We start from the raw sequence: 72,089 nt of genomic DNA, 5'->3' as shown, positions 1-72,089 counted from the left end.
CACCATGGGCGGGACCTTCCTGCAGGTGGATCCTCTCGAGGCCACCGCGCACAGGATCGTCATTTCCAACGTCCCGCCCTATGTTCCTGGTGAGCTCCTCCTTCCCCATTTATGCCAACTTGGGGAGGTGAGGTCGGGGATCACACCCATCCCGCTCGGCTTCCGGGAGGCCAGCCTTCGCCACGTCTTCTCCTTCCGGCACCAGCTGTTTATCCAGCTGGCGCGGGAGGAGGACACCGACGGGGCGTTCGTCATCCTTCACGAGGGGACCGCCTATCGCGTCTTCTGGACGTCGGACGGTGTGCGGTGCCACGGCTGCAAGGAGGTGGGGCACATCCGGAATAACTGCCCCGCCTCCAAGGCCACCGGATCATCTCGTGCGGCCAAGGCTGGCGCCGCCGCCGCTCCTCCCCCCAGATCTGCCGCGCGTCGGGAACGTCTGATGCGCGGTCGACGTCGGGGGCCGATGCCACCAAGGCCTCCGGCGGGGGGGAGGGAGCGCGTCCGGCCGGAAAGAAGGCGCGGCAAAAAAATAAACACCTTAGGGCGGGTCCCCCAGTGGATGGCCAGCCCTTGCCCCTTGCGCCCCTTACACCCGCGCTCCTCGCGGAGTTAATTGGGGCAGACGAGAGTGGGCGGGGCCTCGTGCCTGAGCCTGTGGACACAACCGCCGCAGCGGTAATGCCAATATCTCCGGTCGGGCCCGAGGAACCCGACAAACCTGCTCCGCCGGAGGGAGCAGAGGAGGAGGCCATTGCAGACATGGAGGTCTCCCTCGCTCCCTCCGTGCTAAAAAGAAGGCGCGACCCCCTGGAAGAGGAGGAGGACCGGGAGGAGGAAGGTCCCGCCGGGCAGGGGGAGTCATCGCCCGCCGTGGGTACTGCACCCCCCCCACCGCTGTCGTCATCACCAGCGATCGGCAGGGGTCGCCTGTCCCTCGGGAGGCTGAGGCAGTTGTGTCTGTCCGGCACGTGCCTCCCGGGGATGGGGACGAGACCCTGCCCGTGGGGGGGGTCGCGGAACAACCTGCGGCTATTGACATTTTATCGGTGCCGTTACCCCTCGCTGGGTCGGGCGGCCTGGGGTCTGGGTCGGGCGAGCTCGAGGAAAATGAGCTCGCCCAATGCGACCCAGACATCTCCCAGGGGCTGCTCGACCTGGTGGAGGATTTAATTCGAAACACCCCATCCGCTGAGTCGGAGGTTGGTGGCGGGGAGCAGGATGGCCCCCTGGCTGCGTCTCTGGTGCCGGACGTACTGGAGGAGCTGGGAATTGTTCTCTCCCCAGTTTCTCCGGTCGTTCCGGCGTCTGGGGCGGAGGGGAGATCTGAACCGCCGCCGTCTTCTGGCCCAGCGCCCCTAGAGGAGCCCAGGGAGGAATCCTCTGCCGCCGATCCTGGGGGTGGGATCCGGGCGGAGGCGGGGCTGGCTGGTGCGGCGAAGCCGTTCGCTGCGCACTGCGCGACGGACGGGTCGGCCGCTGGTGACGACCCCCTGGAGGAGGATGGGGACTCGGTGATGGGCACAGAGGACGATTCGGACTCCAGCACCGACGAGGCGATGGATGACCTCGTGCCCCTTGCCGAGTCTCCCCTCATTCCCGTAAGGGAACTCCGGGATTTTATGGCCACGTGCCTGGGTCGGCGCAATAAGGTCCGGCTGGCCTTCGACAGGTGGTCGGAGCTGGCGCTGCTCATCGTGTCCGTCCGCGCCGCCGTTAAGATCATGGGTGCAGATGAGGGTGTGAACCCGCTCGAGCTGTGTTGGCTCAGAACGTTCCTTACTGGGCTGCTGAGGAAGTGGCGGCTGACCAGCGGCTGCGCTTCCTCCCCCCGTTAGGTGTAGGTAGAGGTTGCACTATGCTTCTGACATGAAGATAACCATAGCCAGCCTCAACATCAACGGCAGCAGGGAGGCGCGCCGCAGATTCAATAACTTCTCGGTCCGTCGGGACGGGAAGTATGCGTATGCAGAATCGACCGCCTCTACATTTCCCGGGCGTACGTCTCCTGCGTTCTGACGGCTTCCATGCAGCCAGTGCCATGCACGGACCACCACCTGGTGTGGGCGGAGCTCGCTCCGCTGCGCGCGCGCGCGGGGGGGTCCGCGTACTGGCATTTTAACAACCTGCTGCTGGAGGACGCGCGGTTCCGGGATTCGTTTCGTCGGTTCTGGGCCGACTGGAGAAGGAAGCGGGGTGGCTTCCCCTCCTTGAGGTTATGGTGGGATGTGGGAAAGGCTCACATCCATCTCTTCTGTCAGGAGTACGCGAAGGGGTCGACCAAGAGGCGGGAGGCCCGGGTCGGGCGGTTGGAGAAGGAGGTGCTCGACATGGAGTCCCGTCTCGGTCAGGTCGTCGAGGACCCGGCCCTGCGGAAGGTGTACGAAGAGAAGAAGGGCGCGCTGAAGGACCTGCAGCTCGTCGGGTCCCGAGGTGCATACGTGAGGTCGCGGATCCAGCTCCTGCGGGACCTGGACCGCGGCTCCCCCTTCTTCTACTCGCTGGAAAAAAGATGGGGGGTCCGTAAGCAGCTCTTGGGGCTGCTGGCCGACGACGGATCTCTGGTCTCGGATCCGGAGGGAATCAGCACGGAGACCCGCGCCTACTACGGGGCTCTGTTCTCTCCGGATCCGTCCAGCGAGGATGCGTGCAGAGTTTTGTGGGAGGACCTGCCGAAGGTCAGCCCGGAGGGCGCCGAAAAATTGGACGCTCTGCTAAGCCTGGCGGAGCTGACCGGCGCCCTCCGCCAGCTCTCTAGGGGAAAGTCCCCGGGGCTGGACGGGCTGACTGTGGAGTTCCACAGGACATTCTGGGACGTCTTGGGGGGTGACTACGCGCGGGTCCTGGGGGAAAGTTTGGCGACTGGGGAGATGCCCTCTCTTGGCGCAGGGCGGTCATTGTCCTGCTGCCTAAGGAGGGTGATCTCCGCCTCCTTAAGAACTGGCGCCCGGTCTGCCTCCTCAGCACAGACTATAAAATCTTTGCCAGGGCCATGTCTGCTCGCCTTGGCAGCGTGCTGGCCCACATGATCCACCCCGACCAGTCCTACACGGTCCCGGGCCGGACCATCCACGATAACATCCATCTGGTCCGGGACCTGGTCCACCACTCCCAGAGGGCTGGTCTGTCGGTCGCCTTCCTTTCCCTGGATCAGGAGAAGGCGTTCGACAGGGTGGATCATGAGTATCTCTTTGGGACTCTGCGCGCATTCGGGTTCGGGACGCATTTTGTCGCCCGGATCCGATTTCTGTACGCCGCCGCGGAGTGTCTGATTAAAGTTAACGGGTCCTTGACGGCGCCCCGTTGCTTCGGGAGGGGGTTGCGTCAGGGATGCCCCACGTCCGGTCAGTTATACACCGTTTGCGTGGAGCCATTCCTGCGCCTCTTGTGGAAGAGGTTGACGGGACTGGCTCTGCAAGGTCCAGGCGTGGAGGTGATCCTCCCAGCTTACGCCGATGACGTGCTCCTCACGGTCACGGATCCCGCTGACTTGCGGAGGATGCGGGGATGCCAGCAGACTTACCCGAACGCATCCTCTGCCAAGATCAACTGGGAGAAATGTTCCGGACTCCTGGTGGGTCAGTGGCGGGTGGACTCCCTGCCGGAGGAGTTCAGTCCTTTCGCCTGGAGCACCACGCACCTCCTCTATTTGGGAGTCTACCTTAGCCCTGCAGAGGACGCCTGGCCGGCGAACTGGCAAGAGCTGGAGGCCAAAGTCACCGCTCGCCTAGGACGCTGGACAGGACTGCTCCGAGTGTTGTCCTACAGGGGTCGAGCGCTGGTCATAAACCAGCTGGTGGCCGCCATGTTGTGGTACCGGTTGGTCACTTTGATCCCTCCCCCTGCGTTTGTCGCCAAGATGCAGAAGAAGCTCATCGACTTCTTCTGGGACAAAAGGAAGCACTGGGTCTCTGCTGCGGTTCTGTGTCTCCCGCTTAGGGAGGGCGGTCAGGCGCTGGTGTGCCTTCGCACCCAGGCAGCGACTTTCCGTCTTCAGACGCAGCAGAGATACCTGTACGTCGAGAATCCTCCGAGATGGTGTGCGCTGGCGACGTTTTTCTTCCGCCAGCTGCACGGCCTCAATTACGACACGCAGCTCCTGTTTGCGAAAGTGGGCGGCAGGCGTGCCGGTCTGCGGGAGCTGCCTGTCTTCTACCAGGAACTACTATGGGTTTGGAACTACGTTGCTTCCAGGCAGAGCTCTCCCCCGTCAGGAGCGGCGGCTCTCCTTCGGGAGCCGCTGCTCAGGAATCCGCACCTCCACGAACGCGGGTTTGGGCGCTGGCGGAGGGCAGGGCTGTGCCTGGCAAGGTGACCAGAGTCGGGGACCTGCTCGATGGTGGAGGAGCGGGCTGGATGGCACCAGAGGAGCTGGCGCAGCGCCTGTCCTGGGCCAACGTCTGGCTTGCGGTCGAAGCCATCGAGTCGGGGAAAGCGGCACTGGGCCCCGACTCCACTAAGTGTATTGAGGCGGCTCAAGCACGTGGGGCGATCCCGTCCGAGCTTACTCCCGTTCGGACGGAATTCCTCATCGGCGCCCGGCCCCGAAACTCCCCTCGGGAACCGGCGCCTCACAACTTGAGCCGTCTCGAGGAAATATCCTCCATGCCTTTTCATTCCGCGCGGAGGGGTTTCCTGTACGGGCTGCTCCGACACACTCTCCACTTTGCCATCTTCGTCTATCGTCCGGACACGCCTTGGCGTGGCGTCTTGCCGACTGGCGGTGGCGGAGGTCCCCAATGGAGGGCTCTCTACACGGGAGTCCTCCCTTGTTCCATCGGGGACTTGGCCTGGAGGGTGTTGCACGGAGCGGTCCCGTGCAATAAGGTTTTAAGTAGGTTCACGGACTCCCAGGCCGCCTGCATTTTTTGCGGCCTGGAGCAGTCCGTGTTTCACGTTTATATGGAGTGTGAGAGGTTGCAGCCCCTCTTTCACAACTTGAAGGGGCTGCTCCTCGATTTTTGGTTGCACTTCAGTCCCACGCTCTTGATCTACGGTCACCCGGTGCGGAGGGGAGCAGACAGGTTGGAGGACCTCCTTGTGGGCCTGCTCCTGGGCCTGGCTAAAAGAGCCATCAATTGGTCCAGGCAGCGGGCGGTCGAGGGGGTCATCCAGCCGGATTTCCTGCCTCTCTTCCGCGGCCATGTTCGCGCCCGGGTGGCCCTGGAGATGGAGCACGCCCACAGCCCCGAGACCGGAGAAGCAGCGGACCTGCGCGGGAGCAGCCCGAGGCGGCTGAGTATAAGTGGGAGCAACCAGAGGCATACCAATCCAGGTTCCGGGAGAGAGGTAAAAAGTAATCCAAGTGTGACGTCAGCAGGAAGCAGGTAAGTGATTGGTTGGTGAGTATTTCTCTCTTTTCAATACAAGCTTGAATTCTGTGGTGTTAAATTTCTAGGGTCTCTGTGTTGTAGTGGGGACAGTTGGTAAATAAAGCGCCCTAGAGTATACCTGTAACTGGGGTGTTGAATAAATTTTTAAATTAATTAAAGGAGTAAGTCATGGCAGGAGAGCTCAGACCCGTGTTCTGCTCCTCTTGCTCCATGTGGGAAGTCAGGGACGCTGCCAGTGTCCCTGACGACCATGTGTGCGGGAAATGCATCCAGCTGCAGCTACTTGTAGGCCGCATTGCGGCGCTCGAGCTGCGGGTGGATGAGTTTTGGAGCATGTGCGATGCTGCGAGGGTCGTGGATAGCACGTTTAGCGAGTTGTTCACGCCACAGAGTAGGGCTGCACAGGCAGAAAGAAATTGGGTGACCATCAGGTGGAGCAACAGAGGCAGGCAGGAAGTGCAGGGAACCCCTGCGGACATCCCCCTTTCAAACAGGTATACCAAGTTGGATACTGTTGAGGGGGATGACTTACCAGGGGAAGGCAGCAGCAGCCAGCTTCCTGGCACCAGGGATGCTTCTGCTGCTCAGAAAGGGAGGAAAGAGAGTGGGAGAGCAATAGTGGTAGGGGATTCTATCATAAGGGGAACAGATAGGCATTTCTGTGGCCGCAAACATGACTCCAGGATGGTTTGTTGCCTCCCTGGGGCCAGGGTCATGGATGTCACTGAGCGGTTACAGGGCATTCTTAAGGGGGAGGGGGAGCAGGCAGAGGTCGTGGTCCACATTGGGACCAACGACATAGGTAGGAAGGGGGATGAGGTCCTGCATCAAGAATTTAGGGAGCTAGGTAACAGATTAAAGAGCAGGACCTCAAAGGTTGTAATCTCTGGATTACTCCCAGTGCCACGTGCTAGTGAGTATAGGAATAGGAGGATAGAGCAGATGACTGCGTGGCTAAAGAGTTGGTGTAGGGGGGAGGGTTTTACTTTCCTGGATCACTGGGCCTGCTTCTGGGAAAGGTGGGACTTGTACAAGTCGGACGGGTTGCACCTGAACCAGAGCGGGACAAATATCCTTGTGGGGAGGTTTGCTAGCAGTGTTGGGGGGGGTTTAAACTAACTTGGCAGGGGGATGGGACACAGAGGGGAGCTGAAATAGGGGGTGATGTGCTGCCAATTATACAGAAAAAAACAAGTCAGCTTGGTAGACAGGGCAAATATATAAGGGCAAGGCTGGATGGCATCTATTTTAATGCAAGGAGTCTTGCAAATAAGGTGGATGAACTGAAGGTGTTGATAAACACATGGGAGTATGATATTTTTGCTATCACGGAGACATGGTTGAGGGAGGGGCAAGACTGGCAGCTCAATATTCCGGGGTACAGAATCTTCAGGCGAGACAGAGGGGGAGGTATAAGAGGAGGGGGTGTCGCAATATTAATTAAGGAGTCAATTACTGCAGTAAGGAGGGATGATATATTAGCAGGTTCCTCTAATGAGGCCATATGGGTGGAGCTTAAAAACAAAAAGGGGGCAAGCACTTTGCTGGGAGTGTACTATAGGCCTCCAAACAGTCAGGGGGAGATAGAGAAACAGATATGTAGGCAAATCTCAGAGAAATGTGCAAATAATAGGGTAATAATAATGGGGGATTTCAACTTCCCCAATATTAACTGGGGTAGTCAGAGTGTGAAAGGCTCAGAGGGTGTAGAATTCTTAAAGTGCATCCAGGAGAGCTTTTTGAGCCAGCATGTAGAAAGTCCTACAAGAGAGGGGGCGGTACTGGACCTAATTCTAGGGAATGTGGCCGGCCAAGTGGAAAAAGTGTTAGTAGGTGAGCACTTTGGTGACAGTGACCATAATATGGTGAGATTTAAGGTGGTCATGGAAAAGGACAGGGATGGGCCGGAAATAAAGGTTCTAAATTGGGGGAAGGCCGATTTTAATAGGGTAAGGCAGGATCTGGCCAAAATGGACTGGGATCAGCTACTTGTAGGAAAATCCGCATCGGAGCAATGGGAGGCTTTCAGAAGGGAGATTGAGATCATACAATGGCAACATGTTCCCGTAAAGGTCAAGGGTGGTTCCAAAAACCACAGGGAACCTTGGATGTCAGGGGATATACGAGAATTGATTAGGAAAAAAAGGAGGGCTTTTGGCAGATACAAAAGGCTAAAGACGGAGGAAGCCCTAGAGGAGTACAAAAAGTGCAGGGGGATACTTAAAAAAGAAATTAGGAGATCAAGGAGGGGCCATGAAATAACACTGGCGAGCAAAATAAAGGAAAATCCTAAGATGTTTTATAAGTATATTAAGGGTAAGAGGATAACTAGGAAAAATTAGGGCCCATTAGGGACAAAAGTGGCAATCTGTGTGTGGAGCCGGAAGATGTAGGAGGGGTTCTAAATGAATTTTTTGCATCTGTTTTCACTATGGAGAAGGACGATGTAGACATAGAAATAGGGCGGGGGGACTGTGATATGCTCGAACATATTAACATCGAGAGGGAGGAGGTATTGGCGGTGTTAGCAGGCCTAAAAATGGATAAATCCCCAGGCCCGGACGAAATGTATCCCAGGCTGCTGTGTGAGGCAAAGGAAGAGATTGCGGGGGCTCTAACACATATATTCAGGACCTCTCTGGCCACAGGGGATGTGCCAGAGGACTGGAGAACCGCTAATGTAGTACCATTATTTAAGGAGGGAAGTAGGGAAAAACCGGGGAACTACAGGCCAGTGAGCCTAACATCAGTGGTAGGAAAATTATTGGAAAAAATTCTGAGGGACAAAATTTGTCTCCACTTGGAGAGGCAAGGATTAATCAGGGATAGTCAACATGGCTTTGTCAAGGGAAGATCATGTCTGACTAATTTGATTGAATTTTTTGAGGGGGTGACTAGGTGTGTGGATGAGGGTAACGCAGTGGATGTGGTATACATGGATTTCAGTAAGGCCTTCGATAAGGTCCCGCACAGGAGACTGGTCAAGAAGGTAAGAGCCCATGGAATCCAGGGTGCCTTGGCACATTGGATACAAAACTGGCTTAGTGGCAGAAGGCAGAGGGTGATGGTCGAAGGTTGTTTTTGTGACTGGAAGCCTGTGGCCAGTGGGGTACCACAGGGATCGGTGCTGGGTCCCTTGCTGTTTGTGGTCTACATTAATGACTTGGATATGAATGTAAAAGGTATGATCAGTAAGTTCGCAGATGATACAAAAATTGGTAGGGTGGTAAATAGCGAGGAGGGTAGCCTCAGTCTGCAGGACGATATAGATGGGTTGGTCAGATGGGCGGAACAGTGGCAAATGGAATTTAACCCAGAAAAGTGCGAGGTGATGCACTTTGGGGGGACTAACAAGGCAAGGGAATACACAATGAATGGTAAGACCCTAGGCAAGACGGAGGGTCAGAGGGATCTGGGTGTGCAAGTACACAGATCCCTGAAGGCGGCGGAACAGGTGGATAAGGTGGTAAAAAAGGCATATGGGATACTTGCCTTCATTAGCCGAGGCATAGAATATAAGAGCAAGGAGGTTATGATGGAGCTGTATAAAACACTGGTTAGGCCACAGCTGGAATACTGTGTGCAGTTCTGGTCGCCACACTACAGGAAGGATGTGAATGCTTTGGAGAGGGTGCAGAGGAGATTCACCAGGATGTTACCAGGGCTGGAGCGCTTCAGCTATGAAGAGAGACTGGGCAGATTGGGGTTGTTGTCCTTGGAGCAGAGGAGGCTGAGGGGGGACATGATTGAGGTGTACAAAATTATGAGGGGCATAGATAGGATGGATACTGAGGAGCTTTTTCCCTTAGTAGAAGGGTCAATAACTAGGGGGCATAGATTCAAGGTAAAGGGCGGGAGGTTTAGAGGGGATTTGAGAAAGAACTTTTTCACCCAGAGGGTGGTTGGAGTCTGGAACTCACTGTCTGAAAGGGTTGTGGAGGCAGGAACCCTCACAACATTTAAGAATCATTTGGATGAGCACTTGAAATGCCATAGCATACAAGGCTACGGACCAAATGCTGGAATATGGGATTAGATTAGACACGGCTTGATGGCCGGCGTGGACACGATGGGCCGAAGGGCCTCTATCCGTGCTGTATAACTCTATGACTCTATGACACGCGTTGTCCGCCGGTGTGCTTGAGTATTTCTGCGACCGGTGGGCGCCGCGGGGACTGAAGTGCATCATCAACCCGGAAAACCAAATTTTAATTTGATTTGTTAAGTTTTAGTTGAACTTTTGTTTACAGTCCAATTTGTTTTTTTTTTGGTACAAACAAAAAGATTACCCTCTGTTCCAGCATTTCTGGCTGTGCAGCTGCCTCAGTCAGCAGGAGGAGAAGGAGCAGCCAAACCAGGAGAGTGGAAAGTGGTGGTCTCCTGACCAGGAAGAGGAGGACAACGATAGGCCACCACCACCACCTCCACCATCATCATCACATCAACAGAGGTGCCTGGAGAGAGAGGACAGAGGAAGAGAAGGAGAAGGGAGGCCAGCAACAACACCAACCAGGGGAGAGGCCTTTCCTATCACTGCTTCCCCAAATTGGCCTCCAATTCAGGAGAGGGAGAGAGGGGTGAGAAACCATCATCAACAACCAACTGTTTGGAAGGAGGGAAGAACAACATAATCTTTTCTGAACATCTACAGGTGGGTGTTATTTGGGGCACTCTCCCAAAGACTTTGTATTTTAGGTGGGGGGAGAAAAGAAGTAACAAGGCCGGATCATCAAGGGGTGTCTGTGTGTGTGTGTGGCTCTTGTTAAAAGCTAGGCCACACACACCACTAATAAGCACCCCTTCTATTGCCTGACCTGGGACAGCTGGAGCTGCCTAGGTGAAGTCCAATTACATCATTAAGACCTGGTGTGGGACTGAGCCTGGGGTATCTCCAGCTTTCCCAGGTGAAGACATCTTCTCCCCCTGCCAGAAGACCACCACAATCAAAGACTTTAAATTCCCATCGGAGCGTGCACCCCTGCCAACACCCACCCACCCACCATCCTGAGTGGCAACCCTGCCCTTGCGGACTCCCTCCTTCCCACCCCCCCTCTCTCTCTCTCTTTGTCTCTCTCTGCCTATTTCTCTGAGGCACCTCAATTTCATCTCTTTTTATTAATTGCCTATTGAGCAGAGGGGAGAAGGCCCCTCTCCCAATTTCAATCAATAAGGGGAGAGGTGTGTCTTCATTTTAAACAGCTCCCTCTGCTCAATAGAGGACCCAAAAATACATGAGGCCATTAACACCTTCAGGCCTGTGACTTGGGGTGAGTGTAGCCTGTAGTGATCAATAACATGTCATTCTGTGGTGGACACTAGGTGGAGCAGTAGAGCTGTATATAGCTGTATGTATAAAACTACACTACCCAGCTGTACATACATTAAGACTACATTACCCATGAGGCTAGGCTACCCACAAGGCAACAGTCAAGATGGCAGCCTGCACACAGGAGCACACATGGAAGCCTCTACAGGTACTGTACCTAGAGAACGTGTACTGAATAAATAACTAGCTAGAAGCTAGCTGTGTTCATAATAAGAATGTATAGTTATTAATGAACATAACATGGTACCAGGGTGGTGAAGATCTGCTGAAAATTGTGAAAAGCGACATGGAGAATTTGAAGCCACCAGAGCGTTTGAATCTCACAGAAAAAATCGACTACAATTGGCAGACTTTTAAACAGCAATTCGAACTCTACATTGCAGCCATCGGATTCGGTATGAAGCCAGACGCAAGGAAGATAGCATTGCTGCTTATGGTTGCAGGCCCACAGGCGATAGAGGTATTTAATACATTTGTATTTAATCCAGTGGAGAACAGAGAAAAATTAGAAGATGTGCTAAAAAAAAATTGATGCACATTGCTCTCCCAAAAAGAATGAGACCTATGAAAGATACATCTGTTCTCGGACACAGCAGCAAAATGAGACTTTTGATAGCTTTATAACTGAACTGAAACTGAAAGAACAGACATGTAATTTCTCTGAGCTCAAAGCATCCATGATTCGTGACCAGATTGTGTTTGGTATTCATGATAAAAAAGTCAGGGAACGTCTGTTGAGAGAAACCGAACTAAATTTGGAAAATGCGGTGAAAATATGCCAAGCCAGCGAGCTAGCTTGAAATCACGCGAAGACTTTCAGTGAAATCAATAATGATGCGAATGTAATGAGTGATAATGCTGCTGTCGGTACTGTGTCCTACAAGGGGAAGAAACGTGGGCAGAACAGAAATGAAAAGCAATCGGAGGATGAAATTTTTAATTGTAAACGCTGTGGTTACAAACACCAGTTAAGACAATGCCCAGCGTTTGGAAAAATGTGCACAAAGTGTAATGGAAAGAATCACTTTGCCAAACAATGCTTTTCAAAAGTAAAAACGACGAAAGGGCAACGAGTTAATGTAATTGAGGACACTGATTTAAGTGAGACATTTTTTGTAGGAATGGTGTCATGTGACGATATCAAAAAAGATACAGAAAATGTGCAGCCCTCAGAAATAGACAATGCTGAACATAAAGTTAATGCAGTAAAAGAGGACAAATGGATGATCCCACTGCAGATAAATGGAGCATTAGTTACATTGAAACTGGACTCTGGGGCAAAAGCAAACTTAATCAGTATGAGTGACATTAACAATATGAAAGAAAAGCCCAAAATACAGAAAAAGTCAGTACTACTGAAGGACTATAATGGACAGAAAATAGATAGCTTAGGTGTATGCAGACTTAAAGTGACAGTCAAAGACAAAGTGCATCATCTCATGTTTTCTGTTGTGGCTGAAAGACTTGATTCACTACTGGGTGACAAAGCTTGTGAGGACTTAGAACTGGTCAAAAGAGTTTACCGTATAAACTGTGCCATAAGCAGACCAGATGACTCAGGTGATGAAGCAGAGAGCCCATCAAGGATGAAAAGGCCAAAGGGTATCCATGTCTTCTAAAAGCCTACTTTCTCCAAGAAGAAAGGAAAAGACTTCAAGGTCAAAGAGAAGCCAAAGGAAGAAAAGCACAAAGAGGAAAAACACAAGGAGAAAAAGTCCAAAGATATAACCGCAGCAGATGTTGTTAAGCAGTGGAAAGAGAAAAAGAAAAAGAAGAAGCCTGCACCAGAGCAGGAAGCAGTTCCGGTGGATACTCCTTCTTCCCTCAGGCCAATCTTTGGTGTTCCATTAGCCGAGGCTGCTGAGAGGACTATGCTGTATGATGGGATCCAGCTGCCAGCAGTTTTTCGAGAGTGCATTGATTACATTGAGAGTTATGGCATGAAGAGTGAAGGAAACACTGAAACCCTCTCCAAGCAAAGATCGCAAGGAGACCTCGATCTATACAAGAGCAGATTGATGACAATGCCGCAACTGCATCTTGTCATTCACCGCCAGAACAATCTCATGAAGACACATCAGACTTACCTGTGTTGAGAAGATCCACACGTGAAGTAGAAGAGCCTGATAGACTTAATCTTTGAGTACAATGTAAAGCTTTGAAAATGTGTTGACTGTTTTGAAAATGTTTATGTTTATAGAGCACTAACAAAAGTGTTACTGATATTATCTTTATTGTTTTCTTGAAAGTTGAGTGATATTGATTTTGTTAAACCTCCAAAGAAAGGGGAATGTAGTGATCAATAACATGTCATTCTGTGGTGGACACTAGGTGGAGCAGTAGAGCTGTATATAGCTGTATGTATAAAACTACACTACCCAGCTATACATACATTAAGACTACATTACCCATGAGGCTAGGCTACCCACAAGGCAACAGTCAAGATGGCAGCCTGCACACAGGAGCACACATGGAAGCCTCGACAGATACTGTACCTAGAGAACGTGTACTGAATAAATAACTAGCTAGAAGCTAGCTGTGATCATAATAAGAATGTCTAGTTATTAATGAACATAACATAGCACTTATAAAAACACCCCATAATGGCGACTGTATCTTCGCCGGTGGCGGGGCCAGCCAGGACTTATGCGGGAGTGGCAGCCACAGCCACAGCTGCTCCCGCTGCTTCTGCTGCCCCGTCACCTTTTAAACTTATGACAAAAAAGCTTGGGGTGAAGAGCTACACTCACCCCACTGTGACCATTGAGGCCTGCGTTAAAGCCATGGCTGGGGTTGTCGGCCCCTCAGCCATCATCGCGGCCTCAAAAATGTACGGGAAGGCGGAGTTCTTCCTGGGGTCGGAGCGGGCGGTGTCCCTGGCCTTCGCCAAGGGGCTCACCATGGGCGGGACCTTCCTGCCGGTGGATCCTCTCGAGGCCACCACGCAGAGGATCGTCATCTCGAACGTCCCGCCCTATGTTCCTGGTGAGCTCCTCCTCCCCCATTTATGCCAACTTGGGGAGGTGAGGTCGGGGATCACGCCCATCCCGCTCGGCTTCCGGGAAGCCAGCCTTCGCCACGTCTTCTCCTTCCGGCGCCAGCTGTTTATCTAGTTGGCACGGGAGGAGGACACCGACGGGGCGTTCATCGTCCACCATGAGGGGACCGCCTATCGCGTCTTCTGGACGTCGGACGGTGTGCGGTGCCACGCCTGCAAGGAGGTGGGGCACATCCGGAAAAACTGCCCCGCCTCCAAGGCCGCCGGATCATCTCGTGCGGCTGAGGCTGGCGCTGCTGCCGCTCCTCCCCCCGGATCTGCCCGCGTGTCGGGAACGTCTGATGCGCGGTCAACGTCGGGGGCCGATACCACCAAGGCCTCCGGCGGCGGGGAGGGAGCGCGTCCGGCCGGAAAGAAGGCGCGGCGAAAAAATAAACACCTTAGGGCGGGTCCCCCCGTGGATGGCCTGCCCTTGCCCCTTGCGCCCCTTACACCTGCGCTCCTCGCAGAGTTAATCGGGGCAGACGCGAGTGGGAGGGGCCTCGTGCCCGAGCCTGTGGCCGCAACCGCCATAGTGGAAACGCCAATACCTGCGGCCGGGCTCGGGCCCGAGGAACCCGACAAACCTGCTCCGCCGGAGGGAGCGGACGAGGAGGCCCCTGAAGACATGGAGGTCTCCCTCACTCCCTCCGCGTTAAAAAGAAGGTGCGACCCCCTGGAAGAGGAGGAGGACCGGGAGGAGGAAGGTCCCTCCGAGCAGGGGGAGTCATCGCCCGCCGTGGGTACTGCGCCCCCCCCCCCCCGCTGTCATTACCACCGGCGATCGGCAGGGGTCGCCTGTCCCTCGGGAGGCTGAGGCAGATGGGTCTGTCCGGCACGTGCCTCCCGGGGATGGTGACGAGACCCTGCCCGTGGGGGTGGGCGCGGGACAACCCGCGGCGCTGATTGACATTTTATCGGTGCCGTTACCCCTCGTCGGGCCGGGCGGCCTGGGGTCTGGGTCGGGCGAGCTCGAGGAAAATGAGCTCGCCCAATGCGACCCGGACATCTCCATGGGGCTGCTCGTCCCAGTGGAGGTTTTAATTGAAAACACCCCATCCGCTGGGTCAGAGGCTGGTGGCGGGGAGGCGGATGGCCCCGTGGCTGCGTCTCTGGTGCCGGACGTACTGGAGGAGCTGGGAAATGTTCTCTCCCCGGTTTCTCCGGTCGTTCTGGCGTCTGAGGCGGGGGGGACTCCGAACTACCGCCGTCTTCTGGCCCGGCGCCCCTAGAGGAGCCCAGGGAGGAATCCTCTGCCGCCAATCCTGGGGGTGTGATCCGGGCGGAGGCGGGGCCGGCTGGTGCGGCCGAGCCGTTCGCTGCGCACTGCGCGACAGACGGGTCGGCCGCTGATTACGACCCCCTGGAGGAGGATGGGGACTCGGTGATGGACACGGAGGACGATTCGGACTCCACCGTCCACGAGGCGCTGGATGACCTCGTGCCCCTCGCCGAGTCTCTCCTCATTCCCGTAAGGGAACTCCGGGACTTTATGGCCACGTGCCAGGTCGGCAAAATAAGATCCGGCTGGCCCTCGACAGGTGGTCGGAGCTGGCGCTGCTCATCGTGTCCGTCCGGGCTGCCGTTAAAATCATGGGCGCGGACGAGGGCATGGACCCGCTCGAGCTGCGTCGGCTCATAACGTTTCTCACTGGGCTGCTGAGGAAGTGGTGGCTGACCAGCGGCTGCGCTCCCTCCCCCCGTTAGGTGTAGGTAGAGGTTGCACTATGCTTCTGACATGAAGATAACCATAGCCAGCCTCAACATCAACGGCAACAGGGAGGCGCGGCGCAGATTCAACAACTTCTCGGTCTTTCGGGACGGGAAGTATGCGATGTGTTTCCTGCAAGAAACCCACACCGTTCTGGGAGACGAAGCCACATGGCTCCTGGAGTGGCAAGGAGGGGTCAGCATAAGTCACCTCTCCAACAATTCTAGCGGGGTGGCTATCTTGCCGGCCCCGCATTTTCAGCCGGAGATCTTGGGGGTCAAGGAGCACGTGCCGGGCCACTTGCTCCAGGTCACTGTTCGCCTGGGGGGCGTGCCGCTCCATCTAGTGAACGTGTACGCCCCTCAGACCGGTGCGCAGCAAGTGCGCTTCTTCGAAGAAGTGTCCGCTCTTTTGGGCTCCGCCGACGCGGGCGAGTGCGTCATCCTCGGGGGAGATTTTAACTGCACCCTCGAGGTGAGGGACCGTTTGGGTCCCCCGCGAAGCCCGGCGGCGATGGAGAAGTTGAGGGACCTGGTCGGGATTACTCCCGGTGCCACGTGCTAGTGGGTATAGGAATAGGAAGATAGAACAGATGAATGCGTGGCTAAAGGGATGGTGCAGGGGGGAGGGCTTTAGTTTCCTGGATCACTGGGTCTGCTTCTGGGAAAGGTGGGACTTGTACAAGTCGGACGGTTTACACCTGAACCAGAGGGGAACCAATATCCTTGCGGGGAGGTTTGCTAGCACTGCTGGGGGGGGTTTAAACTAACTTGGCAGGGGGATGGGGTACAGAGTGGAGCTATAGTAGGGGGTGATTTACAGCCAAATACAGAGGAAAAAACAAGTCAGCTGGGAAGGCAGAGCAAATATGTGAAGGCAAAAGGGAATATGGCAGGGCTGGAAGGCATTTATTTTAATGCAAGGAGTCTTGCAAATAAGGTGGATGAACTGAAGTTGTTGTTGAGCACATGGGAGTACGATATTGTTGCTATCACGGAGACATGGTTGAGGGAGGGTCAGGACTGGCAGCTCAATATTCCGGGGTATAGAATCTTCAGGCGAGACAGAGGGGGGTGTAAAAGGGGAGGGGGTGTTGCAATATTAATTAAGGAGTCAATTACTGCTGTAAGGAGGGATGATATATTAGCGGGTTCCTCTAATGAGGTCTTATGGGTAGAACTTAAAAACAAAAAGGGGGCAAGCACTTTGCTGGGAATGTACTATAGGCCCCCAAACAGTCAGGGGGAGATAGAGGAACAGATATGTAGGCAAATCTCAGAGAAGTGTGAAAATAATAGGGTAATAATAGTGGGGGATTTCAACTTCCCCAATATAAATTGGGATAGTCAGAGTGTGAAAGGCTTAGAGGGTGCAGAATTCTTAAAGTGCATCCAGGAGAGCTTTTTGAGCCAACATGTAGAAAGTCCTACAAGAGAGGGGGCGGTACTGGACCTAATTCTGGGGAATGTAGCCGGGCAAGTGGTGGAAGTATCAGTAGGAGAGCATTTTGGCGACAGTGACCATAATTCGGTGAGATTTAAGGTGGTCATGGAAAAAGACAAAGACGGCCCGGAAATAAGGGTTCTAAATTGGGGGAAGGCCGATTTTAATATGATAAGGCAGGATCTGGCCAAAGTGGACTGGGAGCAGCTACTTATAGGAAAATCCACATCAAAACAGTGGGAGACTTTCAGAAGGGAAATAGAGAGAGTACAACGCCAACATGTTCCTGTAAAGGTCAAGGGTGGGACCAACAAGCAAAGGGAACCTTGGATGACAAGGGATATACAAAAATGCATTAGAAATAAAAGGGGGGCTTTTGGCAGTTACAAAAGACTAAAGACGGAAGAAGCCCTAGAGGAGTATAAAAAGTGCAGGGGCATACTTAAAAAAGAAATTAGGAGGGCGAGGAGGGGCCATGAAATAACACTGGCGAGCAAAATAAAGGAAAATCCTAAGGTGTTTTATAAGTATATTAAGGGCAAGAGGATAACCAGGGAAAGGGTAGGGCCCATTAGGGACCAAAGTGGCAATCTGTGTGTAGAGCCAGATGATGTAGGTGGGGTTTTAAATGAATTTTTTGCATCTGTGTTCACTATGGAGAAAGACGATGCGGACATAGAAATCGGGCAAGGGGACTGTGACATACTTGAACATATTAGCATCGAGAGGGAGGAGGTGCTAGCGGTTTTAGCAGGCCAAAAAGTGGATAAATCCCCAGGCCCGGACGAGATGTATCCCAGGCTGCTGTGGGAGGCAAAGGAGGAGATTGCAGGGGCTCTGGCACAAATTTTCAGAACCTCTCTGGCCACAGGGGATGTACCAGAGGACTGGAGAACAGCTAATGTAGTACCATTATACAAGAAGGGTAGCAGGGATAAACCAGGGAATTACAGGCCAGTGAGCCTAACATCTGTGGTAGGGAAATTATTGGAACAAATTCTGAGGGCCAAAATTAGTCTCCACTTGGAGAGGCAAGGATTAATCAGGGATAGTCAGCATGGCTTTGTCAAGGGTAAATCATGTCTGACAAATCTGATTGAATTTTTCGAGGGGGTGACTAGGGGGGTGGATGAGGGAAATGCTGTGGATGTGGTTTACATGGACTTCAGTAAAGCTTTTGACAAAGTCCCGCATAGGAGACTGGTCAAGAAGGTAAGAGCCCATGGGATCCAGGGTGCCTTGGCGCGTTGGATCCTAAACTGGCTGAGTGGCAGGAGGCAGAGGGTGATGGTCGAAGGTTGCTTTTGTGAATGGAAGCCTGTGTCCAGTGGGGTACCTCAGGGATCGGTGCTGGGTCCCTTGTTGTTTGTGATCTACATAAATGATTTGGATGAGAATGTAAAAGGTATGATCAGTAAGTTCGCAGATGACACGAAAATTGGTGGGGTGGTAAATTGCGAGGAGGAAAGCCTCAGGCTACAGGACGATATAAACGGGTTGGTCAGATGGGCAGAAAAGTGGCAAATGGAATTTTACCCTGAAAAGTGCGAGGTGATGCATTTTGGACGGACAAATAAGGCAAGGGAATACACAATGAGTGGTAGGACCCTAGGAAGTACAGAGGGTCAGAGGGACCTTGGTGTACATGTACATAGATCCCTGAAGGCAGCGGAACAGGTAGATAAGGTGGTTAAAAAGGCATATGGGATACTTGCCTTCATTAGCCGAGGCATAGAATATAAGAGCAGGGAGGTTATGAAGAAGCTGTACAAAACGCTGGTGAGGCCACAGCTGGAGTACTGTGTGCAGTTCTGGTCGCCTCACTATAGGAAGGATGTGATTGCTTTGGAGAGGGTGCAGAGAAGATTCACCAGGATGTTACCTGGGATGGAGCGCCTCAGCTATGAAGAAAGACTAAACAGGCTGGGGTTGTTTTCCTTGGAGCAAGGAAGGCTGAGGGGGGACCTGATTGAGGTGTACAAAATGATGAGGGGCATAGATAGGGTAGACAAAGAGGAACTTTTCCCCTTAGTAGGGGGGTCAATAACAAGGGGGCATAGATTCAGGGTAAGGGGCAGGAGATTTAGAGGGGATTTGAGGAGGAACTTTTTCACCCAGAGGGTACTTGTAATGTGGAACTCAATGCCTAAAAGGGTGGTAGAGGCAGGAACCCTCACAACATTCAAGAAGCATTTGGATGAGCACTTGAAATGCCATTCATACAAGGCTATGGACCAAATGCTGGAAAATGGGATTAGACTGGACAGGGATGGATGGGCGGCGCAGACACGATGGGCCGAAGGGCCTCTTTCTGTGCTGTAAAACTCTATGACTCTCTCTATGACTATGACTTGGTGGACGTCTGGCGAAATCTCCACCCCGACTCCAGCGCCTTCACTAGCGTGAGGTCTGGGGGATGAAGGTCCAGAATCGACCGCCTCTACATTTCCCGGGCGTACGTCTCCTGCGTTCCGGCGGCTTCCATGTGGCCGGTGCCATGCATGGACCACCACCTGGTGTGGGAGGAGCCCACTCCGCTGCGCGCGCGGGGGGGGTGTCCGCGTACTGGCATTTTAACAACCTGCTGCTGGAGGACGCGCGGTTCCGGGATTCATTTCGTCGGTTCTGGGCCGACTGGAGGAGGAAGCGGGGGGGCTTCCCCTCCTTGAGGCTATGGTGGGACGTGGGCAAGGCTCACATCCGTCTCTTCTGTCAGGAGTACGCGAAGGGGTCGACCAAGAGGCGGGAGGCCCGGGTCGGGCAGTTGAAGAAGGAGGTGCTCGATCTGGAGTCCCGTCTCGGTCAGGTCGTCGAGGACCCGGCCCTGCGGAAGGTGTACGAAGAGAAGAAGGGCGCGCTGAAGGACCTGCAGCTCGTCGGGTCCCGAGGCGCGTACGTGAGGTCGCGGATCCAGCTCCTGCAGGACCTGGACCGTGGCTCCCCCTTCTTCTACTCGCTGGAAAAAAGACCGGGGGTCCGTAAGCAGCTCTTGGGGCTGCTGGCCGACGACGGATCACTGGTCTCGGATCCGGAGGGAATCAGCGCGGAGACCCGCGCCTATTACGGGGCTCTGTTCTCTCCGGATCTGTCCAGTGATGATGCGCGCAGAGTTTTGTGGGAGGACCTGCCGAAGGTCAGCCCGGAGGGCGCCGAAAAATTGGACGCTCCGCTAAGCCTGGCAGATCTGACCGGCGCCCTCCGCCAGCTCTCTAGGGGAAAGTCCCCGGGGCTGGACGGGCTGACCGTGGAGTTCCACAGGGCGTTCTGGGACGTCTTGGGGGGCGACTACGCGTGGGTCCTGGGGGAAAGTTTGGCGACCAGGGAGATGCCCCTCTCTTGGCGCAGGGCGGTCATTGTCCTGCTGCCTAAGAAGGGCGATCTCCACCTCCTTAAGAACTGGCGCCCGGTCTCCCTCCTCAGCACGGACTATAAAATCTTTGCCAGGGCCATGTCTGCTCGCCTTGGCACCGTGCTGGCCCACATGATCCACCCCGACCAGTCCTACACGGTCCCGCGCTGGACCATCCACGATAACATCCATCTGGTCCGGGACCTGGTCCACCACTCCCAGAGGGCTGGTCTGTCGGTCGCCTTCCTTTCCCTGGATCAGGAGAAGGCATTCGACAGGGTGGATCACGAGTATCTCTTCGGGACTCTGCGCGCATTCGGGTTCGGGACGCATTTCGTCGCCCGGATCCGACTTCTGTACGCCGCCGCGGAGTGTCTGATTAAAGTTAACGGGTCCTTGACTGCGCCCCTTCACTTCGGGAGGGGGGTGCATCAGGAATGCCGAATGTCCGGTCAGTTATACGCCATTTGCGTGGAGCCTTTCCTGCACCTCTTCCGGAAGAGGTTGACGGGACTGGCTCTGCAAGGGCCGGGCATGGACGTGGTCCTCTCGGCTTATGCCGATGACGTGCTCCTCATGGTCACGGATCCCGCTGACTTGCGGAGGATGCGGGAATGCCAGCAGATTTACTCGGACGCATCCTCCGCCAAGATCAACTGGGAAAAATGTTCCGGACTCCTGGTGGGTCAGTGGCAGGTGGACTCCCTGCCGGAGGAGTTCAGGCCTTTCGCCTGGAGCACCACGCACCTCCTCTAGTTGGGAGTCTACCTTAGCCCTGCCGAGGACGCCTGGCCGGCGAACTGGCAAGAGCTGGAGGCCAAAGTCACCGCTCGCCTAGGACGCTGGACAGGACTGCTCCGAGTGTTGTCCTACAGGGGTCGAGTGCTGGTCATAAACCAGCTGGTGGCCGCCATGTTGTGGTACCGGTTGGTCACTTTGATCCCTCCCCCTGCGTTTGTCGCCAAGATGCAGAAGAAGCTCATTGACTTCTTCTGGGACAAAAGGAAGCACTGGGTCTCTGCCGCGGTTCTGTGTCTCCCGCTTAGGGAGGGCGGTCAGGCGCTGGTGTGCCTTCGCACCCAGGCTGCAACTTTCTGTCTTCAGACGCTGCAGATATACCTATACGTTGAGAATCCTCCGAGATGGTGTGCGCTGGCGACGTTTTTCTTCCGCTAGCTGCACGGCCTCAATTACGACACGCAGCTCCTGTTCACGAAAGTGGGTGGCAGGCGTGCCGGCCTGTGGGAGCTGCCTGTCTTCTACCAGGAACTGCTATGGGTTTGGAACTACGTCGCTTCCAGGCGGAGCTCTCCCCCGTCAGGAGCGGCGGCTCTCCTTCGGGAGCCGCTGCTCAGGAATCCGCACCTCCACGAACGCAGATTCGGGTGGCTGGTGGAGGGCAGGGCTGTGCCTGGCAAGGTGACCAGAGTCGGGGACCTGCTCGATGGAGGAGGAGGGGGCTGGATGGCGCCGGAGGAGCTGGCGTGGCACCTGTCCTGGGCCAACGTCCGGCTCGCGGTCGAAGCCATCGAATCGGTGAAAGCGGCACTGGGCCCCGACTCCACTAGGTGTATCGAGGCGGCTCAAGCACATGGGGAGATCCCGTCCGAGCTTACCCCCGTTCGGACGGAATTCTTCATCGGCGCCCGGCCCCGAAACTCCCCTCGGGAACCGGCGCCTCACAACTTGAGCCATCTTGAGGAAATACCCTCCGTGCCTTTTCATTCCGCGCGGAGGGGTTTCCTGTACGGGCTGCTCCTGCACACTCTCCACTTTGCCATCTTCGTCTACCATCCGGACACGCCTTGGCGTGGCGTCTTGCCGACTGGCGGTGGCGGAGGTCCCCAATGGAGGGCTCTCTATGCGGGAGTCATAGATACATAGATACATAGAAGATAGGAGCAGGAGTAGGCCATTCGGCCCTTCGTGCCTGCTCCGCCATTTAATGAGATCATGGCTGATCCTTTAATTCAGTATCCCGTCCCCGCCTTCTCTCCGTAACCCTTAACCCCTTTTGCCCGTAGAAATATATCTAATTCCCTCTTAAATATATTTAATGAGCTGGCGTACACTGCCCTCTGTGGCAATGAGTTCCACAGGTTCACCACTCTCTGAGTGAAGAAATTCCCCCTCATCTCTGTCCTAAATGGTTTAGCCCTTATCCTTAAATTATGTCCTCTAGTTCTGTTCTCACCCGCCAAGGGAAACATTCCTTCTGCATCCAGTCTGTCTAGACCTGTCAGAATTTTATACACTTCTATGAGGTCCCCTCTCAATCTTCTAAACTCCAGTGTGTACATCCCTAAACTACATAGTCTCTCCTCATAGGTCATTCCCGCCATTCCTGGTATCAGCCTGGTGAATCGCCGCTGCACCCCCTCCATGGCAAGAACATCCTTCCTCAGATGAGGCGACCAAAACTGTACACAGTACTCGAGGTGTGGTCTCACCAGTGCCCTGTACAGCTGCAGCAAGGTATCCCTGTTCCTGTATTCTAACCCTTTTGCTATGAAGGCCAGCATACCGTTTGCCTTCTTGACCGCCTGTTGCACCTGCATGCTCGCCTTCAGTGACTGGTGTACAAGAACACCCAGGTCTCTCTGTACTTCCCCCTCTCCCAATCTATTGCCATTTAAATAATAATTTGCCCTCCCGTTCCTGCACCCAAGGTGGATAACTTCGCACTTGTCCACATTATAGTGCATCTGCCATTTATCCGCCCAATCGCCCAGTCTGTCCAAATCGCTCTGGAGCTTCCTGGTCTCTTCCTCTGAGCCCACCCCACCTCCTAGTTTAGTGTCGTCTGCAAATTTGGAAATGCTGCATCCGACTCCCTGATCCAGGTCATTAATGTAAATTGTGAACAGCTGGGGGCCCAGGACAGATCCCTGTGGTACCCCACTTGTTACTGCCTGCCATTCAGAAAATGAGCCGTTTATTCCAACTCTCTGTTTTCTATCTGACAGCCAGTTCCCTATCCACGCCAAAACTTTCCCCTTTATCCCATGAGCCTCAATTTTCCATGCTAATCTTTTATGTGGGACCTTATCGAAGGCCTTTTGGAAGTCCAGGTACACCACATCTACTGGCTCTCCCCCATCTATTCTACCAGTTACTCCCTCAAAAAATTCCAATAGATTAGTCAAGCACGATTTACCCTTTGTAAATCCATGTTGACTCTGTCCTATCCTGTCCCCATTTGCTAAGTGCTCCGCTATTTCATCCTTAATGATGGACTCCAGCATTTTGCCCACAACTGATGTAAGGCTTACAGGTCTGTAATTACCTGCTTTTTCCCTACCCCCCTTTTTGAATAGTGGGGTAACGTTAGCTACCCTCCAATCCATCGGCACTGTTCCCGAGTCTAATGAATTCTGAAAAATCATCCTTAGTGCATCCGCTATCTCTAGGGCCACCTCCTTCAGTACCCTAGGATGCATGTTATCAGGCCCTGGGGATTTGTCCACCTTCAATCCCTTTAGCTTCCTTAACACCATATCCTTAGAGATATTGATTTGCGTCAGTTCCTCCTTTGCCAATGTCCCTATTTTTCCCGATATCCCAGGGAGGTTTTTTGTGTCTTCCTTCGTAAAGACTGACCCAAAGTATGCATTTAGTTGATCTGCCATTTCCTTATTTCCCATTATATATTCCCCCGTATCTGACTGCAATGGACCAACTTTGGTTTTCACCAGTCTTTTCCTTTTGATATATTTATAAAAGCTTTTGGAGTTAGTTTTTATATTTTCCGCCAGCTTGTTTTCGTAAGCTATTTTGCCCCTCTTGATCATGCCCTTTGCCCTCCTTTGCTCTATCTTAAACTGTTCCCAATCTTCCGCTCTGGCGCTTTTTTTGGCTATTTTATACGCCCTATCTTTGGATTTTATGCTGTCTCTAATTTCCCCTGTTATCCACGGTTGAGTCACCTTTTTAGATTTCCTTTTATGCCAGATTGGTATAAACAATTTTTGCAATTTTGTCATTCTATCTTTAAATGTTTGCCATTGTTTATCTACCTCCAGTCCTCTCAGGAACGTTGTCCAATCAGACCTACTCAGTTCCCGTCTCATGGCATCATAATTCCCCTTGTTTAAATTCAGGACCTTAGTCTCTGAGTCAATTTCTTCGCTCTCCATTTCGAGTGAGAAATCGATCATGTTATGATCGCTCTGACCCAAGGGTCCCCGTACAACAAGATTACTGATTAGTCCCTTCTCATTGCACAGTACCCAGTCCAATATAGCCTGTTCCCGAGTTGGTTCCTCGACATATTGATCCAGATAACCATCCCTTAAACACTCAAGGAATTCCTCCTCCTCATTATTTTTACTGATTAGGCTAGTCCAATCTATATGTAAGTTAAAGTCACCTATGATGACAGCTGTGCTCTTATTGCACGCTTCTCTAATTTCCCTCGTGATGCCCTCCCTAACCTCTATTTTACTATTTGGAGGCCTATATACCACTCCTATTAATGTTTTTCGCCCCTCGCTATTTCTTAGCTCCACCCATATAGATTCTGTATTAACTGAGTTAATATCCTTCCTTTCAATTGCATTTATCCCCTCTTTTACTAGCAATGCTACCCCTCCTCCCTTTCTTTTTTGTCGATCCTTCCTAAATACTGAATACCCCTGTATGTTAAGCTCCCAGCCCTGCTCACCCTGCAACCATGTTTCCGTAATCCCAATTAGATCATAATTATTAACCTCTATTTCCACAGCTAATTCATCTACCTTGTTCCTGATGCTTCTCGCATTAAGGTATAAAACCCTCAGGCTTTTTTTATGCTCACATTTTTTATGAATTAGTTTGGCCCTTTGTTTTTTGTTCCTCACCCTTTTACCATTTATTTCTGTCTGCCTTTCACTTTCCTCTATTTCACTACATAGGTTTCTAGCCCCCTGCCATACTAGTTTAAATGCTCCCGAACTGCTTTATCAAAAATTACCCCGAGAACATCAGTTCCATCTCTGCACAGGTGTAGACCGTCCCTTTTGTATAGGTCACACCTACCACAAAACTGGTTCCAATGCCTCAAAAATTTAAAACCCTCCCTCTTACACCACTGCTCAAGCCACGTATTTAGCCTAACTATCCTGTTCTCTGTACTCTTACTAGCACGTGGCACTGGTAGTAATCCAGAGATTACTACCTTCGAGGTCCTACTTTTTAGCTTGGCTCCTAACTCCCTAAATTCTACTTGTAGGACCTCTTCCCTTTTTTTAGCTACGTCGTTGGTACCAACATGTATCACGACAACTGGCTGTTCCCCCTCCCCCTCCAGAATGTTCTGCACCCGCGCCGAGACATCCTTGACCCTTGCACCAGGGAGGCAACATACCATCCTGGAGTCTCGGTCGCGACCACAGAAACCCCTATCTATTCCCCTTACAATCGAATCCCCTATTACTATAGCCCTGCCACTCTTTTTCCCTCCCTTCTTTGCAACAGAGCCAGTCATGGTGCCATGAGCCTGGCTGCTGGTGCCTTCCCCCGATGCGTCACCCCCCCCGACAACAGTACCTAAGACGGTGAACCTGTTGCTAAGGGAGACAACCCCAGGGGATTTCTGCACTACCTTCCTGCCCTTGCTCTGCCTTTTGGTCACCCATGTACTGTCTACGCTGGCCTTAACCTGCGGTGTGACCAACTCACTAAATGTGCTATCCACACCCCTCTCAGAATCGTGGATGCTCCAAAGTGAGTCCATCTGCAGCTCAAGGGCCGTCATGCGGTCCCACATGAGCTGCAGCTGGACACACTTCCCGCACACATAGTCGTCAGGGACACAGGAAGCGTCCCTGATTTCCCACATGTTACAGGAGGAGCATGACACAGGTCCGAGCTCTACTGCCATGACTTAACCCTTATATTACTTTTTAATTTTCTAGTTTTAGTTTATTTATCGACTTTTGTTTTCCCGAAGCTTACTTAGACCAATGTATACTGTACTCCTCTTATTCCTTTTTAAACTAACCAAATCCCACTAGTTTTGGTTTTACTTTCTAGGAAGGTTTGAGGAAAGTACTTACCAGTTAGTCTTACCTCCCTGGTCTTTCGCTGACTTCCCGGTCTTGTGTCCCCTTGGTCCTACGCCGACTTCCCGCTCCTCCCGGTTCCTGCCCTGCTGAAAAGAAACTGAGACCAAAAAATTTGTGACCTCTGTTTTTAGACAGCTGCTAAAAGACTACTAGGTTAGAGGAGGAGGGTGGGTGGGGTTTCCTACTCTGTAGGAACTCGGGTTTAAGCCACCACCCTCCTTAAATACCTTTCACCTGGGTGCTTCCCACCAGGTCCGCTTCTGAAAAAAAGCTCACGAGCTGGACTTCCGCCTCAGCTGTTTTTTTAAATGGCTTTTTAACTCTCTCCTTCCCTGAGATTGGAGATTGGTGAGGCCTACCTGGGCCTCTGGAGCCTCTTGTAGTCGCTCTGCCGCTCAGCTCCGCCTCCACCCGCTGCCGATGCCGCACTGGGGCCTACCTGGGCCTCTGGAGCCTCTTGTAGTCGCTCTGCCGCTCAGCTCCGCCTCCACCCGCTGCCGATGCCGCACTGGGGCCTACCTGGGCCTCTGGAGCCTCTTGTAGTCGCTCTGCCGCTCAGCTCCGCCTCCACCCGCTGCCGATGCCGCACTGGGGCCTACCTGGGCCTCTGGAGCCTCTTGTAGTCGCTCTGCCGCTCAGCTCCGCCTCCACCCGCTGCCGATGCCGCACTGGGGCCTACCTGGGCCTCTGGAGCCTCTTGTAGTCGCTCTGCCGCTCAGCTCCGCCTCCACCCGCTGCCGATGCCGCACTGGGGCCTACCTGGGCCTCTGGAGCCTCTTGTAGTCGCTCTGCCGCTCAGCTCCGCCTCCACCCGCTGCCGATGCCGCACTGGGGCCTACCTGGGCCTCTGGAGCCTCTTGTAGTCGCTCTGCCGCTCAGCTCCGCCTCCACCCGCTGCCGATGCCGCACTGGGGCCTACCTGGGCCTCTGGAGCCTCTTGTAGTCGCTCTGCCGCTCAGCTCCGCCTCCACCCGCTGCCGATGCCGCACTGGGGCCTACCTGGGCCTCTGGAGCCTCTTGTAGTCGCTCTGCCGCTCAGCTCCGCCTCCACCCGCTGCCGATGCCGCACTGGGGCCTACCTGGGCCTCTGGAGCCTCTTGTAGTCGCTCTGCCGCTCAGCTCCGCCTCCACCCGCTGCCGATGCCGCACTGGGGCCTACCTGGGCCTCTGGAGCCTCTTGTAGTCGCTCTGCCGCTCAGCTCCGGGGACTTGGCCTGGAGGGTGTTGCACGGAGTGGTCCCGTGCAATAAGGTTTTAAGTAGGTTCACGGACTCCCAGGCCGCCTGCATTTTTTGCGGCCTGGAGGAGTCTGTGTTTCACGTTTATATGGCATGTGAGAGGTTGCAGCCCCTCTTTCACTACTTGAAGGGGCTGCTCCTCGATTTTTGGTTGCACTTCAGTCCCACGCTCTTGATCTACGGTCACCCGGTGCGGAGGGGAGCGGACAGGTTGGAGGACCTCCTTGTGGGCCTGCTCCTGGGCCTGGCTAAAAGAGCCATCAATTGGTCCAGGCAGCGGGCGGTCGAGGGGGTCGTCCAGCCGAATTGCCTGCCTCTCTTCCGCGGCCACGTTCGCGCCCGGGTGGCCCTGGAGATGGAGCACGCGGTGGCCGCCGGCGCGCTTGAGTATTTCTGCGACCGGTGGGCGCCGCAGGGACTGGAGTGCATTATCAACCCGGAAAACCAAATTTTAATTTGATTTGTTAAGTTTTAGTTGAACTTTTGTTTATTTACAGTCCAATTGTTTTTTTTTTTGGGTCCAAACAAAAAGAGTACCCTCTGTTCAAGTAAATACCTGTTTTATTGTTCTCCTGCAGTCCATGTATTATTTATACTCGGACATTACAAATGGTACAACAGGTGTTTACTCAATGTGGCTCACACTGGAACTGATCTGTACAGATTACTACTCAGGGCTATATACAGGTGTGGTCACTGCCGGTACTGCAGTATACATGAGCTGTAAAAGAAAGTTCCCCCCTTAAAGGTATATACATTACAATTCCTCCCCTTTCAGATTAACAGTACCATAGCACTCATTTAACAATTAAATATCAAACTAATTACAATTAACACTTTTAACATGCAACATTAGCTGAAAATAGTCTATTTATATATTCAGTCTTTGGGGAGGCTTCCTGATCCTTTCTGGATAGCGCCTTTCCCGAGTGTCTTGCTCTTGGTGCGGAGGCGATTCTGGCCCCCTGTCGTCGGTTGGTTCATCAGCTTCCGATGCTACTGTTTCTGGGGTAGATGTGACCTGTACGTTGGGTTCATCACCAGGTACGTATGGGTGAGGCATGGGGTTGACTTGTTCCTGTGACTCTAGGATCTGATCAGCATGGCGTCTCATGATGCTCTCTCCAACGTCCACTGTGTACATTAGTGAGCCCTGCCGTGTGCATATCGTTCCTGGCTGCCATTTTTCTGTTCGGTAGTCGCGGGCCAAGACTGGTTGCCCTACATTGAAGCTCCTTGTTGGCTTTTCATGGATGTGCTGGAATTGCTTACTCTCAACATCTCTTCGTACGTTTGGTCTGAGCAAATCCAGGCGAGATCTTAACCTTCGGTTAAAGAACATCATGGCTGGGGCCTGGTTGGTGACTGCATGTGTCGCATTCCGGTAGGCGAACAGGAAATTGTCCACCTTGTGCTGCAGCGGAATGTTGTCATTGTACATAGGCTTTATTGCCTTCTTAAAGGTTTGTACGAACCTCTCAGCCAATCCATTTGTGGCTGGATGATGCGGGGCGGATGTGTAAAGCCTTACCCCATTCTTTTTCAAGAACCTCCGGAACTCTTCGGACACAAACTGTGGTCAGTTGTCGGAGCAAATCTGTTCTGGCAAGCCATTCCTGGCAAAAATGGTCCGTAGGACTGCAATAAGAACATAAGAACATGAGAAATAGGAGCAGGAGTAGGCCAATCGGCCCCTCGAGCCTGCTCCACCATTCAATAAGATCATGGCTGATCTGATCCTAACCTCAAATCTTCTATCACTCTGCATCCACCCGAACCCATGTGATCTCCCGGGAGAGGCGAAAAACCAGATAAAGACCCAATGGCCAATTTGGGAGAAAAAAATCTGGGAAATTCCTCTCCGACCCATCTAGGCGATCGAAATTCTTCCAGGAGATCACTCTGTCCCTATATTTTCTACAGTACTTACCTTCTGTAAAGGCGATCTCCACCCCAGCCAGGAACAGGAATAAAACCATCTCCTGAAATCTAACACAGAATTAGAACACAGTAGGAGCAGAACAAGGCTACACGGCCCCTGGGCCCACTCCACTACCCACAGGGCCATGACCATTCCGAACCTAGACTCATGTCCAATTTCCTGCCCGCTCCCCGTAACCCTTAATTCCCTTTACTTCTAGGAAACTATCGATTTCTGTTTTAAATTTATTTAATGATGTAGCTTCCACAGCTTTCTGGGGCAGCAAATTCCACAAACCTACCACCCTCTGAGTGAAGAAGTTTCTCCTCATCTCAGTTTTGAATGAGCAGCCCCTTATTTTAAGATTATGCCCCCTAGTTCTAGTTTCGCCCATCATTGGGAACATCCTCACCGCATCCACCCGATCAAGCCCCTTCACAATCTTATATGTTTCAATAAGATCGCCTCTCATTCTTCTGAACTCCAATGAGTAGAGTCCCAATCTATTCAACCTCTCCTCATATGACCACCCCCTCATCCCCGGGATTAACCGAGTGAACCTTCTTTGTACTGACTCGAGAGCAAGTATGTCTTTTCTTAAGTATGGACACCAAAACTGTATGCAGTATTCCAGGTGCGGTCTCACCAATACCTTGTACAACTGCAGCAATACCTCCCTGTTTTTATATTCCATCCCCCTAGCAATAAAAGCCAACATTCCATTGGCCTTCTTAATCACTTGCTGCACCTGCATACTGACTTTTTGAGTTTCGTGCACCAGGACCCCCAGATCCCTTTGTACTACAGTACTTTCCAGTTTCTTGCCATTAAGATAATTACTTGCTCTATGATTTTTCCTGCCAAAGTGCATAACCTCACACTTTCCAGTATTGTATTCCATCTGCCAAATCTCGGCCCACTTACTTAGCCTGTCTATGTCCCTTTGCAGGTTTTTTATGTCCTCCTCACTCACTACTTTCTGTCCCATCTTTGTATCATCTGCAAACTTTGATATGTTACACTCGGTCCCCTCCTCCAAATCGTTAATATAGATTGTAAAGAGTTGGGGACCCAGCACTGACCCCTGCGGAACACCACTAGTTACTGGTTGCCAATCTGAGAACAAACCATTTATCCCAAATCTCTGCTTTCTGTTAGAGAGCCAATCCTCCACCCACACCAGAACATTACCCCCAATCCCGTGATTTTTTATCTTGAGCAATAATCTTTTGTGTGGCACCTTGTCAAATGCCTTTTGGAAGTCTAAATACACTACGTCCACTGGTTCCCCTTTATCCACCCTGTATGTTATTTCCTCAAAAAACTCAAGCAAATTTGTCAAACATGACTTCCCCTTCATGAAACCATGCTGAGTTTGTCCTATTAAATTATGTTTATACAAATGTCCCGTTACTGTCTCCTTAATAATGGACTCCAACATTTTACCAACCACAGATGTTAGGCTAACAGGTCTATAGTTTCCAGCCTTCTGCCTACTACCCTTTTTAAATAAGGGTGTTACATTAGCAGTTTTCCAATCTGCCGGGACCTTTGCTGAGTCCAGTGAGTTTTGGAAAATTATTACCAATGCATCCACAATCCCTACCGCTACTTCCCTCAAGACCCTAGGATGCAAGCCATCAGGTCCAGGGGATTTATCCGCCTTGAGTCCCATTATTTTACCAAGTACCACTTCCTTAGTGATTTTAATCGTATTTAGTTCCTCCCCCCCTAGAGCCCCCTGTTTGTCCAGTGTTGGGATATTCTTAGTGTCCTCTACTGTAAAGACTGATACAAAATAATTGTTCAGTGTTTTTGCCATCTCCATGTTTCCCACCATTAATTTCCCGGTCTCATCCTCTAAGGGACCAACATTTACCTTAGCCACCCTTTTTCTTTTTATATAACTATAGAAACGTTTACTGTCTGTTTTTATATTTTTTGCTAATTTACTTTCATAATCTATCTTCCCTTTCTTAATCAATCTTTTAGTTATTTTTTGCTGTCTTTTAAAGACTTCCCAATCTTCCATCCTCCCACTAGATTTGGCTACCTTATATGCCCTTGTTTTTAGTCGGATACTATCCTTAATTACTTTACTTAGCCACGGATGGCTATCTTTTCTTTTACACCCTTTTTTCCTCAGTGGAATATATTTTTTTTGGAAGTTGTAAAATAACTCCTTAAATGTACACCACTGGTCATGTACCGTCTTACCCTTTAATCTATTTTCCCAGTCCACTCTTATTAATTCCGCTCTCATACCTTCATAGTCTCCTTTATTCAAGCTCAGCACGCTTGTTTGAGATCCAACCTTCTCACCCTCTAATTGAATATGGAACTCAACCATGTTATGGTCACTCATTCCAAGGGGATCCTTTACTAGGACATTTTTAATTAATCCTGTCTCATTACACAGGACCAAATCTAAGGTTGCTTGCCCCCTGGTCGGTTCAGTTACATACTGCTCAAGAAACCCATCCCTAATACACTCAATGAACTCATCCTCAAGGCTGCTCTGCCCAATTTGATTTGTCCAGTTAATATGATAATTAAAATCCCCCATAATTATAGCTGTTCCCTTATTACAAGCCTCAACTATTTCCTGATTAATACTCCGTCCAACAGAGTTGCAACTGTTCGGAGGCCTATAGACTACACCCACTAGTGTTTTTTTCCCCTTATTATTCCTTACCTCCACCCAAACTGTTTCATTATCCTGCTCCTTTGACCCAATATCATTTCTCTGTATTATAGTGATTCCTTCCTTTATTAACATAGCCACCCACCTCCTCTCCCTTCCTGCCTGTCCTTCCTGATTGGGAATTAAACATACCAGGTTATTTAACAGTCATGGTCACCCTGCAGCCATGTTTCTGTAATGGCCACAAGATCTTACCCATATGTCATTATTTGTGCCGTTAACTCATTCATTTTGTTACGAATGCTACGTGCATTCAGATAAAGAACTTTCAAATATGTTTTGTAACACTTAGTTCCTGTTTTTTCCCTTTTTAGTACTTTACTTTTTACTCCATACCTTCTGTCCCTTCCTGACACATTCTGTTTTTTAATTCCCCCACTGCTACCTATGTCTATGACCTTCTCTGTTGTCATTTCTATTATTTGCTCTCTAGAAACCTCCCCCCCACTAATTAGTTTAAAGCCCTCTCTACAGCCCTAGTTATATGATTCACCAGGACTCTAGTCCCAGCACTGGCCAAGTGGAGTCCATCCCAACAGAACAGCTCCCTCCTGTCCCAGTACTGGTGCCAGTGTCCCAAGAAGCAAAACCCATTTCTCCCACACCAGTCTTTGAGCCACGCATTTAACTCTTTAATTTTATTTATCCTAGCCAAATTCGCTCGTGGCTCAGGTAATAGTTTTCTCCGTGGTGGTGGAGGACATTTTGATGACCCCTGGCCATTTCGAGTGCGCATCCACGGCTATTAAAAACATTGAGTCCATGAATGGACAAGCAAAATCAATATTTTGACAGGATCCACTGCTGGTGCTTCCTCCGCAGTAGGCAGTGGCAGGCGTGATAGCCCATCAGCATTTCCATGCTGTTTCGTGCCCTTATGTTAAATCTCATAGAGGTGCGCCCCTAGAAAAAGTGACCATCTTTGTAGTCATTGCGCAGTCATCACCGGAACGCCCTTCTTCGGATTAAAAATGGAGAGAAGAGGCTGGTGATCAGTCAGCAAGGTGAATTTCTGCCCGTGCAGATAGTGATTGAACTTTTTCACTCCCCACACTAGGCTGAGGGCCTCCCTGTCAATCTGGGCGTAGTTACGCTCGGCTGAGGTTAGTGATCGTGACGCAAAGGCTACTGGCCTCTCCGAGCCGTCCGAGAATTTGTGCAACAGCACCGCTCCAATGCCGTAGGGTGACGCATCACATGCCAACCGAATTGGTAATGCTGGCCAATACCTCTTTCGATGTGATTAGTGTTTTGCTCTTCTGGAAAGCTCGTCTACATTCATCACTCCACTTCCATGGCACCCCAGTTTGCAGTAGGGTGTTCAGTGGGTGTAGTATTGCAGACAAATTTGGCAAGAACTTATGGTAGTAGTTTACCAGCCCGAGGAATGACCTCAGTTGTGACACATTTTCCGGTGCTGGAGCCTTGACTACTGCCTCAATCTTCTCTGGGGACTTATGTAACCCCTCTTTATCGATAACGTGGCCACAATACGAGATCTGTTTTCTAAAAAACTCGCATTTGGGGCGGTTAGCTCGGAGCCCATATTCCTGCAATCTAGTGGGCACCTGCTCCAGGTTGGCAAGGTGATCACTGTCATTTTCGCCCGTGACCAGGATGTCGTCCAAATAACATTGGGTCCCTGGGATCCCTTGCAGGACTTGTTCCATTGCCCTCTGCCAAATAGCCGGAGCTGATGCTACCCTGAATTCCAGCCGGTTGTATTGGTAGAGACCTTTATGGGTGTTGATTGTGAGGTATTTTTTTGATGCTTCTTCTACCTCCATTTGCAGATACGCCTGGGCCAGATCAATCTTAGTGAAGCGTTTCCCTCCAGATAGCGAGGCGAAAATATCTTCAATCCGCGGAAGTGGATATTGTAGGGTGTGAAGGACCGGGTTCACTGTTACCTTCAAGTCCCCACAGATGCGAACCTTCCTTGGTTCCCCAGGCGTGCTGCTCAATGACTTTTTCATCACAGGGACGATGGGTGTAGCCCACTTGCTCCAGTCTACCTTGGACAGTACACCTGAATGTTCCAGACTCTCCAGCTCTGCTTCGACGGCTGGGCGGATCGCATAAGGTACCGGTCTGGCCTTAACAAATTTTGGGCTTGCGTTTTCTTCAATTTTAATCATTGCTGTCATGCCTTTTAGTGTTCCGAATCCTTGCTGGAACACTTCTTTCACGTCAGTTAGGATTTTTGACAGTCGCCCAGGTGTGACGTCATCATCCTTTTTGTCAGCCACAGTCAGTGCCTGTATGGAATGCCAATCCAGTTGTATTTTCCAGATCCATTCACGTCCCAGTAATGGTGGTCCTCCATCTTGCAATACATGCAGGTCTAGTTTTGGTGTTTTCTTACTGTTATATATAACGGTCACCCTTATTTTTCCTTTGGGGTAGACTTTTTGCCCCGTGTACGTCTTCAAAATAATTTTTGTGTCTCTCAAGGGTATGTATGAGAATAGCCGCTCATAGTCCCGTCGGTTTATGACTGTTAGGGCTGATCCTGTGTCCAATTCCATCTTTACCTGGACTCCTGCTATCTTGAGAGTGACCCAAATGGTTCGGTGATCCTCCGTTGTGATCACATTATGTAGTTTCAGACAACTCAGTTCCCTGCTTTCGGAGTCATTCTCACTCTTTTGTTCGTCTGAGCTATTTTCCGTCATGTTATGTACCTTCTTGTACTTTTCTTTGGTAGGTTTCTTATTGCAGGTTTTCTTTCCCGACCTGTAGACTCGTGCTATGTGTCCTACTTTTCCACACTGTCTGCACACTATGGGCTAAAAATTCAGTTTGGGGCGCCAAGTTCGCCTGGGCGCCGGAATTACCGCTTGCGCCATCGGGATATTCAGTTTCTGCGCCCCAAATGGAAACCGGCCGCTAAACGAGGCTTCCCGCGCCCCGCTTGGGGCGCTGAAACTGAATATCGGCGCGCAAAGTGCCGCAGCGCCACCCGCTGCGGCACGGCACGCTGCGGTACTGCAGGCCTTCCTCCCACTGTTAAGGGGGAGGTGGCTGCAACAGCGCGATCCCCGCTCGCGCGTGCTGGCAAATGAGCCCGCCACCAAGGAGAAGTGCCGGGCTCTCGGGAAACAGCTGGCAATGCCGCGGGGGGGGGGGGTGTAGGAGGCCGGGGATGGAGGTGCGGGCAGGCGGCCGCCGAAAAAGCGGCCGGCCGCACCTCCACCTTAACTCACGCCACTACCACCACAGGTTGGCCCCTGTGTACCGGTCGCTATTTGCGGCCGGCGCGGAAGAGGCGGGCGCAACCTAATATGACGTTCGGGGCGGCAGCGGGGCGCTGCGCACATCGATGATGTCATCGGTGGCGGCGCAGCGCTACAGGCTAACGCCGCCATTACCGCCCCGCTAAATATCGCAGTGGTTGTGGCCAGTGGCGCTAAAGCCTCTGAGTGGCCTCTTTGGGCACAAACTGGTGGCGCAAGCAACTGAATTTCCAGGCCTTTGTCTTTGAACCAGCAATCATTCTGGTCATGTGTTGTTCTGCCGCAGCGATAGCACTTCTCTGTTCCTTATGACATTTCGTTTGTGCCATATTCTTGCGGTCTCTGTTGTATCTCTGCAGCGCCCCGTGCTGCTGCTTCATATGATACTGCAATGCTGAAAGCCTTTTCCAGCGTAAGTTCCTTTTCAGAAAAAAGCCGTTTCTGGGTTCCTTCACTTTGAAGCCCACACACAAACTTGTCCCTTAAGGTATCTGCCAGTCCCGCTCCAAACTGGCAGTGTTTCGATAGTTTGCGCAGTTCTGTTAAATAATCAGCATTGCTTTCATCCTTATGCTGGTTCCGTTTGTGAAACTTGAATCTTTCTGCTATCAGCAGCAGTGTGGGGTTTAAATGTTCCTGTAGTATCATTACTATGTCTTCAAAACTCTTTTCCATTGGCTTCGTTGGGGTTACTAGATTTTGTAATAAACCATACGTCTTTGCACCCATTAAATTTAACAATACCGACGCTTTCTTGTCATCTGACACCTCATTTGCCTTGCAGTGTACCTCTATTCGTTCGACATATGTAGTCCAATCTTCGACTTCATTATCAAATGCGGTGATACTGCCACTCTTCAGCATTTTGGGTGTGGTTTAAAATGGCATCTCCCAATGGCTTAAAATGGCATCTCCTGCGTTTTCCTTCCTCCCCCGCTGCTGCCAACGCCGCTCCTGGCGGTTCTCGTGGCAATGGCGGCGCCCTGTAGGTTTCGCGCGCTTCTCCTGCGCTGCTGCCAACGCCGCTCTCGGCGGTCCTCGTGGCAATGGTGGCGCCTCGCGGGTTTCTGTGCGTCTCTCTCTCCCTCTCTTCGACGCTGCTCAGCCCCTGAACACCGGCTGCGCCCTGTGCACTCTGCCCTCTCTCTCTCGCCCCTGTCGACGCTGCTCGGCCCTTTGCTGTGCCGCTCGGTCTGGCTCTAGCCCGCCGCTGTTCGGGAAGGGTCTGCGCACTACCTGTTGCCAGCCCGTTTCGCTGGACCACCTCGACTGGAAAGCCAAGCCTGACTCTCGACAGCCTCCCCCGCAATTCTTGAGTCTCTGCTGGATGAGTGGGTGGTTGCCCGTGGTCGACGCCCGAGTCTCTGGCCTTGACCTCCAATCCACTGATCTCCAGGAACGAATCCCCGGGAGGTGATGCAGAGTTGCAGGTAGGTTCGAACTTGCCTTGTCGCCAATGTTGTGTCCGTGTATAATAAGACACAGACTGCAGGAGAACGGTACAACAGGTGTTTACTCAACGTGGCTCACACTGGAACTGATCTGTACAGATTACTACTCAGTGCTATATACAGGTGTGGTCACTGCCGGTACTGCAGTATACATGAGCTGTAAAAGATAGTTCCCCCCTTAAAGGTATATACATTACATGACCCAGCGGCGTACTTAGTGCGATGTGTCATAGAGTCATAGAGTCTTGGGGCTAGATTTTCAGTATAGGCAGTTTTGGGGCGCTAGCTTTAGCGCCCGCCCGAAGTTAGCGCCCGCCCCAAAGTAGCGCCCCGTTGCCGGGAATTCAGTGGCTTCGCCCTAAGAGGTTGGTGGAGCGCTAAAAGAGGCGTTCCACTACTCTCTTTAGGCGCTAAGCCGGCGGTCCAGAGGGATAGCGCCCAGGCGGGGCGCAGCACGGGTGCGGTCATTTTTGCACTGACAGCAGACCCCGTGGTGCCGACCAGCTCTTAAAGGGGGAAGGGACGAATTGGTCTGCTGCCACGCCCTGCACACTGCAGCCTTGCAAAGAGGCCTCAACACTGCTGCTCAGCCCCAGGGAGTCATGGCAACGCCAGAGAAGGCCCGTCAGCGTGCCCTGCGCTTCTCAGAGGGTGATCTGGACATAATGGTCACAGCTCTGGAGGTGAGGCGCAAGATCTTGTTTCCAGAGAGTGGGAGGAATCCAACCCACCACGACTACACCAAAGCCTGGAAGCAGATCGCCCAGAGGGTGACGTTCACCGGCGAGGCCCCCAGGACCCACAAACAATGCCGTAAGAAATACAACGATCTGACCAGGATTGTGAGGGTGAGTAGCCTTTCCAGTCTCCTCCTCATTCTTGCATGTACACCTGACATGATGGGCAAAGGGACCTGAAAGTCCTTTTGGCCAGCCCTCAGCCAGCAGCATTGGGACAGTCATGAGCATCAAATGGCCATTCGGCACTCTACACTTTGGCCAAGCTATTCCACCATGGGAGGCAGTGCACACTACATCAGGGCTTCACTCTGTCCAAGCTATTCCACCATGGGAGGCAGTGCACACTACATCAGGGCTTCACTGCGCACTTACAGCCCGTCCTTTCTCTTGCAGGCTAAAGTAGCGTTTAATCGCCAGGCCCGTGCCAGGGGTGGCCGCGCCAAGCTGCAGAAGCTCACTCGGCTGGAGGAGCGCGTGTGTGTGCTCATGGGAGCCCGTGTGATTGTCCCCACAGCGTGCGGTGTATCCGACCCTCCACTGCCCGGCAATGGTAAGGACCTCGCCTTTTGGCCCTCTCGCGTCGCACTGGCCCATCCGAGCTACCTCCTTTGCCACTGTCCCACCAATGCGCTGAATCCCACCAGTCCTAACTCCCTCGCTGACGCCGTCTCCTCACTCTGAAGCTACTCTTGTGCATTCCTGCTTTCAGCTGGTGACGACCAGGACCCTGAGGCTGCCAGTGACAGCACCTCCAACCAGGAGGAGGAGGAGGAGCAAGCCGGACCTTCGGGGGAACAGTCACGTCCCGCAGGAGAGGAGGAAATGCTTGACACCTCCTCACTGGACGAGTGCCTGGAGGAACTGTCGCAGGGCAATGCAGCTTCTGGGACCAGTGGCGTCCAGCCACCCAGCAGCCGTGCGCGTGGCCCGCGGCCTTCCCCCCAAAGGGGGGAAGGATCAGAGGGGAGTGCTGCTGCTCGGCACACTCGCCGTCACCAACGCGGCAAGGGTCCCCTAGTTCGGCCCCCTTCTCCCCAGCGGGAGAGTCGCGACTCCAGTCCGGACACCTTCACTTCGGAGGAGGTGCGGAAGCTCGATCAGATGGCCGACGACTCGGACCGGCGCCACACGGAGCTCATGAGCGTGGTGGGGCGCATGCCTGAGGCCATCGAGTCGCTGGCGACCAGTGTGCGCGAGTTCGGGGCAGCAACTGCCGCGACTGGCCGCATGCTAACTGATGCCGTCAAGACCCTGGCGGATGTGATGCGCGCGCACACCAGGACCACAGGGCCACTCACTGCTGCCACACGCGCTGTCTCAGGCAGGCATCGCCAGGGCAGGCGCCGCGCTGGACCATCCCAGCAAGCCGGCCGTCGGCTGATTGCTGCGGATCCTGCAGTGCGGGCCCGGCCGAGTGCCACCGCGCCACAGCACCAGCCAGCGCATCCCAGACGCCAGCTGGCCCACATTGCGCCATCCGTCGCCGCCATTCCCCCTCTGGGGCGTCAAGGGCAAGCGGCTGCAGCTGATGGTGGCCAGGCTCAGGTGCGCCACTCAGGAGACGGCCCCTCGAGGCCCAAACGCCGTGTAGGCCGCCCCCCAGCGGCATCTGGCGGAAGGGCATCTGAGCCTCAGGCGCCTTCCCCCAGCCTCGCAGCAGCCACTGGGCAGAGCTTGCGAAGGAGCAGCAGGCAGGGCAGGGGAGGCAAAATGCTGGCCAAGGTCTCGCCCTCGCGGGCCACTCAGTAGAGGGTGTGGCCAGCTTTCCTTTAATATGGCGGTGGCCATCTTTATTTTGCCCATGGTTGTGCTTTTGGAGGGCTTTTTTTTTGCGTTAGGCCGACGTTGAGGCCCGGTTTCAATAAAGGTGGAGTGGCTCCTCCCCAGTTTGTGGGAGTGAGTCGTTTGTTGGGCTTTTTGTGGGGCCCGTTTATTGTTTTTGGGGATTCATGTGGGAAGGGCTTTTCATTTTTGTTTAATAAAAAATTATCTTTATTCATGCAGTCTCCATGGTTGTTCTTCTTAGTGTTTGTTGGCTTCGCCGGCTGAGGGCTTGTGGAGCGGCTGCATTCATCTTCCCTCATGGCCCCTGGCCATTCCCTGACAGGGGGCTTAGAAGTACCGTGTAATAAGGTGGCGTCGTGCGGCCCTTGGCCCTGGTCGCTCCCTCCTGGGAACGTACTCCTGCTCCTCCTCCTCCTCCTCCTCCTCCTCCTCATGCTCCTCCTGCTCCTCCTCCTGAGGTGCTGGTCCAACGTCAGGTGGCAGTGCCTGAGTCCTGCGGATAGCCAGGTTGTGTAGCATGCAGCAAACCACCACAAATTGGGAGACCCGGTCCGGCGAATACTGGAGAGCTCCTCCGGAGCGATCAAGGCAGCGGAACCGCTGCTTGAGGACCCCAATAGTTAGCTCGATGATGTTGCGGGTGGTTTGATGGCTCTCGTTGTAGGCCTCTTCAGCAGCGGTCCTGGGCGCGCGGAGCGGGGTCATGAGCCAGGTGCACAAAGGATAGCCTTTGTCCCCGAGTAGCCATCCTCTTGGGGGAGGCTGTGCCTGGAACATGTCATGCACAGTACTCTGCCGCAGGATAAAGGCATCGTGGCTGCTGCCTGGGAAGCTGGCATTGACTGCCATGATGCGCTGCTTGTGGTCACAGACCAGCTGCACATTCAGAGAATGGTAGCCCTTCCTGTTGCGATACTGCTCGCCATGCTCCAGAGGGGCCCGCAAAGCCACATGCGTACAGTCAATGGCGCCCTGCACCAAGGGGAATTCCCCGAGTCTGGAAAATCCCAATGCGCGCTGATGCTGGCTCTCCAGGGCCATGGGGAAGGAGATGAATTGGCTTCTCCTTCTGAACAGTGCTTCGGTCACCTGGCGGATGCAGCGATGCGCGCCGTACTGGGAGATGTTTGCTATGTCCCCAGCAGCGTATTGGAAGGAGCCGGTGGCATAGAAGTTCAATGCCACTGTCACCTTCACTTCCACCGACAGAGACGTCCTGCACCTGAGCTTTGGCCGCAGATCTCGGCGAAGCAGGTGGCAGATCTCTGCAATCACCCCCTTTCGGAATCGGAGCCTTTTAACACATCGCGCGGCACTCATGTTTAGGTAGGAGCGCTGCTGGCGGTATAGCCTGACTGGGTAAGGCCTACGTGGCCGACGCCTGTAGCCCCCTCTGCCTCTAGCCAGGGCTGCCCCTCTCACAATGCGTCTGCGAGCCCTACGGACATGGAGCTGCAGCTCCGCGTTGGCACCCCATGCAACCCCCATCAAATCCTGGCAAACACTCTAATTTCCAAATGGCCACTTGCAGCGCTGTTGCCTGAGTCCAAAAATACCTGGCTCTTGCTGCTTGAAACCAGTTAGCTATCCTCCTTGTTGTGTCTCCAGAAATGCGTTGCACAAGACTGTTTTCTGAAAAAAGGATGGCCTTTATACTGGAGAGGACGTTCCCTTTAATTAGCGCCCCCCGGGGCTCGCGCTGGTTGTGTTGCGTTCCTTTTTCCAAACGCTCCGGCCGCCCGCCGCACAATGGGGCGGTCCGACTGAAGTTTCCAATCGGGGCGGCCAAAGGGCGTTGCACGAGGATGTGACGTCATTTTCTGCGCGCGCATCCGGGCGGGCGCTAAACTTTGCGCCGGCGCTAACGGGCAACTTAATTTGGGGCGGGGCGCAAACTGCGCTGCGCCCGGGCGCTACACGCATAGCGGCCGGAAATCACTTCTCTTAAGGCGCTAACTGCTGGCGCAAGCAACTGAAAATCTAGCCCCTTGAGTTTTACAGCACAGAAAGAGGCCCTTCGGCCCATCGTGTCTGCGCCGCCCATCCATCCCTGTCCAGTCTAATCCCATTTTCCAGCATTTGGTCCATAGCCTTGTATGCAATGGCATTTCAAGTGCTCATCCAAATGCTTCTTGAATGTTGTGAGGGTTCCTGCCTCCACCACCCTTTCAGGCATTGAGTTCCACATTCCAACCACCCTCTGGGTGAAAAAGTTCCTCCTCAAATCCCCTCTAAATCTCCTGCCCCTTACCCTGAATCTATGCCCCCTTGTTATTGACCCCCCCACTAAGGGGAAAAGTTCCTCTTTATCTACCCTATCTATGCCCCTCATTATTTTGTACACCTCAATCAGGTCCCCCCTCAGCCTTCTCTGCTCCAAGGAAAACAACTCCAGCCTGTCCAGCCTCTCTTCATAGCTGAGGCGCTCCATCCCAGGTAACATCCTGGTGAATCTTCTCTGCACCCTCTCCAAAGCAATCACATCCTTCCTATAGTGAGGCGACCAGAACTGCACACAGTACTCCAGCTGTGGCCTCACCAGCGTTTTGTACAGCTCCATCATAACCTCCCTGCTCTTATATTCTATGCCTCGGCTAATGAAGGCAAGTATCCCATATGCCTTTTTAACCACCTTATCTACCTGCTCCGCTGCCTTCAGGGATCTATGTACATGTACACCAAGGTCCCTCTGACCCTCTGTACTTCCTAGGGTCCTACCACTCATTGTGTATTCCCTTGCCTTATTTGTCCGTCCAAAATGCATCACCTCGCACTTTTCAGGGTTAAATTCCATTTGCCACTTTTCCGCCCATCTGATCAACCCGTTTATATCGTCCTGTAGCCTGAGGCTTTCCTCCTCGCAATTTACCACCCCACCAATTTTCGTGTCATCTGTGAACTTACTGATCATACCTTTTACATTTTCATCCAAATCATTTATGTAGATCACAAACAATAAGGGACCCAGCACCGATCCCTGAGGTACCCCACTGGACACAGGCTTCCAGTCACAAAAGCAACCTTCGACCATCACCCTCTGCCTCCTGCCACTCAGCCAGTTTAGGATCCAACGCGCCAAGGCACCCTGGATCCCATGGGCTCTTACCTTCTTGACCAGTCTCCTATGCGGGACTTTGTCAAAAGCTTTACTGAAGTCCATGTAAACCACATCCACAGCATTTCCCTCATCCACCCCACTAGTCACCCCCTCGAAAAATTCGATCAGATTTGTTAGACATGATTTACCCTTGACAAAGCCATGCTGACTATCCCCGATTAATCCTTGCCTGTCAAACTCATGAAAACTCTGGGCGCCCAAAACAGTACTTAACCTTAAAATAAATTTGAAAAAAACATCACACTATTTAAATCAACTATAAATAACATTAAATAACTATTTTAAACAATAATTTAAATTTTTGAAAAAAATAATTTTATAAAAAATCGGGGCTAAAAATACACTTACCTTACTGTAAAGTATTTAAAAATAATAAACCTGTGGAAAAAATGTTCTAATTTTAATTAATTGACCGCTTACCTTTCAAAATGAAGTCCTTACGTCTGGTTTTTTAATGTGTAAAATGTCGAGGCCTTCACGCACGGGCAAACCTGTCAAAAAAGAGGAAGTTCAACGCGCACACGGGCAGACTCCCGCGCACACGCGTTCGACCTCTGAACCCCTGCTTTCAGGGGAACGGAAGTGCCGATTTCCCGCGCATGCGCTGTGCATGCAGAAAACCGGCTCTTCCATTGGGCCCACGCGTCAGTACACCATGCGTACCCACGCGTTGGGACACGAATTTCTGGGCCATTAGCTCTGAGCCATACAGAATGTGACAGGCTCATTGCCGACAGATTTACTAAACAGCATCTGGCAGAAATCTTTTTCTTCTTAGGCAGTCCCTCAGGGCTGAGGATGACTTGCTTCCAGACTAAAAATGAGTTCTCAGGTGACTGATGAGTCCAATGCGGGACCTATAGTCTCTGTCACAGGTGGGGCAGACGGTGGTTGAAGGGTCGGGTGGGTGGGGTGCTTGGGTTGATGCGCGCTCCGTCCACTGCTTGCACTTGGCTTCTGCTTACTCCCGGTGAAGAGACTCCAATGGACCGTGGAGGAGTGATTGGAGGTGTGTGGGGGGTTAAAATCGTGAAAACTGGCGGACGGGACCCCCCCACCACCCCCGCCTGGTTCCCGACTCCGAGCAACTTTAACTCAGTCGTGTCTAATGGTCCCGACTCCGTCCCGCCTCCAACAGGCGGGATAGGTCGTTAAGGTCCTTAACAAGCACTAAATAGCCTCTATAATCCTATTTTGTATGGCCCTTGTGAATTTAACCCTTTTCACACGTTAAACACGCCTGGTGGGAAACACGATGGTGAAACCTGACGGGAGCACTATTGGCTTGCTGACTATCAACTGCAGGTCAACCATTAAAGAGGAGATTTGATCAGCCATCATTTGCAGGTGGCAGGACTTAGTTGTCTCAGGTCTGGGGCAACTTTTAGAAGGCTTAACCACACCTGTGGAAGTTTGGAGCCTGACACCCATCTTCAGTGTGACCTCCTGGGAAACCCCTCTCGCCACCTTCACTGAGCACTTCCTCAACTGAGGCACATACCAGAAGCATGGGAGCCATTTATTTCCTTCCCTTCTGGGCATTAGATGAGCTCGAGCACCAGCCGTGGCACCAGCAGAACCAGGAACAACAGCAGCAGCAGCAACAGCAGCAGCAGCAACAGGAGCGCCAGGCTGCTGCTCGCCCACCTGAAGCTGCACAGGCCAGAAGGGGCCAGCGCCTGGAAGTGGCTTGAGAGCACCTTGCTGCACATCAGGGGGGCCATGGGGACCCGTATCTGCACTGGCAGTCCTACTCAGAAGGACTTCCATGAAGGTCTGGTTTCTCTGTTCAATAGATGCCCATCGTTCCTCAAGAGATGTCTACGGGGATAGGGTGGGATATGTGTTGGTGTAGGGGTTACGGGGATCGGGTGGGATATGTGTCGGTGCAGGCTCGATGGGCCAAAATGGCCTCTATCTGCACTGTGGGGTTTCTGTGATTCTGATTCTATTCTGAACACTCACCATGTTTTCTGCACTCTGGCGACTTATCACCTCCATGGAGGTTGCCATCCTTTCCATGGTGATGAGTTGATGCGCCAAAGACTCCACAAAGGCTCTGCTCATGTTCGCGATGGACTCCTCCATTCGCTCCACACTTGCAGCAACCCTGGAGACAACACCTGCCAAAGACTCCTGCATCTGTTCCTGGAGTTCCAGCACCGCTGATCTTATGGATGGACCCAGAGGCAGAGGGTCGACATGCAGCTGAGCCAAGCTGGCAGAGTCCTGCGCCCTCCGACTAGGACTCTCCACTGCTGTCCCTGTCTCCACAATCTGCTGATGCTCACTTGTGAGCTGTGATACATCAGGTGACAGCACTACTCTATCTCGCGAAGGTCCCACCGAGGTGTGAGTGTCTGCGCTGGTGCTGGGTGCGCTGAATTCTGCTGACGCTGCGCCCTCAGAGGTTGCAGCTTCCTCATAGAGTCATAGAGTCATAGAGTAATACAGCACGGATAGAGGCCCTTCGGCCCATCGGGTCCATGCCGGCCATCAAGCCCTGTCTAATCTAATCCCATATTCCAGCATTTGGCCCGTAGCCTTGTATGCTATGGCATTTCAAATGCTCATCCAAATGCTTCTTAAATGTTGTGAGGGTTTCTGCCTCCACAACCCTTTCAGGCAGTGAGTTCCAGACTCCAACCACCCTCTGGGTGAAAAAGTTCTTTCTCAAATCCCCTCTAAACCTCCCGCCCTTTACCTTGAATCTATGCCCCCTAGTTATTGACCCCTCTACTAAGGGGAAAAGCTCCTCAGCATCCATCCTATCTATGCCCCTCACAATTTTGTACACCTCAATCATGTCCCCCCTCAGCCTCCTCTGCTCCAAGGAAAACAAACCCAATCTGCCCAGTCTCTCTTCATAGCTGAAGCGCTCCAGCCCTGGTAACATCCTGGTGAACCTCCTCTGCACCCTCTCTAACGCGATCACATCTTTCCTGTAGTGTGGCGACCAGAACTGCACACAGTATTCCAGCTGTGGCCTAACCAGTGTTTTATACAGCTCCATCATAACCTCCTTGCTCTTATATTCTATGCCTCTGAGGAATCTGGCTGCTCAGGCTGTTCCTCCTGGCTAGTGGGGACAGCTGCTTGCGATGGTCCTGTGGGGGAGTAAAGGAAAGAGTCAGAGACGTGATGCCAAGGTTACATGCACATTGCATATTGCAGATGATCATTAGTCCATCTATTAGAGCTTTAGAATCATTATCAGTGACTCATGCAATGTCAATGAGAGAGATGGAAAACTATTCTGTCACCAGCTTGCTGTGATGCACCCCTCTGTCCGTCCCCCACTTGTACATCTTCCTCCACTCCTACGATCTTCAGGACCGCCTCCTCCCAGGGGGTGAGGTGGGCTACAGAGGGTGGCCCTCCTCCTGTCCTCGCTCTTTCTCGCTTATTGTGAGCTCTCTTTTCCTGCAATGAGGGAGACAAGTGGAGGTTGAGTGAGAATGAAGAGTGAGTGTAGAGAATCCATAGCATAGATACTTAGAACAAGACAAAGATGGAGTGAGGTGGCAAGACCAAGGGCCCTCCCTGTGTGTTGTCAGATGTTTTCATAGCATCACAGTGATAGGGAGTGTGAGGGCTGCATAGTCGAATAGTTATGTAAATGTGACCATAGAGAGAAAGGGAATGGGTAAAGGTGCATGGATGTCAGTGCCAAGTAGGATGTGGAGGAAGAGATTGCTAAAGCTGAGTGCTGGTGAGGAAAGGCAAGGGGATCAGATTGAGGGTGATGGGAAATTCATACTCACTTTTCCAGTGCGCAGAAAGTCATGAAATCTCTTCCTGCACTGAATCCACGTTCTGCAGGTTACTGATAATGAGTTGACCTCCTCTGCCACCTGGATCCACACAGCCTTGGTTTGCTGGGGAGGCTTCTTCCTCCCTGAAGAAGGGAAGAGCACCTCTTTATTGGCTCTTGCTCCCTCAACTAAAGCCTGCAAGGCAACGTCATCAAACCTGGGAGCAGACCCAGGTCTCTCGCTGGTCATTCTGCCTCCAGGTCCCTCTAGCATGAAAGGCCAAAAGGTTGGCAGTCTGTAGAAGAAGCAAGGCTTGTTGCAGACCCTAAATGCAGCAGCAATGATAACATCATCGGAGGGGACTTTCAGTCAGGAGAAACCCATTTGCCAAGGGTTCCCACACATTGGAACTCAATTGGACAATTAAGTTAAAATTGCATCAATCTCCCACATCCATTTAGATTCGGGTGGATAACACGAAATGCGAATAACACGACCCCATCCCGCACCTGAGTTAAAATCCAGCCCGAGGTGTTCGGCGCCTTCCTGGATGCTTCTCCTCCATTTTGTGCGGTCTTGGACCAGGGATTCCCAGGTGTCGGTGGGGGTGTTGCACTTTTTCAAGGAGGCTTTGAGGGCATCCTTGAAGCATTTCCTCTGCTCATCTGGTGCTCTCTTGCCGTGTCGGAGCTCCGAGTAGTGCGCTTGTTTTGGGAGTCTCATATCGGGCATGCGGACGATGTGGCCTGTCCATCGGAGCTGATCGAGCGTGGTCAAAGCTTCGATGCTGGGGATGTTGGCCTGAGCGAGAACACTGACGTTGGTGCGCCTATCCTGCCAATGGATTTGCAGGATCTTGCGGAGGCAGTGTTGGTGGTACCTCTCCAGTGCTTTGAGGTGCCTGCTGTACACGGTCCATGTCTCTGAGGCATAAAACAGGGTGGGTATCACTGCTACTCTATAGACCATGAGCTTAGTGCCGGGTTTGAGGTCCTGGTCTTCAAACACTCTCTTCCTCAGGCGACCGAAGGCTGCACTGGCACACTGAAGGCGGTGTTTGACTTTGTTATCGACGCCTGCCCTTGTTGACAGTAGGCTCCTGAGGTATGGAAAGTGGTCCACGTTGTCCAAGGCCTCGTCATGGATTTTGATAATCGGGGAGCAGTACTGTGTGACGGGCAGGTTGGTAGAGAACCTGGGGGAGAAATTCAGTTGGTTGCACCACCCGTTAGCGCCTTAAGAGGGCGATAAGTGGGGCGCGAACCAGCTAGCGTCCGGGCGTGGCGATACCTGCGCCTCTGGCGAAATTGAGCGGTCATTTAGTGGCGGTGCTAAACCGCAACGCCCGCTCAGCTGCACACGCATATCCTGACGTCATTTCAGAGTGCAACGCCCTTGGGGTGCCCCGGACCGGAAATTCAGTGGTGCCCCCCTCCTGTGGAGCTGGGGGGGCGCTATTTAAAGGGGGCTCTTCCTGGTTTCTTTGTGGTAGCCATTTTTGGACCACTCCTTCTGTGAGAGAGAGAGATATTTGCAGAGAGACAAAGGGAGAGAGCTTTCTGCATTGAGTCAGCGCTCGCACAGGTACTTCTGGCTTCGGCCCAGAACTTTGTAGTTGCTTTGCTTTTTCACTGGCATAACTTTGAGTGGCCACATAATATGGGGGCTGCAATGGATGGGAACGTCGGGCTTCTCCATTACATTGAGAGGGCACAGAGACGCCGAGAGAGAGTGCCAATCATGGCCAGACGGAGGAGGGCCAACAGGCGTTGGCACAGGAGACCTTACCGTCCCAGGGTTTTCCGCCAACAGTTCTCCTACCTCAACATGTCTGAGGAGCAGTGTTTGCGGAGGCTGCGATTCAGCAGGGAGGTGGTCACTGAACTCTGCCACCTGCTTCAACCAGATCTGCAGCCTCAACTGAGGAGCAGGACGTCTCTGTCGGTGGCAGTGAAGGTCACAGTGGCTCTCGACTTCTATGCCACCGGCTCCTTTCAATCCACTACTGGGGACATTGCCAATATCTCCCAGTTCGCGGTGTACTGCTGCATCCGTCAAGTCACGAATGCCCTCTTTAAAAGGAGACGACAGTACATCTTCCCTATGACCCCAGACAAGCAGTAAGAGCGTGCAATGGGCTTTGCAAGAGTAGCGGGCTTCCCCATGGTCCAGGGCGCTATTGACTGCATGCATGTGGCTTTGCGGGCGCCGTAAGAGAATGCCGATGATTTCTGCAACCGAAAGGGGTTCCATTCGTTGAACATCCAGTTGGTCTGTGACCACAGACAGCTGATAGTCGCTGTCAATGCCCACTTTCCAGGCAGCAGCCACGACGCCTTCATCCTGCGCCAGACTTCTGTGGCAGACCTTTTCGAGGCCCCGGCTCACCCAGGAGGCTGGCTTCTCGGGGACAAGGGCTGTCCTCTGTGCACCTGGCTGATGACCCCGCTCCGTTCGCCCAGCACCCCTGCTGAAGAACGATACAATGAGAGCCATCAAGCTACCAGGAACATCGTTGAGCACACAATCGGCGTGCTCAAGCAACGGTTTCGCTGTCTGGACCATTCCGGAGGAGCCCTTCAGTACTCACCTGAGCGAGTCTCCCACTTCATTGTAGTGTGCTGCATGCTGCATAACCTGGCAATCCTCAGGACTCAGCCACTGCCACCAGACATTGGAGCACCAGCAGAGGAGGAGGAGGAGGAGGAGCACCAAGACGGGAGGGAGGCACAAAGTGAAAGGGCTGTCCGTCAGCGGCTTATAGCAAGTCGCTTCTAGGCCCCTCTGAGGGAATGGCTTCTGCCATTGAAAGTACATGAATGGAACCATTCCGCAACCCCTAAGCCGGTCAAGGCAACAATTAGTTCAAAGAGCAAACATGCACATTCTGAATAAAGACACTTCTTTATTTAACAAACTGTGTACCCTTCCCGCATGACAAAGTAATAGAAAGAAAGCCCAAAAAAAACAGTCAGTTACATAACTGGCTCTCACAACCTGGAGACAATGACCAAAACAGTAACAAAAATATGACCACGATCCTCGGCCTTCAATAAAACAATTAACAGCATTTTGCCACACCTCCTACTTTTTGCCCTTCGAGGGTGATCTGCTTCGCTTGCGAGATTGGCCCCTTCCCACCCTGCAGCTCCTCCGTAATGGGACCCCAGTGGCTGCAGCAAGGCTGGGGGAAGGCTGCTGAGTGTCAGAAACTGAGACTGTAGATGCCCTTGAGGGACGGCCTGGACCAGCTCTGGGCCTGGAGGGCCCGGCTGCTGACTGCTCCAACTCTGCATGGGCGGCAGCAGTCTGTCCTACAGGTGGTGGCAGCTGCAGTGGAGAAGTGACAGTGCTGTCAGCAGGAATGCTGTCATCCTGAGAGAGGACAGCAACTCCCTGTTCGGCCGACACACTGGCACTCCCATGGGGCAGCACTGCAGCATGCGGAGCAATCTGCTGAAGCACAGATTGCTGGCCTGCTGCGGCGCGGTGAGGGCCCCGGGAATCCTGCCCGATCCAGTGAAGGTGGCAGCAGTCAGTCCTCGTGTGGCCTCAATCTGCGTCTGCATGAGACCAGCCACTGACTGCATTGCAGCACTAAGCAATTGCGTGGCAGCCGCCTGTGCTGCGCCGGCGTCCTGGAGACTCCTTGCCTGTGCTGCGCCGGCGTCCTGGACACCCCGTGCCTGTGCTGCGCCGAAGTCCTGGAGACTCCTTGCCTGTGCTGCGCCGAAGTCCTGGAGACTCCTTGCCTGTGCTGCGCCGAAGCCCTGGACACTCCTTGCCAGTGACTCAAAGGAATCTGGCATCCTTGCCAATGCAGCCATGAGCTCAGTGTGCCTGTGCTCCGCCTGGGCGCTCATTTCAGCGAGGAGCCACACCTCTTCTGTGCTCACTGTAGCAGGACTCGAGGCCAGACTCTCCCTCTGGGGAGAAGGCCATCGAGCTTCCTTACCCCCCTCGCGTTGCTGCAACCCGCTGGGCCCCGGAGCTTCACCCTCCTCAGACCATTCCCCCCTGCTCCCCTCCAGGGAAGACGTGTCCCCATCATGGCCATGGGCTGCCTCAGCTGAGGGTGGCACTGATGATCCGGCTTCCTCCTCATCGTTGCCTTCAGAATCACTCACAGTGGCAGATTGAGGGCCCGCCTCCTCACCTGGTGAATCAGCATCTGAAAGCAGGGAGGTACAAGAGTGGCTTTAGCATGAGGACAGGGTGGCAGCAAGGGAGGCATGAGTGCTGCAATGTACTGATTTGGCTCGAAAGTGGCAAAGGATGCTGGTGTGAGGAACAAGTGGAAGGCGAGAGGGTCGGCATCTCCAGTGGCGACGGGGCCAATCATCTGGCCTGCCATAATCCATTGGACTCGCTGCTCCAGATCGGTCAGGGCTTGAAGGTGAGGCCGGCCTCCCCCGGTCCATTGCTGCTGCCCCCTGTTATGCGCCAGCTTGCCCTGCAAGAGAAAGGACGGGCTCTGAGTACAGTGTGAAGCCCTGATCTTGGCTGCACTGCCTCCCATGGTTGAATAGCCCTTACAGTTTGAAGCCCTGATCTTGGCTGCACTGCCTCCCATGGTTGAATAGCCCTTACAGTGTGAAGCCCTGATCTTGGCTGCATTGCCTCCCATGGTCGAATAGCCCTTACAGTGTGCAGCCCTGATCTTGGCTGCACTGCCTCCCATGGCCAAATAGCCCTTACAGTGTGAAGCCCTGATCTGGGCTGCACTGCCTCCCATGGTCGATTAGCCCTATCAGTGTGTAAAGTGCTGAATGTGCATGTGAGTTTCCTGAAAGGGCCATAGGTGTTGGATGAGGGCTGGGCATTGGGGCTTTCAGGACCCTTTGGCCATAAAGTGAGGTGGACATGCATGGATGAAGAGGATTCCGAAAAGGGCACTCACCCTGATGACCCGAGTGAGGTCGTTGAACTTCTCCCTGCATTGCACAGGGGTCCTAGGCACCATGCTGCTGGAGGTCACTCTGTGAGCCACCTCCCTCCAAGCTTTTCGATAGTCGCTGGGCAGCGGCCTCCTGCCACTGTCCGGGTACAGGAGAGATCGCCTGTGCTCCACCGCACCAACCAGAGCCTCCAAGACCCCCTCGCTGAACTGCTGCGCTCGCTCCCTGGCCCTCTCCATGGTCCTTGGTTTAAGTATGTGGCAACAGGTCTGTCCAGGCCGAGATTCAGGGCTCCGATGCGCAGGGTGTGGCTGCAATTCAAGATCGAACCTCCCATTTAAGAGCTGACCGATGCCAGCGTGTCTGTGTGCAATCGCTAACTGGCCGCACCTGCGCTGCATCCGCCCTCGGAGGTAGCGCCTCGCTCCTCAGGCTTAGCGCCTTAAGACAGTCGTGCAGCGCCTGTTTTAGAGCTCCAAGCACCTCCTGGGGCGAAGGAGGCCAATTTAGCAGTAGGTGGCGATAATTTGCGCTGGGCGCAAAATTTCACGCCCGGCCGATACTTATGCCCCAAACGGGGCGATACCGAATTTCTCCCCCCCTTTGTCTTACGGATGTTTAGTGTAAGGCCCATGCTCTCGTACGCTTCAGTGAAGGTGTTGCCGATGGTTTGGAGTTCGACCTCCGAGTGAGTGCAGACGCAAGCCTGAAGGCCGAGGTCCAACAAAAAACTCGTGACCTAAAGAACAGATGGTGGGTGGAGAAAGCGCAGGAGATCCAGCAGCTAGCCAACAACCATGACATGCGTGGATTCTTTAGCGCAGTCAAGACCACCTACGGCCTAAGCACCCAAGGTCCTGCCCCACTGCGGGCCAAGAACGGAGAGTTACTCATCAGTGCCCGCTGGAAGGAGCACTTCGAAGATCTCCTTAACCGAGACTCTGTCTTCAACGCGAGTGTCCTCAACTCCATCCCGCAGCATGCTACTTGCCACCACCTCAGCACAACCCCAGCCCGGCATGAGGTTGAAAAGGCCATCTGACAACTGAAGAACAACAAGGCCTCAGGAGCAGATTGAATCCCCGCTAAAACATGGTGGAGAAGCACTATTGGCGCTAATACATGAACTAATTTCTCTTATTTGGAAGGAGGACAGCATGCCGGGGGATCTCAGAGACGCCGTAATCGTGACCATCTTCAAGAAAGGTGACAAGTCCGATTGCGGTAATTACAGAGGAGTCTCCCTTCTGTCTGCCACAGGGAAAGTCATCGCAAGAATCCTCTTCAATTGCCTTCTTCCAGTGGCTGAAGAGCTCCTCCCAGTGTCGCAATGTGGATTCCGCCCACTAAAGGGCACAATGGACACGATCTTCACCACACGTCAACTACAAGAGAAATGCAGGGAACAGCACCAACCACTGTACATGGCCTTCTTTGACCTCACAAAGGCCTTCGACACTGTCAACCGTGAGGGATTATGGAGTGTCCTCCTCAAATTCGGCTGCCCTCAAAAGTGTGTCACCATCCTCCGCCTGCTTCACGATGACATGCAAGCCATGATCCTGACCAACGGATCCACCACAGACCCAATTCATGTACGGACCGGGGGTCAAGCAAGGCTGTGTCATCGCACCAACGCTCTTCTCGATCTTCCTTGCTGCAATGCTCCATCTCACCCTCAGTAAGCTCCCCGCTGGAGTGGAGCTAATTTACAGAACAAACGGGAAACTGTTCAACTTCCGTCACCTCCAGTCCAGATCTAAGGTCGTCCCATCCTGTCATCGAATTACAGTATGTAGACGACGCTTGCGTCTGCGCACACTCTGAGGTCGAACTGGCAGAAATGCTCCAGTACTTGTTAAAGTCTGCAGTCTTCTCCGTAGTCTGTTTCTTCAATGGACCAGGGGAACCTTCTTCATTATGTAAAATAAGGGAAACCGAGAATATCAATTCAAATTAAGTCAGGGAAGTAGGAAAAAGGAAAAGAAAGACTTGCAATTATATAGCGCCTTTCACATCCCAAAGCGCTTTACTGCCAATGAAGTACTTTTGAAGTGTAGTCACTGTTGTAATGTAGGAGAAGAGAAGATAAATGGAAATGACTGCAATGTAAGAGAGACTGGAAAATGTTTTCATGCAGATAATGGTGGTGGTGCAAGGAAGCTAAGCGAGAGAAAGTGAAAATTTGCACCATCTTTTGTTTCTATACTTGTCCCATGATCACCGTTTGTCATTTAATCACTCCTGCCCTCCACCCTATCACAGACCCTCTCACAGACCCTCCACCCTCTCACAGACCCTCCACCCTCTCACAGACCCTCTCACAGACCCTCCACCCTCTCACAGACCCTCTCACAGACCCTCCACCCTATCACAGACCCTCTCACAGACCCTCCACCCTCTCACAGACCCTCTCACAGACCCTCCACCCTCTCACAGACCCTCTCACAGACCCTCTCACAGACCCTCTCACAGACCCTCCACCCTATCACAGACCCTCTCACAGACCCTCCACCCTATCACAGACCCTCTCACAGACCCTCCACCCTCTCACAGACCCTCTCACAGACCCTCCACCCTATCACAGACCCTCTCACAGACCCTCCACCCTATCACAGACCCTCTCACAGACCCTCCACCCTCTCACAGACCCTCTCACAGACCCTCCACCCTCTCACAGACCCTCTCACAGACCCTCTCACAGACCCTCTCACAGACCCTCCACCCTCTCACAGACCCTCTCACAGACCCTCCACCCTCTCACAGACCCTCTCACAGACCCTCCACCCTCTCACAGACCCTCTCACAGACCCTCCACCCTCTCACAGACCCTCTCACAGACCCTCCACCCTCTCACAGACCCTCCACCCTCTCACAGACCCTCTCACAGACCCTCCACCCTCTCACAGACCCTCTCACAGACCCTCCACCCTCTCACAGACCCTCTCACAGACCCTCCACCCTCTCACAGACCCTCTCACAGACCCTCCACCCTCTCACAGACCCTCTCACAGACCCTCCACCCTCTCACAGACCCTCTCACAGACCCTCCACCCTCTCACAGACCCTCCACCCTCTCACAGACCCTCTCACAGTCCCTCTCACAGACCCTCTCACAGACCCTCCACCCTCTCACAGACCCTCTCACAGACCCTCCACCCTCTCACAGACCCTCTCACAGACCCTCCACCCTCTCACAGACCCTCTCACAGACCCGCCACCCTCTCACAGACCCTCTCACAGACCCTCCACCCTCTCACAGACCCTCTCACAGACCCTCCACCCTCTCACAGACCCTCTCACAGACCCTCCACCCTCTCACAGACCCTCTCACAGACCCTCCACCCTCTCACAGACCCTCTCACAGACCCTCCACCCTCTCACAGACCCTCTCACAGACCCTCCACCCTCTCACAGACCCTCTCACAGACCCTCCACCCTCTCACAGACCCTCTCACAGACCCTCCACCCTCTCACAGACCCTCTCACAGACCCTCTCACAGACCCTCCACCCTCTCACAGACCCTCTCACAGACCCTCTCACAGACCCTCCACCCTCTCACAGACCCTCTCACAGACCCTCCACCCTCTCACAGACCCTCCACCCTCTCACAGACCCTCTCACAGACCCTCCACCCTCTCACAGACCCTCTCACAGACCCTCTCACAGACCCTCCACCCTCTCACAGACCCTCTCACAGACCCTCCACCCTCTCACAGACCCTCTCACAGACCCTCTCACAGACCCTCCACCCTCTCACAGACCCTCTCACAGACCCTCTCACAGACCCTCCACCCTCTCACAGACCCTCTCACAGACCCTCCACGCTGGATGCCATCTTGGGCAGGCCATTAACGTGGGCGCAGGGAGTAAGCAGATAGTGACGTCAATCAGCATGGCACCTTGTGGCTTGAGGACCTCTCTCCTCCTGCCCACCTCCTCCATCAAGGCCTTCAGCGCAGCATCTGAGAACCTTGGAGCACGCTCGCTCCCCTCTTGTGCCACAATTCAGTGTTCTTCTTGTTCACACTCTCTTGCCCAGCCACTTCCAGCACCTGCTCCAGCCAGAATGCACTGCCCCTTTAAGAGGTGCAAGCTGGCTTTAAGTTGTTCCAGCTTCGCACAAACTTAGACCCCCTGCTGAGGCGCTAAGCCACTCAGCAGCACGTTTAGCACTTCCTCCCTGCTGCAATCAAGTTAATTAGCAGGCAGCACAAAGTTTGCATGCAGCCTGTATCGGACCCAATGGGCAGGGGCTAATCGCACATAGCGATATTCGCACCCATTTTCAGGGGCTACCTAATTTAGCCCCCTTCATCCGGGAATGGCAGCATGGTGGTCATGTTACTGGGCTAGTAATCCAGAGGCCTGGACTAATGATCCGGAGCCGTGAGTTCAAATCCCACCACGGCAGCTGGGAATTTAAATTCAGTTAAGTAAATAAATCTGGAATAAAAAGCTAGTATCAGTAATGGTGACCATGAAACTATCGGATTGTCGTAAAAACCCATCTGGTTCACTAATGTCCTTTAGGGAAGGCAATCAGCCGTCCTTACCCGGTCTGGCAGATATGTGACTCCAGACCCACAGCAATGTGGTTGACTCTTAACTGCCTCTGAAATGACCCAGCGAGTCACTCAGTTGTGACAAACCACTACGGAAAACAATAATAAGAATAAAACCGGATGGAACACCCAGCATCGACTTCGGCACCAGCATCGGCTATGGACACAGCAACTGCACACCCAGCCCAGTCGATCCTGCAAAGTCCTCACCAACATCTGGGGACTTGTGCCAAAATTGGGAGAGTTGTCCCACAGACTAGTGAAGCAACAGCCTGACACAGTCATACTCACAGAATCACACCTTTCAGCCAATGTCCCGAACTCCTCCATCACCGTCCCTGGGTATGCCCTGTCCCACCGGTAGGACAGACCCACCAGGCCCCAGTGGTATACAGTCGGGAAGGAGTGGCCCTGGGAGTCCTCAACATTGACTCCGGACCCCATGAAGTCTCACGGATTCAGGTCAAGCATGGGCAAGGAAACCTCCTGCTGATTACCACCTACCGCCCTCCCTCAGCTGATGAATCAGTGCTCCTCCATGTTGAACACCCCTTGGAAGAAGCACTGAGAGTAGCAAGGGCACAGAATATACTCTGGGTGAGGGACTTCAATGTCCATCATCAAGAGTGGCTCGGTAGTACCAGTACTGACCGAGCCCTGAAGGATATAGCTGCCAGATTAGGCCTGCGGTAGGTGGTGAGAGAACCAACACGAGGGAAAAACCTACTTGACCTCGTCCTCACCAATCTACCTGTCGCAGATGCATCTGTCCATGACAGCATTGGTAGCAGTGACCACCACACAGTCCTTGTGGAGAAAAAATCCCATCTTCACACTGAGGACGCCCTCCATCATGTTGTGTGGCACTACCACCGTACTAAATGGGATTAATTCAAAATAGATCTAGCAGCTCAAAACTGGACATCCATGAGGTGCTGTGGGCCATCAGCAGCAGCAGAATTGTATTCCACCACAATCTGTAACCTTATGGCCCGGCATATCCCTCACTCCACCATTACCATCAAGCCAGGCGACCCATCCTGGTTCAATGAGGAGTGCAAAAGAGCATGCCAGGAGCAGCACCAGGTGTACCAAAAAATGAGGTGCCAACCTGGGGAAGCTGTAACCCAGGACTACATGCATGCTAAAAAGTGGAAGCAGCATGATATAGACAGAGCTAAGTGATCCCACAATCAACGGATCAGATCAAAGCTCTGCAGCCCTGCCACATCCAATCATGGTGGCGGACAATTAAACAACTAACGGGAGGAGGAAACTCCATGAATATCCCCATCCTCAATGATGGTGGAGCCCAGCACGTGAGTGCAATAGACAAGGATGAAGCGTTTGCAACCATTTTCAGCCAGAAGTGCCGAGTGGACGATCCATATCGGCCTACTCCTGAGGTTCCCACCATCTTAGAAGCCAGTTTTCAGCCAATTCGATTCACTCCACGTGATATCAAGAAACGGCTGAGCCCACTGGATACAGCAAAGGCTATGGGCCCTGACAACATCCCGGCTGCAGTGCTGAAGACTTGTGCTCCAGAATTGGCCGCGCCTCTAGCCAAGCTGTTCCAGTACAGCTACAGCACTGGCATCTATCCAACAATGTGGAAAACTGCCCAGATATGTCCTGTCCACAATAAGCAGGACAAATCCAATCCAGCCAATTAGCACCCCAGCAGTCTACTCTCAATCATCAGCAAAGTGACGGAAGGTGTCGTCGACAGTGCTATCAAGCGGCACTTACTCACCAATAATCTGCTCACCGATGCTCAGTTTGGGTTCCGCCAGGACCACTTGGCTCCAGACCTCAGTATATCCTTGGTTCAAACATGGACAAAAGAGCTGAATTCCAGAGGTGAGGTGAGAGTGACTGCCCTTGACATCAAGGCAGCATTTGACCGAGTGTGGCATCAAGGAGCCCTAGTAAAATTGAAGTCAATGGGAATCAAGGGGAAAACCCTCCACTGGCTGGAGTTATACCGAGCACAAATGAAGATGGTTGTGGTTGTTGGAGGCCAATTATCTTGGCCCCAGAACATCGCTGCAAGAACTCCTCAGGGCAGTGACCTAGGCCCAACCATTTCAGCTGCTTCATCAGTGACCTTCCCTCCAACATAAAGTCAGAAGTGGGGATGTCCGCTGATGTATTTTTTCGCTGATGAAGATTTTTTTTTATTCGTTCCTGGGATGTGGGCGTAGCTGGCAAGACCAGCATTTATTGCCCATCCCTAGTTTCCCTTGAGAAGGTGATGATGAGCCTCCTTCTTGAACCACTGCAGTCCGTGTGGTGAAGGTATTCCTACAGTGTTGTTAGGGAGGGAGTTCCAGGATTTTGACCCAGAAATGATGAAGGAACAGCAATATACTTCCAAGTCAGGATGGTAATTTGGAAGGGAACCTGCAGGTGATGGTGTTCCCATGTGCCTGCTACCCTTGTCCTTCTAGGTGGAAGAGGTCGCGGGTTTGGGAGGTGCTGTCGAAGAAGCCTTGGTGGGTTGCTGTAGTGCATCTTGAAGATGGTACACACTGCAGCCACTTGAGTGTTGTTGGAGCTGCACAGTGTTCAGTTCCATTCACAACTCCTCAAGTAATGAAGCAGTCCATGCCCGCATGAGCAAGACCTGGACAACTATTAGGCTTGGGCTGATAAGAGGCAGGTAACATTCGCCCCACACAAGTGCCAGGCAATGACTATCTCCAACAAATGAGAGTCTAACCACCGTCCCATGTCATTCAACGGCATTACCATTGCCGAATCTCCCACTATTAACATCCTGGGGGTCACCATTGACCAGAAACTTAACTGGACCAGCCACATAAATATTGTGGCCACAAGAGCAGGTCAGAGGCTAGGTATTCAGCGGCGAGTGTCTCACCTCCTGACTCCCCAAAGCCTTTCCACTGTCTACAAGGCACAAGTCAGGAGTGTGATGAAATACGCTCCACTTGCCTGGATGAGTGCAGCTCCAACAACACTCAAGTGGCTGCAGTGTGTACCATCTTCAAGATGCACTACAGCAACCCACCAAGGCTTCTTCGACAGCACCTCCCAAACCCGCGACCTCTTCCACCTAGAAGGACAAGGGTAGCAGGCACATGGGAACACCATCACCTGCAGGTTCCCCTCCAAATTACCATCCTGACTTGGAAGTATATCGCTGTTCCTTCATCGTTGCTGGGTCAAAATCCTGGAACTCCCTCCCTAACAGCACTGTAGGAATACCTTCACCACACGGACTGCAGCGGTTCAAGAAGGAGGCTCATCATCACCTTCTCAAGGGAAACTAGGGATGGGCAATAAATGCTGGTCTTGCCAGCTACGCCCACATCCCAGGAACGAATAAGAAAAAATCTTTCAGTTCTGATGAAAGGTCATCGGCCTGAAACGTTAACTCTGTTTCTCGCTCCACAGATGCTGCCTGACCCGTTGAGTAATTCACCATTTTCTGTTTTTATTTCTGTGGCAACTAAAGCTCCCTCTATCACATTGGTGTGGGACTGGAGTCACATATAGGCCCAGACTGGGGAAGGATGGCCGGTTATCTTCCCTAAAGGACTTTAGTGAACCAGTTGGATTGGAGCGTTGAGTGAGTGACAGTCTCCTGTTGATGAAGGGGATACAGTTCTCAAATCACAGCACGATGTGCCTGAGCACTCCTTTTACTCGGGCAAATCCTGCCACTCAGCTTAATGTCATGGTCCTCTTACGATGATGTGTCAGGCTCGTTGAAAACTGGGCAGCTTTTGCAAACAGTGCACCTGTCAACTACTTTATACATGGGAGGACAACTGATGGCTGATGTTGCAAATATTTCTTGATGCAGCCTGAAAGGTTCAGGCTGTGGGGTGACTCTGACTGACGCTGGCAATGCCAGGCTGTGGGGTGACTCTGACTGACGCTGGCAATGCCAGGCTGTGGGGTGAAAGTGGGCTCCAGAAAGCAGGTGCTTCCTAGCATGTTGTCTGTTGGACAGGTAGGGAGATGCTGGCTGGGGTCAGTAAGCACAGTGGTGTGGGTCCCTGGGAGTGGGTGCCTACGGCCTCTGATGAGCCTCCTCGCTCTGAGTTGCTGCTCCTCATCTGCAGCGCTTGATTTTGAACCACAGGTGAAGGGGATTCCCTGATGGAAACACCACTGTGCCCTTGTCCCCCGTGGCTCAGTGGGTAGCACGCTCAGAAGGTTGTGGATTCAAGCCCCACTCCAGAGACTTCAGCAAGTAATTCAGGCTGATTCTCCCAGTACAGTACTGAAGCAGCTCTGCACTGTCGGAGGGGCAGTACTGAGGGAGTGCTGCACTGTCAGAGGGGCAGTACTGAGGGAGCACTGCACTGTCGGAGGGGCAGTACCGAGGGAGTGCTGCACTGTCAGAGGGGCAGTACTGAGGGAGCACTGCTCTGGCGGAGGGGCAGTACTGAGGGAGCGCTGCACTGGCAGAGGGGCAGTACCGAGGGAGTGCTGCACTGTCGGAGGGGCAGTACTGAGGGAGCACTGCTCTGGCGGAGGGGCAGTACTGAGGGAGTGCTGCACTGTCAGAGTGGCAGTACTGAGGGAGCACTGCTCTGGCGGAGGGGCAGTACTGAGGGAGCGCTGCACTGGCGGAGGGGCAGTACCGAGGGAGTGCTGCACTGTCAGAGGGGCAGTACTGAGGGAGCACTGCTCTGGCGGAGGGGCAGTACTGAGGGAGCGCTGCACTGGCGGAGGGGCAGTACCGAGGGAGTGCTGCACTGTCGGAGGGGCAGTACTGAGGGAGCACTGCTCTGGCGGAGGGGCACTACTGAGGGAGCGCTGCACTGGCGGAGGGGCAGTACTGAGGGAGCGCTGCACTGAAGGAGGGTCAGTACTGAGGGAGCGCTGCACTGAAGGAGGGTCAGTACTGAGGGAGCGCTGCACTGAAGGAGGGTCAGTACTGAGGGAGCGCTGCACTGAAGGAGGATCAGTACTGAGTGAGCGCTGCATTATTGGAGGGGCAGTACTGGGGGAGTGCTGCACTGTCGGAGGGGCAGTACTGAGGGAGCACTGCACTGTCGGAGGGGCAGTACTGAGGGAGCACTGCTCTGGCGGAGGGGCAGTACTGAAGGAGTGCTGCACTGTTGGAGGGGCAGTATTGAGGGAGTGCTGCACCGAAGGAGGGTCAGTACTGAGGGAGCGCTGCACTGACGGAGGGGCAGTACGGCGGGAGCGCTGCACTGAAGGAGGGGCAGTATTGAGGGAGTGCTGCTCTGGTGGAGGGGCAGTACTGAGGGAGCGCTGCACTGGCGGAGGGGCAGTACTGAGGGAGCGCTGCACTGGCGGAGGGGCAGTACTGAGGGAGCGCTGCACTGGCGGAGGGGCAGTACTGAGGGAGCGCTGCACTGAAGGAGGATCAGTACTGAGGGAGCGCTGCATTGTTGGAGGGCCAGTACTGGGGGAGTGCTGCACTGAAGGAGGGTCAGTACTGAGGGAGCGCTGCACTGAAGGAGGATCAGTACTGAGGGAGCGCTGCATTATTGATGGGGCAGTACTGGGGGAGTGCTGCACTGTCGGAGGGGCAGTACTGAGGGAGCGCTGCACTGTCAGAGGGGCAGTACGGAGGGAGCGCTGCACTGTCGGAGTTCCCGCCTTTCTGATGAGATTGTAAACCGAGGCCCCATCTGCCCTCTGACGTGGATGTAAAAGATTCCACGGCACTATTCAAAGAGCAGGGGAGTTCTCCCTGATGTACTGGGGCTAGTATTTATTCCTCAAATAACATCACTAAAACAGATAATCTGGTCATTATCATATTGCTGTTCGTGGGTTCTTGCTGCGTGTAAACTGAATGCTGTGTTTTCTACATTACAATAGCGACTTCACTTCAAAAGTACTTCATTGGCTTTGGGACGTCCTGAGGTTGTGAAAGGCGCTATAGAAATGCAAGTTCTTCCTTTCTTGCGCTTCATGGTTGGATGTCCAAAAACCTCATCTCCTCTTGTGCCAGTAGCAATTAGCGAGCAATCGAGAAAATAACCACACAAAGCAAATGAAACAAGATTCTGCAGCAGCAAAGTTGACCCCAAGTAAAGTCCCCGAATACGATGGACTTCTAAAGTACTTCTCCCTGTTTAACGTCACCTAGCTACCAGCTACACCTGTATCATCAGGTGTTGAATGATAAAAGCAGACTTCAGGGTTTAACCCTGGTTCAGCGGAGTGGGCGGGTTTGTGGGAGGCCCACATTGCGAATTGGAACTAACAACAGAAAATGCTGGAAAAACTCAGCAGGCCAGGCAACATCCGTGGAGAGAAAATAGAGTCAACGTTTCGGGTCAAAACCCTTTATCAAGACTAAGGAGGCACAGGGAATGAAATAGATTAAGAGGCCAGGCTGGGAGAGAACAAAAGAGAAGAGATGTGAATTGGAACAATAGTTTTACTGGGCAGGGATTTGATGCTGGGCATCCTCACTTCACTTTCCTTCTCTGTCCGTTCTGACCCAGGCCTGGTCACTTGTACTCTGTATAGCCCATTTTCTAAATGAGGTTCAGCTTGGGCTGCTGGGAATGTGGGGAAGTCACGGGCTGGGGTCTCATGATTTTCAATCCTGTACAGCAGCGAAATACTGGTGGGCTTTCTGGAGACTGAAGGGATTGAAGGATATGTTTAGAAGGTTGGAAGGTGGCATTATTGGGACCTCAGGCCATTCCCCATTTCCCCTGGAATTATCCTTTAACACCTGCACTGGGGGTTATTTGAAACTGATCAGTGCCTCCATTAAATTAGCAGACAGAGGAATTTATACAATGTGTTCCCCCACCAACATCGCCACACAAAACGGCATTAGACCCGATCCAGAGCCTGTTATCCCCAGCTGTACAAGGACAAGGGGCCATGGGAACACCACCACCTCCACGTTCCCCTCCAAGTCACACACCATCCTGACTTGGAAGTATATCGGCCGATCCTTCATTGTCGCTGGGTTAAAATCCTGGAACTCCCTCCCTAACAGCACTGTGGGAGCACCTTCACCACATGGACTGCAGCGGTTCAAGAAGGCGGCTCACCACCACCTTCTCAAGGGCAATTAGGGATGGGCAATAAATGCCGGCCTTGTCAGCAACGCCCACATCCCAGATTGTATTACAAAAAAGTAGATGTGATGGAGTGTCTTTGTGATCGATAGTTACCGATTGATAAATAGCTCTGACATTGTTTCACTTGTACCTCTCCCACAACAACAGACTAATGGTTTCAAAGATGCAACTTGAGAGACTTTTCACAAACATCTAAAATTCACAAGCTTCACAGCGATCCCATCAAGCACCTGCTGGGATTCCATATTACAAGCAGACTCCCTCCCGTGCAGCAGATTGGAAATATCACACTGCAATTGACCGCGGTCACCACACAGCATTTCAGGCTCTGTTCACACCAAACGTGCTCTGCATTCCCTCATTACTGACCACTGAAAGGCAGGAATATTTCATTATATACCAATTATTACAGGTTCTGTAAATCACTGACAGCTCATTGAATTTAATTCAGAGTTAATGGAACATAAGCCCCTCTGTTATTTTTTAATTCATTCTGGGAATGTGGGCGTCGCTGGCGAGACCGCCGTTTGTTGCCCATTCCTAGTTGCCCTGAGAAGGTGGTGGTGGGAGGGGAGGGGGGTAGGAAGGGGTGGAGGAGCGAGGGGTGAGGGGAGAGGGAGGGGGAGGGAAGGGGTTGGGATGAGGGGAGGGGTGGAGGAGCGAGGGGTGAGGGGAGAGGGAGGGGGAGGGAAGGTGTGGAGGAGCGAGGGGTGAGGGGAGGGGGAGGAAAGGGGTGGGGGGAGCAGTGCTGAGGGATGGGAAGGGGAGGGGGGTAGGAAGGGGTGGAGGAGCGAGGGGTGAGGGGAGAGGGAGGGAGCGGGTGGTGAGGGGAGGGGGAGGGAAGGGGTGGAGGAGCGAGGGGTGAGGGAGGGGGAGGAAAGGGGTGGGGGGAGCAGTGCTGAGGGAAGGGGAGGGGAGGGGGTAGGAAGGGGTGGAGGAGCGAGGGGTGAGGGGAGAGGAAGGGGGTGGGAAGGGGTGGAGGAGCGAGAGGTGAGGGGAGAGGGAGGGTGAGGGAAGTTGTGGGGGGTGAGGGGAGGGGTGGAGGGAACGCGGGGTGAGGGGAGGGGGAGGGGGAGGGAAGTTGTGGGGGGTGAGGGGAGGGGTGGAGGGAACGAGGGGTGAGGGGAGCGGGAGGGGGAGGGAAGGGATGGGGGGAGCAGGCGGGTGAGGGGAGGGGGAGGGATGGGGTGAGGGGAGGGAAGGGGTGGGGTAGCAGGGGGTGGGGGAGGGGGAGGGAAGGGGTGGGGGTTGAGGGGAGGGGTGGAGGGAGTGGGGGGTGAGGGGAGGGGGAGGGGGAGGGAGAGGGAAGGGGTGGGGGAGCAGGGGGGTGGGGGGTGAGGGGAGGGAAAGGGTGGGGGAGCAGGGGGGTGGGGGGTGAGGGGAGGGGGAGGGATGGGGTGAGGGGAGGGAAGGGGTGAGGGGAGCGGGGGGTGAGGGGGGTAGGGGAGGGAAGGAGTGGGGGGAGCGGGGGGGTGAGGGGAGGGGGAAGGGGGATGGGGAGGAGGGAAGGGGAACCTGTCAGATTGGCCATGATTTTCTTCCTGGAGGCAGGTTTGCATCAGGAGCGGTAGTGGGCGGGTTCCCGTCTCGCTGCTGGTTCCTGACGGCCTGCTGACATAATTTTCCACTGATTGGCCTAGTTAAACCCGCCATGTGGGTTACCCGCCCTCAACACAAGGTGCGGGCCTGGTCAGCTGATGTGCTGACGTGTTTGCAGCCGGTGCATTTAAGAGGGCCGTTTCACCATTAGATCTCGGGCCGTTTCTGGTGCTTCTGACTGTTGCTGCTCTCCACGATGTCTGCAGAGAAACAAAAGGCTGCTCCCCGCTTCAACGAGGACTCCCTCCATGTTCTTGTGGAGGGAGTCAGAGGATGTTGGGAGGTCCTGTACCCATCTGATGGAAGAAGGAAACCTCTTCAGCAGACAAAGCCAGCCTGGCTGCGAGTAGCTGTGGAGGTCAGTGTCAGGTCCATGGTCAGACACACCTGGGTCCAATGCAGGAAAAGGTTCAATGATCTCCTGTGTTCAGGAAAAATGAGTATAAAAGCTCACTTACCTAATTCTGCTGTGCCTGTCATCACATCCCCATCACTCTGCATTGCTAACCCTATGCTTGCACATCCTGACTCAACCTAACATCCCTTGCACCATCACCCATCCCTCTCGCACAGATTCACTTCCCCATCTTACTATGCACCCCTCACACCCTCCCTCAAGGTTATGCACTGACAACAACTAACAACAACTAACAACTCAAAAGGAGGGAACTTCGTTATGGGAACCCACTCCTTCACATTCTCCTTCTAAACATCTATCCTAACCATTCCATCACTCTTACTGAAACTCCACTTCTTTCCCTCATTGCAGGAAAAGAGATCCCACAATAAGAGGGAGGAGAGGGAGAGAACAGGAGGAGGACCACCATCCTTATCACAGCTGACCAACGCTGAGGAGGCTGCTCTGGAAATTGTGGGATATGGGGAACAGCTTGAAGTGGGGGATGGAGAGATCAGCTCAGTTGAACAACCTGGTGACAAAATGCTTCTCCATCCATCTTATTTGGCTTTCATGAGTGACACATATGGCATCTGATGTCATTAGAAATGGAATGCTCATCATGTGCACAATGGGATGTGTCTGCAGTCTGGAGTTTCAGGACCAAGTGCAGGAGGCTCTGACTGGGTTTGCAACCACGGTGACTACGAGTGTGCAGAGAATGGAGGAGTCCATCTCAAACATGAGCAATGCCGTGGTACACGCAATGGCGAATGTAGGTCCCGCCATGGAAAGGATGGCAACCTCCATGGAGGACATAAATCGCCAGACTCAAAACAACATGGTGACTCTTCTAAATAGATGGTCAGCTATGGAGGATAGATGGACATCTATCGTGGAGAGGAACCAGAGGTACATGATGTCCCTGTCATGAGGACTGTCAGTACAGAGATGGGTCCTCATGGCCCCACTGATATGCAGCAAGGTGCTATCCCGCTACTTGCTAGCAGAGAAGTGTGGGTGACCCATGAGAGGGATGATGGTGGGAGGCGACATGCAAGTGGGGGCTCCTCTCCAAGCGCTCCAACTTCCATGCCCTTGCCAACCCCTCGGTCAGAGTCTCAGATGACTCCCCGAGCAGTGATGGCCGAGTCTGCCCCTGAACAGCCGCAGGAGGAGCAGCCTTTGGCGGGGCCTTCAAAGGCTCCAAAACCCAGAGGACGACTGGCAAAGGTGTCTAAGCAGGTGCAGCAGGGAAGTGAGCAGGTTGTCTCTACATCTGGTGAAGCCACGGGGTGGCACAACGTAGAAGCATGCGTAAGAGAAAGATGACACATAAATGATCACAAGGGTACTCACTTGGGTGTTCTGATTGAATTCAATGTTAAATTTCTGCTTTTTTAGTATGTTGGAATAAATTAATCTTATATGAACATTTGACTTCGTTGCCATTTGTGTGATCCCAATTTGAGGTGGCACACTGAAGGGCACCTTTTATGTCCAGCAATGCAGGTGACAGTGGATATAGAGTTAACACCAGACACTTACAGCCTCAAGACAGTCTCCCAAATCGTGAAATCAGCTGAAATTGATCAGAATTGCGAGTGCAGCTTTTAGACTGCAGTTGCAGCTGTGAAGTTTCCAGCTTGTTGGTCTTCCCGACACACTTACCTGAACGTCGTGAAACCCGAATCAAATGTTGGCAAATTGCAAAGTGCTCTCAAAATTGCAGTTAACAAGTACTTAATGAGGAGTTAAATGCCTTAAATCCCTTACCCACCGCTTGATTTCGGGTCTGTTGTGAAATCACAGGCCCGGCACTCTTGAAACTCACATGGAGGCGGGTTCGTGGCGGGTTTCCGACGCCCCGTCAATCATTGAGACTTTAACACCTGACCCGCCTCCAAACCCTCCCCCTGAGTGCCGGCAAAATCACGGCCATTGATTTTATATAATGGAACAGATCGATGTGATCTTGTTACAATTAATCAACAAACAGAATAACCTCATGTTTCATAGAAAACGTAAGAGAGATTATTTCTCTCTTTAATAACATAAATGCAGTCTAGTTAAACCTAATTAAAGGACACGGCATCGCCACATCACAGGAAACTAACCAGGATGAGATGGTGCCAGTGAGAATTCAATGCTAATAATGTGGGTATTACTGTACTCTGTGTAATTAACACCTACAGGGAGTTGTGTGACTGCAATACTTCCACAAATCATTGCCAAGATCAATGCTAACGTAGTACCATTATTAGCTAATGTAGTACCATTGTTCAAGAAGGGTAGTAGGGATAAACCAGGGAATTACAGGCCAGTGAGCCTAACATCAGTGGTAGGGAAATTATTGGAAAAAATTCTGAGGGACAGAATTAGTCTCCACTTGGAGAGGCAAGGATTAATCAGGGATAGTCAGCATGGCTTTGTCAGGGGGAGATCATGTCTGACCAATTTGATTGAATTTTTCGAGGGGGTGACTAGGTGTGTGGATGAGGGTAGTGCAGTTGATGTAGTCTACATGGGCTTCAGTAAGGCTTTTGACAAAGTCCCACATGGGAGACTGGTCAAGAAGGTAAGAGCCCATGGGATCCAGGGCAATTTGACACATTGGATCCAAAATTGGCTGAGTGGCAGGAGGCAGAGGGTGATGGTCGAAGGTTGTTTTTTTGACTGGAAGCCTGTGTCCAGTGGTGTACCGCAGGGATCAGTGCTAGGTCCTTTGCTGTATGTAGTCTACATTAATGATTTATATATGAATGTAGGAGGTATGATCAGTAAGTTCGCAGATGACACGAAAATTGATGGAGTGGTAAATAGCGAGGAGGGAAGCCTCAGGCTACAGGACGATATAGACGGGTTGGTCAGATGGGCAGAACAGTGGCAAATGGAATTTAACCCTGAAAAGTGTGAGGTGATGCATTTTGGGAGGACTAACAAGTCAAGGGAATACACAATGAATGGTAGGACCCTAGGAAGGACAGAGGATCAGAGGGGCCTTGGTGTGCATGTACATAGATCCCTGAAGGCAGCAGGACAGGTAGATAAGGTGGTTAAAAAGGCATATGGGATACTTGCCTTCATTAGCCGAGGCATAGAATATAAGAGCTGGGAGGTTATGATGGAGCTGTACAAAATGCTAGTTAGGTCACAGCTGGAATACTGTGTGCAGTTCTGGTCGCCACACTATAGGAAGGATGTGATTGCATTGGAGAGGGTGCAGAGGAGATTCACCAGGATGTTACCTGGGCTGGAGCGCTTCAGCTATGAAGAGAGGCTGGACAGGCTGGAGTTGTTTTTCTTAGAGCAGAGAAGGCTGAGGGGGGACCTGATTGAGGTGTACAAAATTATGAGGGGCATAGATAGGGTAGATAGAAAGGAACTTTTCCCCTTAGTAGAGGGGTCAATAACCAGGGGGCATAGTTTCAAGGTAAGGGGCAGGAGGTTTAGAGGGGATTTGAGGAAAAACCTTTTCACCCAGAGGGTGGTTGGAATCTGGAACTCTCTGCCTGAAAGGGTGGTAGAGGCAGGAACCCTCACAACAATCAAGAAGCATTTCGATGAGCACTTGAAACGCCATAGCATACAAGGCTACGGACCAAGTGCTGGGAAATGGGATTAGAATAGACAGGGCTTGATGGCCGGCGCAGACGCGATGGGCCGAAGGGCCTCTTTCTGTGCTGTCTAACTCGATGACTCTATGCCGAGGAGTCTTTAGGAACAGGAAAAGGCCATTCAGCCTAACAAACCCATCCTATTTTCATAGTCAAAACCCACCTACCCACCTTCTCCCCATATCCCCAACCCCACCTACCCACCTTCTCCCCATATCCCCAACCCCACCTACCCACCTTCTCCCCATATCCCCAACCCCACCTATCCACCCTCTCCCCATATCCCCAACCCCACCTACCCACCTTCTCCCCATATCCCCAACCCCACCTATCCACCTTCTCCCCATATCCCCAACCCCACCTACCCACCTTCTCCCCATATCCCCAACCCCACCTACCCACCTTCACCCCATGTCCCTCAATCCCACTTACCCACCTTTTCCCCATGTCCTTAACCCCACCTACCCACCCTCTCCCCATGTCCTTAACCCCACCTACCCACCTCTCCCCATATCCCCAACCCCACCTACCCACCTTCTCCCCATTACCCAACCCCACCTACCCACCTTCTCCCCATATCCCCAACCCCACCTATCCACCTTCTCCCCATATCCCCAACCCCACCTACCCACCTTCTCCCCATATCACTCAACCCCACCTACCCACCTTCTCCCCATATCCCCAACCCCACCTACCCACCTTCGCCCCATGTCCCTCAATCCCACTTACCCACCTTTTCCCCATGTCCTTAACCCCACCTACCCACCCTCTCCCCATATCCTTAACCCCACCTACCCACCTTCTCCCCATATCCCCAACCCCACCTACCCACCCTCTCCCCATATCCCCAACCCCACCTACCCACCTTCTCCCCATATCCCCAACCCCACCTACCCACCATATCTCTCAACCGCACCTACCCATCTTCTCCCCATATCCCTCAATCCCACCTACCCACCGTCTCACCATATCCCCAACCCCACCTACCCACCTTCTCCCCATATCCCTCAACATCACCCACCCACCTTCTCACCATGGCCCTCAATCCCCTCTGCATCTGATACTGTAACTGATCTGTACCACTATTGATTTCTATACTACACCCAATCTGTGCAAATGGGGTATACAGAGATTGGGGTGTACAGAAAGTGGGGTAAACAGAGAGTGGGGTAAACAGAGAGTGGGGTAAACAGAGAGTGGGGTATTCAGAGAGTGAGGTAAACAGAGAGTGGGGTATTCAGAGAGTGGGGTAAACAGAGAGTGGGGTAAACAGAGAGTGGGGTGTACAGAGAGTGGGGTAAACAGAGAGTGGGGTAAACAGAGAGTGGGGTGTACAGAGAGTGGGGTGTACAGAGAGTGGGGTAAACAGAGAGTGGGATGTACAGAGAGTGGGGTCAACAGAGAGTGGGGTAAACAGAGAGTGGGGTAAACAGAGAGTGGGGTGTACAGAGAGTGGGGTAAACAGAGAGTGGGGTAAACAGAGAGTGGGGTGTACAGAGAGTGGGGTGTACAGAGAGTGGGGTGTACAGAGAGTGGGGTAAACAGAGAGTGGGGTAAACAGAGAGTGGGGTGTAGAGAGAGTGGGGTGTACAGAGAGTGGGGTAAATAGAGAGTGTGGTGTACAGAGAGTGGGGTAAACAGAGAGTGGGGTAAACAGAGAGTGGGGTAAACAGAGTGGGGTAAACAGAGAGTGGGGTAAACAGAGAGTGGGGTAAACAGAGAGTGGGGTAAACAGAGATTGGGGTATTCAGAGAGTGGGGTAAACAGAGAGTGGGGTAAACAGAGAGTGGGGTATTCAGAGAGTGGGGTAAACAGAGAGTGGGGTCAACAGAGAGTGGGGTGTACAGAGAGTGGGGTAAACAGAGAGTGGGGTAAACAGAGAGTGAGGCACATGCTGAGTAATTGGGTGCTGGTTAGCAATTAGTTTAACTATTTTGCAATCACTTGTGGAACTCTTTCACTCCATACTATTTAGCAAACTGGAGTTAAAATGTGAAGAGTTGTGAAGCCTTTGTTCTGCATCTTGTGCTGGTGCGAGCAGCTGTACATTCATCACTAACCTGAAGCAAGTGTCACACACAATTAGCCTGACATGTGTGCGTCCTGATTGCTATTGTACTTCACATTTAAATATTGTAATTGGACTCAGTGTGTGTGTGGCCTGATCTGTAGATATTTCAAAACACATCATTTTTATGTATGAAGGTTAGGATGATACAATATAAACCAATTTCAGAGTGTTTTTTTAAAATGTTTTTGAAAAGAATCAGACAGCTGTACAAGTACATAAGAACATAAGAATCAGGAGCAGGAGTCGGCCATCCAGCCCCTCGAGCCTGCTCCGCCATTCAATAAGATCATGGCTGATCTTCGACCTCAACTCCACTTTCCCGCCCGATCCCCATATCCCTCGATTCCCCTAGAGTCCAAAAATCTATCGATCTCTGCCTTGAATATACTCAATGACTGAGCCTCCACAGCCCTCTGGGGCAGAGAATTCCAAAGATTCACAACCCTCTGAGTGAAGAAACTCCTCCTCATCTCAGTCTAAAATGGCCGACCCCTTATCCTGAGACTGTGACCCCTGGTTCTAGACTCTCCAGCCAGGGGGAAACAACCTCTCCGCATTTACCCTGTCAATCCCCCTCAGAATCTTATATGTTTCAATGAGATCACCTCTCATTCTTCTAAACTCCAGAGAGTATAGGCCCATTCTACTCAATCTCTCCTCACAGGACAATCCCCCCATCCCAGGAATCAATCTAGTGAACCTTCCTTGCACCGCCTCCAAGGCAAGTATATCCTCCTCAGGCATGGAGACAGAGCCATGTGACTCACCCGGTGTGGAACGGAATGCTCCAACTCAGCAAGATGCTCTCATTTGATTGGTTAAATTAGAAGAGCTCAGGACCAAACCTGGTGCATTATATTTGGATCTGCTCTGGGATTTAGGCATTGCGGGTTGTTAGATCCGTGGTTCAGTGGATAAAGAATTACACGGATGCTGTATATAAACAAACAACAGGTCTTTACTGGAGGAGGGTCATCTCTAGACTGGAGTACAGAGGCATGCGCACAGCTTATATAACGGTGTGGTTACTGCCGGTACTACAGTATACAGGAGCTGTAAAAAGTAGTTCTGACTTAAAGCACATACACTACAATTCCTCCCTTTTTAGATTAATAATACCCCCTTAATATTCAAATAACAATTACATTTTTACAGGTACATTCAATAACAAAAAGTCCATTTATAGATTCAGTCTTTGGGGCGGCTTCCTGACCCTTTCGGGATAGCACCTTTCCGGAGGTTCTTGTTCTTGGTGCAGAGGCGATTCTGACCCCTTTTCATCGGGTAGTTCATCAGGTTCCACTGCTACTGAGTCTGAAGTAGATGCTACCGGTATGTCGGGTTCATCCCCAGGTACTCGAGACATGGGGTTGACGCCTTCCTGTGACGCTAAGATCTGATCGACATGGCGTCTCACAATGTTCTCCCCGACATCCACTGTGTACATTAATGGCCCCTGCCTTGTACATATCGTTCCGGGTTGCCACTTTTCTGTTCGATAGTCACGGGCCAAGACTGGTTGCCTTACATTGAAGCTCCTTGCCGGCTTCTCGTTGATGTGCTGGAATTGTTTGTCCTCAACATTTCTTCGCACATTTGGTCTGAGCAAGTCCAGACGGGATCTCAACCTTCGGTTAAAGAACATCATGGCCGGGGTCTGGTTGGTAACTGCATGTGTCGTGTTTCGGTAGG

This window comes from Somniosus microcephalus, chromosome 6 (genome assembly GCF_052327205.1).
Source record: "Somniosus microcephalus isolate GS21.2 chromosome 6, FLI_Smic_1.0, whole genome shotgun sequence".
Lineage (NCBI taxonomy): Eukaryota > Metazoa > Chordata > Chondrichthyes > Squaliformes > Somniosidae > Somniosus > Somniosus microcephalus.
The sequence above is the reverse complement of the archived record's forward strand: the minus strand, read 5'-3'. Positions refer to the sequence as shown.